The 60,948-nt window shown below is 45.3% G+C and overlaps 1 protein-coding gene across 1 annotated transcript; it reads right to left on the bottom strand.

The window, feature by feature from the left end:
- Window positions 1–926: 926 nt before the first annotated feature.
- On the bottom strand, window positions 927–49,351 carry TXNDC12 (thioredoxin domain containing 12). The gene is made up of 7 exons (XM_033917018.1): window positions 49,159–49,351; window positions 41,412–41,472; window positions 36,576–36,628; window positions 10,374–10,447; window positions 7,976–8,045; window positions 7,567–7,650; window positions 927–2,029 (listed from the first exon to the last, which is right to left on the bottom strand). The coding sequence occupies exons 1-7, from the start codon at window positions 49,226–49,228 to the stop codon at window positions 1,953–1,955; spliced, it is 489 nt and encodes a 162-aa protein (XP_033772909.1). The 5' UTR covers window positions 49,229–49,351; the 3' UTR covers window positions 927–1,952.
- Window positions 49,352–60,948: the final 11,597 nt, after the last annotated feature.

The following is a 60,948-nucleotide window of genomic DNA, read 5'->3' as shown; positions in this document are numbered from 1 at the left end:
ATGACCCAAAACATCAAGGTGGCTCCTTCTGTCGGCTGTGCCACATTGCAAAGTCCTGCTCTCTGTATTCACTAAGCAGTACACTACAGCCCCATGGCATAGACAAAATAATTATTTTGCCACCTTGATGATGGAAAGATACGCACGGCAGAAATGGCCTCCTAATGGAAGAGTTGGAGGCGGCCATCACTGGAAGATTTTGGGCATGCTTGGGACTATTACAGAAAACAATGGTGAGCAAAGGGTGGAGAGGACAGGTAAAACACATTGTTTTTCAGTTGTATAAACTATCCTAAGTGGATGCATCTTAACTGAGTAGATTGAATGGGTTTTGGGTTGGTTTGTTTTTTTGCTTTATCTGCTGTCATTCACTATGCTACTGGTGAGACCTCATTTAGAATATTGTGTACAATTCTGGATGCAGCACCTTCAAAAAGATATAAAAAAGATGGAGTCGGTCCAGAGGAAGGCTACTAAAATGGTGCGTGATCTTCATCATAAAGCATATGGAGACAGACTTGAAGATCTCAATCTGTATACTTTGGAGGAAAGGCGGGAGAGGGGAGATACGATAGAGACGTTTAAATACTTACGTAATGTAAATGTGCATGAGTCAAGTCTCTTTCATTTGAAAGGAAACTCTGCAATGAGATGGCATAGGATGAAGTTAAGAGGCGATAGGCTCTGGCGTAATCTGAGGAAATACTTTTTTACAGAAATGGTGGTAGATGCGTGGAACAGGCTCCCGGAAGAGCTGGTGGAAACAGAGACCGTGTCTGAATTCAAGAGGGCCTGGGATAGGCACGTGGGATCTCTGGTAACCGTGGATATGGCCATTTGGCCTTTATCTGCCGTCATGTTTCTACTATAAGGTTTCACAAAACTCCCTCAACAATACATCCTTGAAATTATGTAGGAAGCTTAAGACCTTTAAAGAATAAACCTTTTGTAAAAGTTTAATTTGTATTTGTTTCATCCAAACAGTACAAAAATACAACACAGTGTGATGACAAGGCATCCATCACCCTCCGAAAATATTCATTGATGAAAGGTTAGATTTGCAAAAACCTCAAGTCCGCAAAATTCAGGAGTTGCGAAGGAAAGCCAGGCACAGAGGTAAATCTCGCAAAAACAAAAAGGGGTGTTTTCTTTTAAATTTTTGAATTGTACGAGAGATTGCTACCGGCCGAGTATCTCCAGATAATAGTCAGCCACTGATACAACTTTGCAATCTTGCCAAATCGAGGCCAAAACACTAATACAATTTACCATGTGCATAATAAATCAGTAGAAAAAAGTAAAATGGAACTGGATCGCATGCAAAAACAAAAAAGCCAAACACAGAGGGAAATGGGCCTAGCAGAGAACATTCCATGGCTCATAAAGCAATGTATAAAACCATTCATGGCAAAATGACAAGGGTGCTCTTGACAGCTCTTGGTTTTTCTTTCAGGCAATATAAGAATAGCATTCATTATTTTAAAATGTAGTGAAAAATACATGGTACTCTTAGATATCTTTTAAGGAGGGGTACGGAGCAGAGAGGAAGATACGACTGGATACAGATGTGCCAAAGGGGGTTTCTTCCATTTGACGACTGTAGTCTCAGAAAATATTTCCTACAACCGCCTTCATAAAACCAGCTTATTTAGAAACTTGACAGAGGCCCTGAGCATACAGATACTCAAAGCCCTTTACGGAACCTTTAAGATTTGTCCGTTTCTGTCAGGACTTAGTTCAACTGCATATTTAACATGAGCCAAGAGAGGATCCCAAGATGGCAATTCATGAGTGCGTATTAGCCGAGCAACCACCATGGGTTTCAAGTCATGCACGCCTTCTGCCCAGGCTCCTTGACCCTCTTGCTCCGAGAATGGTTTATGTTCTTCAAAGAGTCTCTTGTTACCCCACCCCGTACCCCAAAAGGCGCAACAACATTCGTCGTCTTGTTTTTAGAGTTCATCTTGGAGCTGTTTTTTGAAAGCGTCGCCCGTCAGTTTCTCCTGAGCTTCCTTCATCCCCTCGATCACTGCGAAAATAAAATACGAAGCTCGTGAGCACAGAAGGGGGTACAGGGATGCAGCTATTATCCCCCACCCCAGAGAAGACACAGTAGCAGGGAAAAATATTTATGGGTGACATGCAGAAGAAGGGGGAAGGAAGGTAGTGGTGGGGGTGGGAGAACAAAAGAAGGGAGAGGGACACAGAGGGAATGGGGAGGAAGGGGAGACAGTGAAGGAACAACGAGGCATCAGGCATATATTATACCAGGGCTAGGATATATGGTATATAGTAACATTTGAATAGCAGGAAGTGTTCATTGTTGGTTCAGTATGGATCATCGCTTTTGTACACGATTGTTCTGAAATACTTCAAAAATCAATCATCAATATGACTCAAAGGATTTATCGACAGATTAATCACTCCTTGTACTCCTCCTATTAGATCATTACATTCGAGCAATCATAACTTATTAGCTGTCCCACCATCCCGTCACATAGTATATGATACGACAAGGAAGTCAACCTTCTCCGTGACTGCCCACCACTACGGAACACAATTCCCACGTACCTTCGTGAAGAACCCTCTTTAAATGAATTCAAATCCAATCTAAAAACTCTCTTCTTCAAAGATGCATTTGATCTTTAACTACATCTACGTACTCTCACCATTTTATTAAATGATTTCCTCTCAAATTGTATTACTCTCCCATTTGTGTTACTTGTCTATCGATTAATGGATTTAATCCCCCCCTCCTCCCTCTTTAAGTATGTCTTGGTTATTACTTACCCCTATTTATATTAACCTTTTGACCAGACTACTCCCTTTGACGATGTCGCCTGATCCCGCTTCTGATGTGGGAGCGCAGAGGAATACAGGACATCTCTTCCCTGCTTGGACTTTTTTGGAATACGATGACGCCGGCTGCCCGGAGCTGATTATTGAATTGTTAGAATTGTTTATTTGTACCTCAGGTTTTGTCCTTTGTATTTCTGCTTTCCATAGCTATTTGTAGATTTTTCGGGCCCTTTCCTAGGAAAGAACTGGTGGGAGGACTCGGGGGGGGGGGGGGGGTGAAGGTAGGTTCTCCTTGTGTTAAACGTTGAGCAGATCTTGCTGTCTTTTGGGTATCTGTTTTTGCTGTTTTTCTTGATGCTCAATAAAATATATTTGACAGTATTAACCTTTTGACTGTGTACACTGCTTAGATATTTGATAAGCTGTATATCAAATTTTAAATAAAAAGATATAGCGCACATTCAAGTTTCAAATTTATGCATAGGAAACAAGTTAAAGGGTAATTAGCGTTTACAAGAAAGTATGAAGCCCACTAAATAAACTTCTATACACTTCTTCCTCGTTCTTCGCGGGGGGATACGGGCAGCGCCGGACTGCGAATGGCGAAAATCTGCGATTATCCGGATCTGACCCACCCCCACCTCCCTTCCCGGCCCTACCTGGTGGGCTAGAGGGCTTTTGGGGCAGGAGCAATCTTCCTACGCTCCTGCCCCCGTGCAGATGGCCATGAGGAAATGGCTGCTGGGAGTTCCCGTAGTCTCTCGAGACTACGACGGGAACTCCCTACAGCCATTTCCTCAAGGCGATCTGCACGGGGGCAGGAGCGTAGGAAGATCGCTCTTGCCCCGAAAGCCCACTAGACCACCAGGTAAGGCCGGGAAGGCGGCAGGGAGGTAAAAAAAAATATGTTTTTTTTAAATTTTCCTCCTCCCCAGAAAAAAATCACGATTATGTGAAATCGCGAGTGCAGAAACCGCAAATGGGGAGGGGGAAGTGTAATATATAAATATTATATAATTATTTTGTTTGTGTGGGAGATCTCAGTGTGGATTGGTAAGTCAGGCAAACGTTAACAACCCTCAAAACAACCCACCATCACAGTATCAACCCACTTTTGTGTGAGCAGCTCAGCGGCTTATGCTCCGAGTTTCTTGTTTTCCTTTGCCGTCCCAACTAGAAATGAATGATGGGAGGTTTCCGAGGAAGGGTTTGTGATCCGAAACTGAAATTCAGTAGAACCACCAATGCTGAAAAAAAAAAAACCCCCAAAAAAACGCGCAAGAGAGATTTAAAAAAAATCTGCCAAAGCGACTGGATCATTTGGAGCCGAGTCAGCCTTTAATGGCGCTCTTTTTGAGATAAGTCCTTTATATTTTTTAGGGCTATGTAGCAAATTGTGCTTAAGAGAACGTATGCACCTTTTCACATTTAATTTGTTGTGGTTTACACTCATTTATTATCACACAAAAGTGGGTTGATACTATGATGGTGGGTTGTATTGAGCGTTGTTACCCTTGCCTGACTTACCAATCCACATTGAGATCTCCCACGCAAACCTTCTCGTAAACATTAATTACCCTTAAACTTTTTTCCTACAATATCTTGGGTGTTTTTTGAGTGGGGTTTTTAGTTTGATATCTTTTTCAGGACACAGAGGATAGAAGTTTTTCAGAAAAAGGCTAATAGAATGATACACGGCCTTCAAAGAAAGGCTTCCAAATAGACATCTGTGTGTCTTTATAAAAGATACCAAGCGTAAACCATCATATTTCACCGCTAGATTGAGATCAGAGAGATACTTGCATCTGCTTAGGAGCAGGGGTATTTTATAAACAAGGCAAATCCATTCAAACTCTGCTCATGAACACACACCTACACGTGGGTTACTTAAAAGTATTTGTCTTCTGAAGAAGGCTTTTTTGTTATCTCATAAATGTATCTTCTTGTTATGGAGGCAGGCCGAGGTGCCTACCCTCACAATGTGGAAAAATGAACTGTTTACTTTGTTGAAGTATGAATATTTGGATACTAAGAAAAGTGGCCCTGGTCAATGGAGGAAATTCCGAGTGATTTGGGCTCCGGTCTGGGACAATTTGTCTCCGGGTGCCCAAAGTGCTCTTCTGAATTTCTGACACTGGAGTGCTTGGGGGGGGGGGGTGAGGGGTGGGGTTGGGGGGGTTTGGGGGGTGGGTTATTCTTGGCTTTTGATGAGTATCTTTTGTCTCCGCGCAGAAACCATGCGGTAGACCCTTTTGTCTTGTGTTTTGATTTGTTCCTGGTTCTTTGTATTCTTCTTTTCTTAGGGCGTGCACACCGCTGGCACTTCTTAAAACCGGGTTGCGGGGGCATGGGAATACGGCCTCCGCAAAATCAAACCCCGAGGCCTGTATAATGGCAACAGGCCCCGCCGGGGCAAAGACGAAAAATAAAATGGAAAAAATACGCGAGCGGGAAGGCAAAAAGGAGTTAGTTCAACGGCCGTTGAAAAAACACGCGTCTTCTTCGCTCCGCGGAAACGAAGAAACTGGGGACCACGCACTCCTCCGTCGGGCGGGAAGGCACTCGCGCACGCGCGGTGCGGCCAACTAGAACTTTCTAGTTAAAAAGGTCCGTACCGAGGGCTCCGTCGGTGACGTCACCCATGCGTAAAGAATATGCTGCCTGCTTGTCCTGGGATAATCTTCTTTTCTTAATAAAATAAAATTTAAACAACAACAACAAAAAAAAAGTATTTGTCTTCTTGGTCCTGTGCATACCTCGACATATGTAACCCCTATGGCAGGGGATCTCACACCAGTCCTTGGGATTAGATAATGACACAGGGACAAATTTCTCCCTGTCGCCACAGGAACTCATTTTCCCATCCCAATGAGTTCTTTTCCTGTCCCTGCCCCATTCCTGCAAGCTCTGTCCTCGTCTTCACAAGCCTCAAACACTTTAAAATCATAAAGTGTTCAAGGCTTGTGTGGTTAAGGCAGAGCTTACAGGAATGGAATGGGGATAGTGACAAAACTCGCAGGCACGGGACAGGGACAAATTTGTCCCGTATCATTCTCTACTTGGGATATACCCAATCAGTCGAGTTTATGCATGAATATGCACGAGATAGATGTGCATAAAATGGAGGGAGTGTATACAAATATATTTCATGCATAGTCACTGTGGAGAGTATGGCTACAACTACAGCCTCGGCACTCTAAGGTTGTGGATGCAAACCCTGCACAGCTCCTTGTGACCCTGGGTATTGGCCCTCAATATCAAAAAAAACAAATATCATGCTTTTTCCTTGGAAGGAAAGTTTTTCTTTAGTTACTCCTATTTTGATTCAAAATATTCCTCTTCAATCTGTTAAAAATACTAAAATTCTAGGAGTAATTTTTGATAATAAACTTAATTATCATGATCACATTAGTAGTATTGTTAAAACTACCTTCTATAGGTTGCGGAAAATTCGATCTATTTCTAAATTTCTCTGTCCCAAAGCACTTAATATTCTTATCCACTCTCTGGTGATGTCTAAAATCGATTATTGCAATTCATTATTTACAGGAATTGCTTTACAAGAAATTAAACGATTACAAATTATTCAAAATGCTTCTATTAAATTAATAACTAAATCTAAAAAATTTGATCATGTGACACCACTCCTTAAAAAGGCTCATTGGCTCCCAGTCATTCATAGAATTACGCATAAATTATGTACAATTATTTTTAAAACATTAGAAAATAAGACTCCAGCATTTTTATTTAGGTTGCTTATCCCATATTCAGTTAAAAGAACCTTACGATCTAGTGAACGGAACCTTTTATCAATTCCTTCACTAAAAATTATTAGTACAAGAAGACAATTTATCTTTTCATGTACAGCTCCCCAGATTTGGAATGCGCTTCCCATGTTTTTACGGGAGGAGAAGGTATTTGGGAAATTTAAAAGCGAATTAAAAACCTTTTTATTTAAAGATGCATTTGCTACTTAATTAAATTTTACTATAAAGTGTTATTTTATTTTTTATTTCTTTTTTTCTCTTCCCAGTTTCCTTTTGTATTTACCATGTATGTCCTTTCTTTACTATAAAAATGGATTTCATCCCCTCTTTCCTTTTGTTTATATTATAATTAATTAAGTGTATGTAATGTTTTTGTCTCTTTATGTATGCATATTTTATTGTACATCGCTTAGAAATCAGATTAAGCGATTGAACAAATCAATTAATAAACAAACAAACAAACAAACAACTTAAATCCTCCATTGCCCCAGATACATTAGGTAAAACAGTGAGCTTGCTGGGACAGATAGGGAAAAATACTCGAGTACCCGATTTGTAAACCGTTCTGAGCTCTTTTGAGAGAACAGGCCAAAAAAAAAATAAATCTTAAAATCCCGACTGGCTGGGTGTGCCCTGAGGACCGGATTGACATCCTCTGCCCTAATTTTATAAATGCCCTGTTGGACCTATATGTGCAAAACACCCTTTATGAAAGTCTCCTCTTAATTTTGTCAGGCAGCACTATAGTACATTATATCAGAAACATTCAAGTTTTTATTAAAATTTGATATTCCGTTTATCAAACTTCTACATTTTAAAAATATAAAATCGGGTTACATAAACTATGACATACGGACGTACTGTTACGAAAGGGATGACAGGGGACAACTACATGTCAAAATAGGACAGAGAGCCATTGAAGGGTAGTACAAAAGGGGGGGGGGGCAAATCCCAGAGATTAACAGACAATTCCAAGTAAACCAAAATTAAAATACTCTACCTTGGTCTGCGCTGCTATAGAAATACTTATAGCTGGGATTCCCCTTTTTGTTCACTATCTCCGGATGAACTTTGCCACTGGGATCTGTGGTATTTAAAAAAGACAGGGTCAGAAGAAAAGCTGTTTGGAGATGGGGAGGGAGGTTCCAGCCTTATCCATCTGTATTTCCAGTTAAAGTATGTAGTTGCTGGATGCAGCCCCTTACCCAGGAAAAATATTCAGGAGTAACATAACCTCCTTACCCAGGAAGAAGATTGGTGAGGGGGGGTGGGAGAACATAGCCCCTTAGAGGATTTGAGGGGTGGGAGAACAAAGTCCCTTACTAAGGAAGAGGATTTGGGGGGGGGGGGGAGTAACACAACTCCTTACCCAGGAAAAGAATTGAGGGTGGAGGATATAAGGCCCTTACCCAGAAAGAGGATTCGTGGAATATAACCACCATCAGGGCTGAACACTTCATCCTTTGGTTCTTCCTCATCCTGCAGAACCAAAAAAAAAAAAAATAAAACCAAAACCCACAATAAGAATTTTTACTAGATCTAGCATCCAGATTTGATTTTTACCACAAGAAAAACAGGATTTTTTTTTTGTAGAAACAACATTGAGACTAGAGGCCGACCAATTTTTTTGGCCAAAACTGAATGTGTGTTTCTGGTGTAGGCCGGACATTTGTACTTTGTCCTTTTTATCTCCCTCCTTCCCCCTCCCCTCCAAACAGAAGTTGCCTTTCCCCCTTGCCCACCTGTAGGGGGTCCTCCTCGGGCCTGTCTTACAATCTCTGGTGTTCTAGGGGTATAGTTAGAGCAGGAGTGATTCACAGTTGTTCCTGCCCATGCTGGCTCTACTCTCAAAATAATTACCATAAGCTCTAGTGGTAATCTTGTAGACTGCCACAAGAGGTCATGGCAGCCATTTTGAAAGTAGAGCCGACATGGACAAAAGCAACTGGGGATCACTGCTGCCCCGACTACTAGACCACAAGGGATTATAAGGTAGTCTGGGGGGGGTCAGAGCTACTCTTTGCAGTGTCAGTCTGTCTGATGCAATTGCAAGTGATGCAGTTATAATCTTGCAAAGTAGTTTATATGGTAGGAGCCACTGAAAAGTTCACAACCCAACCAACAGAGATGGGACAGTCTCCATCGAAGGCTACACACTTAGTCTAGCGATTTTCCACTTTTTTTGGACTAAGTGTATAGCCCTTGATGGAGACTGCGGTATTTTCCTGTAAGTACAGAGTCAGAGCTGGTGCAAGTGTCGCATGTGCTCCAGGCAAACTTTCAGTTTTAGACCCCCCCCCCCCCAATTAACTGTCAAGCCTTTAGCCTGCGGCCCCTCTCCTCACACTTTGATAATTAAACTCAACAACCAAAATTACACAGAAATCTTATAAAAATGCCAGCTAAAATCTGTGCTGCTGGTTCTTCAATTTGTGTGACTGTCAGGATCTGTGGTTTGCTCCGACGGCAGCTGCTGCCCTAGGCAACTGCCTAGTCTTGCCTAACGGTTGCACCAACCCAGAACAGCATGTTCATTAGCAAGCAGCTTGCTAAAATGTGTGTCTTATTACCTTACTAAGGGCTAGATTCACAAAGTAAACTGATCGTGTACCGATCAGTTTGCGAGCCTTTTGCGACCCGATTTCCCTCCAACCTGATTCACTAACCTGGGTAGCGAACCCATCCTGATCCATGCATGCAAATGAGGGGTGAAATCGGCATACAAAGCAGGAAGGATGCGATTCACTATCCTTTTTTCCTGACACACCGACTGGCTGGCCGAGGACTAGTCGCTTGTGTAAAAAACCTGCTCTGCCCTGACTCTTCTCTCTCTGCCTCCCCCAACTCTCCTGCTCTCTGCCGCCCTTCCCCACAGTGCGAGCCCATGGATTTAAAGCGGGGCTGCACTGCGGGGAAGGGCGGCAGGGAACAGGAGAGTCCAAAATTGCCCACCCCCAGCCCGACAACCCCCATATGTAAAAGTTGGGAGCAGGACGGGTGCTCAGTCCCTCCTGCGACCGGCACGGCCCACCTCCTGCCCAACACCATCCCGTACCTAAAAGTTGGGAGCAGGAGGGGTGCTCAGTCCTTTCTGCTCCGTAGGCCTCCCACCTCCCCTCCCCTCCGACCGGCCTGGCCCCCGGACCTACAAGTTGGGAGCAGGAGGGGTGCTCAGTCCCTTCTGCTCCGTAGGCCTCCCACCTCCCCTCCCCTCCGACTGGCCTGGCCCCCGGACCTACAAGTTGGGAGCAGGAGGGGTGCTCAATTCCTCCTGCTTCTCCAGACTCCAGCGACGTGTCTGCCTGGGCCTTAGGCCCCACCCTGGTGCATCATGTGATGCACAGGGAGGAGCCCCACTTCTAATCTTATGGCCCTACTGCTTCAGCCCTGCTTCTAATCTTATGGCCCTACTGAGCCCAGCAAGATTACAAAACTGTATGGTAGGCTCAGATGTACACTGAAGAATCATTTGGGGGTGAGGGGGAAAGAGACATAAGAGTTCCCTTGGCATGCATAAACCCCAAACTACAAAAAAAAAACCATTTGCTATTTGAATGGCTAAATTCTTCACTAGCACAATACATCGATTTGAAAGGTGTGGGATATTTCAACCACTTAAGATATCTAAAAGCTATGGTGATGGTTTTATGGATAAAGCGGCACAAAATGATTTTCAAATGAATGAAGAAAAAGCATAATTTCTAGTTCCTAATGCATGAGAAACTATGATGTCACAAAACTATGATGTCACAAAAGCTCAGAAACGATCGACTGGCATTAAGGATGGTCAGAAGCTGAGGGTCATACCTCCACGTTGACCATGATAAAGTTGTGTGCGAGTTCAGAGATGTCTTCGGATTCAGCGAATTTTGGTTTCAGTGCTACAGGAAAAAAAAAAATCTAAGTATCATAATATTATGAGCAATATGATTTGTAAAGTGCATTCCACATACTGTATTTGAAGAGCTTTACAGTCACACGTAGAGGGCAATTTTATAACTTAGCACTCATGTGAACAGTCCACAATAGGTGGCCATTTATTTTCTAAAAGTGAGACATTTAAACACAAGCCGAGATTTATTTATTTATTTCTAGACCACTTATACCAGGGGTAGGCAATTCCGGTCCTCGAGAGCCGGAGCCAGGTCAGGTTTTTCAGGATAGATCTGCATCTCAAGGAGGCAGTGCATGCAAATCCATCTCATACATATTCATTGCGGATATCCTGAAAACCTGACCTGGCTCCGGCTCTCGAGGACCGGAATTTCCTGGCTTATACCACCAACCAAATAGATCCCAATCTACCTAATTTCAATAACGGAGGGAAAAAAGCCTCAGACGTCCAGAGGAGTAAATGCCACAAAAGCATTAAAGGTAACACTTGTCTCGACGGACCCAAGCCAGCTTATCCTTTTACCAAGTCAGCCTGGGCAGTTTCAGCACTCCCTGGGATGATGATGCTTTGGCGGAGCAGATTACGGGAGATGAAGCATCTCAAGCACTCGACACGTTCCATTGCTTTACAGGAACAGCCGTGTAAGTTCCTCCTTCGCCTATATATATACACCACCTTATCGTGCTTATCTTTCTGGTTTTGCTTCTCATGCTCAGTGTCCTAAGTGTCATTATGCTCCTGTTGGTCTGCTCCATAGGTTTTGGTCCTGTGAGAGGATACAAACTGTATTGCGTAAACAGATCCCTCCAAGGACAGATATCCTGCTGTTTTCTCAAGTATGTCCTTGGGCTTGTCTAGAGGAGAAATCTCTTGTTGTATAAGGCTTCTTTACTAGCTAGAAAATGTATTCTATTACAGTGGAGACACTCTGACACATTATGGAAAAATGAGATGTTTATACTTTTAAAAATTGAATATTTGGATGCTAAACAAGGTTCACCTAGACCAGGGGTGTCCAATGTCGGTCCTCGAGGGCCGCAATCCAGTCGGGTTTTTAGGATTTCCCCAATGAATATGCATGAGATCTATATACATGCACTGCTTTCAATGCATATTCATTGGGGAAATCCTAAAAACCCGACTGGATTGCGGCCCTCGAGGACCGACATTGGACACCCCTGACCTAGACTATGGAGACAGTACAGGGAACTTTGGTCACCTCTATGGGCCAGGTTGTCTTCTCGAGCCCGTAGTGTTCTCTTGAATTTTTGTGCTGGAGCTCTCAGGGGGTGGATGGGATGTTTAGTTTTTTCGCTCTTTTCTTTAAAGCCTTTGTTTAGAACAGGGGTAGGGAACTCCGGTCCTCGAGAGCCATATTCCAGTCAGGTTTTCAGGATTTCTTCAATGAATATGCATGAGATCTATTTGCATGCACTGCTTTCAATGCATATTCATTGGGAAAATCCTGAAAACCTGACTGGAATACGTATCTCAAGGACCGGAGTTCCCTACCCCTGGTTTAGAACCTATGCTTTATATTGCCCGTTTTATTGTTGTAATGGTTTTCATTGTATTACTGAACATAAAAACGTAATTAAAAAAAAAAATAAAATTAAATTAAAAAAAAAAAAATATATATATATATATATATATATAAAAAATGTAATACCCCCTCAACTTGGACTTAAGAAGGGATTCCAGACTGCAGCTTTTTTAGACTTTATTTTTTACTAGGGAGAAAGAAAGACAGACAGACAGAAAGAAAGAAGGGGGCAGGGAGAGGGTAAGAAATGAGGTCTGGAGGAGAGGAAGCATACAGGAGGGTGAAAGAAAGGAAGAAATATTGGATGCACAGTCAGAAGAAGAACGTGAAATCACCAGACAACAAAGGTAGGAAAAATGATTTTATTTTCAATTTAGTGATCAAAATGTGTCCGTTTTGAGAATTTATATCTGCTGTCTATATTTTGCACGATGGCCCCCTTTTACTAAACCGCAACAGCAGCTCCCTGCGTTAAAAACCGCTATCGTGGTTTAGTAAAAACTATTTTTGTATAGTGGTTACTGAGGTGACATTGTATAAAGTCATCTGCCTTGACCTCTTTGAAAAAAAACCCAGAATATAAATGATAATTAACATTTTCTCTGCGTAGTGTGCTTTGTTTTTTAAAAAAATTTTATTGTTGGTAGATCATTTTGACTTGGTCATTTTAAAAGTAGCTCGCAAGCCCAAAAAGTGTGGGCAACCCCTGCTCTAGATGTAGCAGCTCTCTTTTTCATATCCTGTAGTCAGGCCTTAGGATGCTGGATTGTCTTTGAAGCTCTAGACGTAGCTTTGATGACATTACATTTCCTTGGAGCCATTGTTACAGCAATGACAGCACAGCACAGTGTGACATCATTCCCAAGCTTCACACAATTGGTCAAAGCAATATCTGTCTTTTTCGATGATTCTTTACATATCACCCCCTTCCCACCCCCACAGTGTTTGTTCCCAGATAGTAAGTGATATGTATACCAAGTTTGGTTGAAATCTGTCCATGCGTTTTGGAGTTATGCTGGAACATACGGTGACAGGTCATAAGCGCGCAACGACAAAGGCGCACCGACAACCCAGTGCAGACAACTGAGCGCAAGGCGGAAGCGCGCCGAAGAAAAACAGTATTTTAAAGGGCTCCGACGGGGGGTGTTGGTGGGGAACCCCCCCACTTTACTTAACAGAGATTGCGCCGGCGTTGGGGGGGGGTTTGGGGGATTGTAACCCTCCACATTATACTGAAAACTTCACTTTTTCCCTAAAAAAGAGGGAAATAGTTAAGTTTCCAGTAAATGAGGGGGGTTACAACCCCCCAAACCGCCGGCGCAATCTCTGTTAAGTAAAGTGTGTGGGGGGGGGGGGGTTCCCCACCAACACCCCCCGTCGGAGCCCCTTAAAATACTGGTTTTCTTCAGCGCGCTAACGCCTTGCACTCAGTTGTCTGCGCTGGGTTGTCGTTGCACCTTTGTCGTATGAACCGGAACATACATACATACAATTTTATATATAGAGATAGATAAATTCAGGAGGTTATATTTATTTTATCTTTCCTAGAAAACCCACAATTTACTTCACCCTACACAATCTGGTTTCAGAACCAATTTTAGCACAGAGACACTACTAGGTTCCCTCCTAGACACAGCTAGACAACACCTCAGCAAAGGCAAAAAATGCTGATTATACAACTAGACCTCTCTGCAGCATTTGACTTGGTAGACCATTACATCCTACTACAAATACTAGATACAATAGGAATCACAGGAAAAGTGCACGCATGGTTTCAAGGATTCCTACAATCCAGGACTTACAGAGTAAAAACAAAGAAAAATCAGAACCATGGTCCATCCCATGCGGTGTACCCAAGGATCCCCTTTATCCCCTACACCAGGGGTGCCCACACTTTTTGGGCTTGCGAGCTACTTTTTAAATGACCAAGTCAAAATGATCTACCAACAATAAAATTTTAAAAAAACACAACGCACACTGTATGCATAGAAAATGTTAATTATCATTCCTATTCCAGGGTTTTCAAAGAGGTCAAAGCAGATGACTCTAAGCACTATCACCTCAGTAACAACCATACAAAAATAGACAAATATACCCCCTCTCTTTTTACTAAACCACGTTAGCAGTTTTTAGTGCAGGGAGCTGCGCTGAATGCCCAGCGCTGCTCTCGACACTCCTAGGCTCCCTGCGCTAAAAAACTCTATTGCGGTTTAGTAAAAGGGGACCTTAGTGTAAAATATAGACAGCAGATATAAATTCAGACACATTTTGATCACTAAATTTAAAATAAAATAATTTTCCCTACCTTGTCTGGTGATTTCATGAGTCTCTGGTTGCACTTTCTTCTTCTGACTGTGCATACAATCTTTCTTCCCTTCTTTTAGCCTGTATGCTTCCTCTCCTCCAGACCTCATTCCTTCCCCCAACTTTTCCTTCCTCTTCCCTTTCTTTCTCTCTGTCTCCCCTTTCATTTTTTTCTGTTTCTCTTCTTTCCTTCTGTCTCCCTGCCTGCCCTTTTTCTTTCTTTCTCCCTGCCCTCCCCCAAGCCACTGCCACTGCCATTGCCATCGGGGACCAGGACTCAAACGCCACCAATAACAGGCCCTAAGCTCTCCCTGCTTCGGCCAACCAGCATTCCTCTCCCCGACGTCAATTCTGCCGTCGGGAAGAGGAAGGCTGATCAGCCCAAGATCGTGATCAACCTATTGGGGGAAATGCTGCTGGGTCCTGCCTTCGCGGAAACAGAAAGTAGGCAGGACCCGGCAGGAAGAAGAACAAATGCTTCACTAACCTGTCTCCCGCATTAGCCCGTAGCGAACGCTTGCTTCAGGGCTCTCAACATGTGCGCGCCGGCTTCCCTTCTCCCCTACCCCCCGGACATAACTTCCGGTTTCGGAGGGAAGAGAAGAGAAGCCGGCACGCACACGTTAGAGCCCGGAGCATAAGTTCGCTACGGGCTGAAATCTCCAAGCCGGTTTTTTGTTCAGCAGCGGCAGATGACAGCTGGGCGGATCGCCCAGCTAAAAGGCCCTAGGGAGAAAGAACACTGGAGAGGAAGGCTGATCGGCCCGTAGATCAGGACGGCAACACGAGTCTATCACAGAGCCTGGGATAGGCTCCGCGATCGACTCGCGTTGCCTTCCTGAGCTACTGGTCGATCGCGATCGACGCGTTGGGCACCCCTGCCCTACACTCTTCAATCTCTACATTGCATCCCTAGGCACCTGCCTAGACAAATTAGGCTTAACCTCCCATAGCTATGCAGACAACATCACCATTCTCCTTCCTTTTGATCAACCAACACCCACAATGACAGACACACTACACAGAACACTAGAAACAGCAGCAACATGGATGAAAGATCACAAACTGAAGCTGAACGCAGACAAAACAAAATTCATACTCCTCGAAAATCATAAAACCCCAACCATAACAAACCTAGTTACAAACTCAATCATGTACCCCATTCAACCCACTCTAAAACTTCTGGGAATGATGATAGACAAACGCTGTACCATGCAACCACAAATCAACAAAACAGTATAGAAATCATTCATAGTCATGAGAAACCTAATGCAAGTTTGGAAATTCTTCAACAGAAAACAACTCCAGCTCATTGTCCAGTCCCTAGTCCTAGGTCTTCTAGACTACTGTAACATCCTCTATCTCCCTCGCCCTGCAACCACGATAAAGCAACTACAAACAGTACAAAACACAGCACTGAGACTTATGTATTCACTGAGGAAACACGACCACATCATGACGGCATACCTCGACTCTCACTGGCTCCCAATACAAGCAAGAATACTATTCAAATTCTAGTGTCTACTATTTAAAACCTTGAATGGAGACAGCCCAGCCTACTTGAACAACCGCCTAATCCAAACTACCACAACCAGACACAGGAGAACCCACACACCATTCACGCACCCTCCAATCAGAACTAATAAACAAACATTGGGGGGAAAAAAACCCCTCCATATATTCATATAAATTAAACGTGTGATAAGATTAGAACAATAAAGTAGTACGGTACTTATGGCATTTACTCCTCTGGACATCTGGGGCTTTTTCCTCCATCATTGAGATCTATTTGGTTGGTGTATTAATTTTCTAAAGAGGCCTCCGAGGCCCATATTCTTTAGACAGCATTCATCACACCTACTAACGCCCAACTTAATTGCTTTAATCAGTGAGGTAATTGATTGTGTCATTTAAAACCGATTAAAAACTTGTTATATATAAAAAAGGTAGCACAGGCGCTGGAATCGCATTTACAGAATGGTGTCTGGTGGTGTCTAAGGTCAAAACGTAGGCATGGTTAGGGGTGGAGATGACCGTTAATGGAGGCCTTCAAAACCCTGGCCTACTTTACCAGCACCTAAGTTTGTTCTTAGACTCCGGCAGCTCCAAGTTTAGTGTGCCACGGTGAAAAAAAAGAGTTTGCGTCACACTGGGCTAAACCATATAAGATTTTAAATATGACAATATATTAGAATATTTTAAGGTTTTAATTTTGAAGATGGACTTGGAGCTAACATAGTAGCATAGTAGATGACGGCAGATAAGACCCAAATGGTCCAACCAGTCTTAGCTATTTCTGGGCAAGAATCCAAAGCTCTACCCGGTACTGTGCTTGGGTTCCTACTGCTGAAATCTGTTAAAACCTACTCTACACCCTCCCAGCCACTGAATCCCTCCCCAGCCCATCCTCCCCCAAACGGCCATATACAGACACAGACCGTGCAAGTCTGCCCAGTACTGGCCTTAGTTTAATTTTTACTATTATTTTCTGATTCTAGATCCTCTGTGTTCATCCCACGCTTTTTTGATCTCCGTCACCATTTTCCTCTCCACCACCTCTCTCGGGAGCGCATTCCAGGCATCCACCACCCTTTCCGTAAAGAAGAATTTCCTTACATTGCTCTTGATTCTCCCACCCCTCAACCACAAATTATGTCCTCTGGTTTTACCCATTTTCCTTTCTCTGGAAAATATTTTGTTCTACGTTAATACCCTTCAAGTATTTGAACGTCTGAATCATATCAGGGGACACTATTACGGAGAACTCTGAAAAACGCAGAGGAGTAGTAACTCGTGTGGTGGCTGAGAGGAGTGCTCTGAGCTACAGTAAAAGAAAGTAAAAAAAAAATGCCTGCTGCCTCGAGCACTTGATTAAGACCGGGGGAACGTGATCACGTGGGGTTGCCGACGTTGTTGCTCCGATTGCTCAAGCTTCCTCTGCGTTTTTCAGAGTTCTCTGTAAGAGTGTCCCCTCAGGAAGGTGTCTTGATTATGCCGAAACTAGGATCCTTGTTGGGACAACATTTCTGAGCAAAGACTCTGTTATTGGCTGAATAAAGACTATCATTGGATGAAAAAGACGTCTCCCTTGCCTTTTGTTGGACTGTCAATGACTAAACAAGACTGCAGAGCAGAGAAATTTGCAGTAGAGAAAGAGGCAGGGAAGACCAGGTACCAGTTTAGAAGAAAAAAAAGCCTCAATATAAAAATCTTGCTGCGGGATCACCAAGGAACTCAGAAGGTTGTTAAATAACAGGGGGTACAGAAGAGAGTCCTGAGGGACTCCAAAGGGGGGAGGAGTTGAAGAAGAAGATAACAAGGGTCCTGAAACAAAAAAAGGAGCATTTGTGCAATGAGGAGGCAAACCAGCAGAGCACCACTCCTGTCATCTCAATCTCAGCAAGATGAACCAGTAAGAAAAAATAGTCAACCAGATCAAAAGCCACCGACAGCTCTGAGCAGGTCGACAACAAGGGCGATGTCGTCAGTATCCAGCATAGAGAGGAGTTCACTCGGCAGTGCAGCAATAATTGGTTCTATACTATGATCTAGCCAGAATCCTCCCTGGTGAGGGTGAAGAACCACTAAGCACTCAACATGGAAATGCAATTGGAACTACTACTACTACTGCTAACTTTATTCTTTTATACCGCCATAACCAAAAGTTCTAGGCGGTTTACACTAAAAAGAGCTGGGCAATCGGCGAAATACAATAATACAAAAATACAAATGTTTGTAACATAGAATTTCAATAATAAAAACTAAGTAATAAACTTATCGAACAAAGTGGTCTTAATTAATTTCCGAAAACAGCAATAGGATAACATAGCTTGCTGAATACATTTACCTAACCAAGATTGTTGCCTACCAGCTTGAAATGCTAAGGTCCTATCTAAGAAGATCCTATCTACACCCATTAATTTTTGGATAAGCAAATAAGTAGACGTTTCTAGTTTCTCTTGATGGTCTATGCAACACAAAATGAGAAAAAAGGTAAGCTGGAGACAATCCCGATATCAGCTTAAAGCAGATACAGGAAAATTTGAATAATACTCTTGCCTCCAAAGGCAGCCAATGAAGTAGACGATAATATGGACTACTATGGTCATTCTTTTTTAATGGTCGTTCTTTTTTAAACCAAAAATCAATCGAAAAGCTGTATTCTGAATTATCCTTAATTTCCTTAGAATTTTTTGGGTGCTCCTAAATAGATGATGTTACAATAAAGGATCAAAATATTTTTTTATGGTTCTTAATTTCCACAATTTAAAAAAGCAATTTTGTACCTACTGTTTGGTGCTACCAGGCATAAGCACAGAGTCACGAAGGAGATGGTCCCTGCTCGAGTGAGCTTACAAATCTAAACAATCAAGACAGACAAACAAGATGCCAGGGTAAGGGGTTATAGTTAACGGGGATGGTTAAACTGCTGGCTAGGGGGGTGAGTAGTGGGGAGTACCTTCTCAATAAGTTTGAAAAGAAAACAAAGATTGGAAATTGGATAATAGTTAACTGGAAGACTCAAGTCCAGGGACTTCTTCTGGATGGGACAGACTACAGCTTGCTTCCAAGACATGGGTACAATACCTGCAGAAAAGACTGTGGTTAATCAAAAGCATGGCGAGAGGGAGAAGGCTGTGTGTAGGTATATCTTAAGCCAAGTGGATGCCAATGGGTCAAGGGAACACATGGTACGTTTCATAGGAGTAAGGACAGAAGGGTAAGGAAGTCAGAGTAGGCAGGGTGACAGAGGGGAGAGTGTGGCGAAGTGGTTAAAGCAACAGCCTCAGCACCCTGAGGTTGTGGGTTCAAACCCACGCTACTCCCTCTGACCCTGGGCAAGTCGCTTAATCTCCCCATTGACCCAGGTACATTAAATAGATTGTGAGCCCACCGGGACAGACAGGGAAAAATGCTTGAGTACCTGAATAAATTCATGTAAACCGTTCTGAGCTCCCCTGGGAGAACGGTATAGAAAATTGAATAAATAAATAGCATAGTAGATGATGACAGATAAAAACCCGCACAGTCCATCCAGTCTGCCCAATAAGATAAATTTACAGCATATGATGCAGTATATAACATATATATGCACCAGCCTTTCCTTTCGTGTAAATAGATACAGAGTCAACACTGCTGATGTCCCACTACAGCTGAAGGGAAAAGTTAAAAAAAAAAAAGTCTGAAAAAATGGGTTGATAGACTACTCTCATGAATACCGTATTTTCACGCATATACTGCGCACCCGTGTAAAACGCGCACACGGGTATAGCGCGTGGGAAACCGAAATTTATGTAAACAAATTAATATATAGCGCGCGCACGCATATACCGCGCATGCTGCTCCTTGAATTAAAACCTCCTTCTGCCGTCCCGACTCTCCTCTCGCAGCTCTGCCCCGACTCTCCTCTCGCAGCTCTGCCCCGAATCACCGCCCTGCTCCTGCCTTGACGTCCCGACTCTCCTCTCGCCGCCCTGCCCTCTGCCCCGATTCTCCTCTCGCAGCTCTGCCCCGAATCGCCGCCCTGCTCCTGCCTTGATGTCCCGACTCTCCTCTCACCGCCCTGCCCTCTGCCCCGACTCTGCCTGTCCCCCCTTAAAGGTCTGCCTGTCCCCCTTGAAGTCCTGTCCCCCCTTAAAGGTCTGCCTGTCCCCCTTGAAGTCCTGTCCCTGACTTCACATTGCACATTTCAGGGTGTTGACCCTGAAAGCCTGATGCCCCACCCTGAAGGATCGCTGGCCTCCCCCACCCTGAAGGATTGCTCGCACCCTCCCCCCCCGATGTCCGATTCATCCCCCAGCCCCCCCCCCCCCGCACGGAGAAGCAGTCTACCGTTGGTTCCCGATGCCAGTGAGCCCTGCTGCTTCCTTTGCCGGCGGTCCCACCCCTTCTCTGAGCCCTGCGCTGCTTCCTCTGCCGTGGTCCCGCCCTTTCTCTGATGTCAGAGAAAGGGCGGGACCGCGGCAGAGGAAGCAGCAGGGCTCACTGGCATCGGAAACCAACGGTAGGCTGCTTCTCCGTGCGGGGGAGGGGGGGCTGGGGGATGAATCGGACATCGGGGGGGTGCGAGCGGTCCTTCAGGGTAGGGCATCAGGCTTTCAGGGCTGGGGGATGAATCTGATGTCGGGGGGGGGGAACTATGTAAAAAAAAAAAATTGTACAACGCGCTCATGCATATAATGCGCATGGTTATGCTCGGTTTGTAAAATCGTGTATAACGTGCGCATTATATGCGTGAAAACACGGTAGTCATTGTAGGTATCCTGAAAACCTGACTGACTCAGGTTCCCCCGGGACAGGTTTGGGAATCACTGGGTTAAGCTGTAAGAATCAGGGAATCTAGATAAGAAAAGCAGGAAATGCAGTGAGTGGGAACAAGGTTGTGTCTCATGCACCTTCCCACAGACACACCCAAAGCATGGTACATAGGTTACAAAAATATAGGAGTGCGTCTTATCCTTAAAATTAATATAGCAATGTAAAAAATTATCTAACGCTGCAAATAATTATTCTAAATTAACATATTGTATTCTAACTCTTCAATCATTAATATAAAGTTACTGAAAGTACAGCATAAAGCATATAATTATTACAGCATAATAATAGTCTTTAACTATAATCATCACATTAGACACCATTACAGTAACAGTTGAGCAATCCCTAGATAAAACAAAGTGGTGAAAATATAAGGCATAATGGTTCATCTAATTCTCTCCAACCTGTGTATATGTGACTGAAGGTCCATCAAGTCCAGGATCCTGTTTCCAACAGTGGCCAACCCAGGTCCCAAGTACCTGGCAGAAACCCAAAGAGTAGCAACATTCCAGAGCTGAGATTGTGATGTCATAATGCCTCATTCCACCAATGCCTAAGAGCCAGCCTCATCAGTGATGTCACAATGGCATGATTGTCCTATACTTGGCTCACATAAGAACATAAGATCTGCCAAACTGGAATAAACCAAAGGACCCTAGTTATCCTGTTTCCAACAGTGGCCAACCCAGGTCCCAAGCACCTAGCAAGATCCCAGACTGTCAGAAGTGAAAGTAGTAGGATAGGATAGGGGTAGGCAATTCCGGTCCTCAAGAGCCGGAGCCGGGTCAGGTTTTCAGGATATCCACAATGAATATGTATGAGATGGATTTGCATGCACTGCCTCCTTGAAATGCAAATCTATCTCATGCACACTTATTGTGGATATCCTGAAAACCTGACCTGGCTCCGGCTCTTGAGGATTGGAATTCCCTACCCCTGGGACAGGAGGACTAAGAGTAATGTATTGTACTTCCTGGCATCAGCAAGCATGCTTGCAAGATACTAACAGCAGGAGAGACCAGTTGTATTCAGGTAACAAAGAATTTTTCATCTTCTTATGACTGTGAGGTAAACTGAGGCAGTAATAGAGCTTATCACGTCTTCCTGTGGAATGAGGAGCCCTTAAGCAGAACCCTAAGCTGGCAATAAACGTCTGGTGCAAGAAGAAAACCATTCTGTCTAGAACTGTACATGTTCAATATGTTTTGAGTGCCCGGTGTAATAAGGCATGAAATTCAGTTCAGGCCTCAGCCTCCTTTTAAATCAGACTGTACCATGTCACCAAACAGGTCCAGCTGGTCTGGCTTTGGCCACACCACAAACTGGTTTATGCAAAACCAAGAGTAGTTTAACCTATCCCTGGTGACCTGGAGCATGATACCACCCTATTCAGCTGGTTTGAAAATCCTGCTCTAATTTCAGAAAGGAGAATAAAATTGCCCGACTACACCCGAGTTTCCCAACTAGAAACCTGTCACACAGAGATAACATCAATGTTTACTTAAGTGAAGTTAAATTAAGGCAGAAATCCAACTTCTTATGTTATTAGCTGTGCAATGTGATAAAGCCGAATCCCTGAACTAAGGAGTCCTTTTTAATAAGCTGCAGTGAGCGTTAACATTTGCCTAGCACAGCTTAAAAGGGTACACTGAGACATCCCACATTAAATTTTAAATGTGTGCATGCTACCCATATGCCAAAAAAGTCTTTAAAACATTTTTTCCCTTGTTTTGTTTTTTTCTCTTCTTCTTTTCTCTCTCTCATTTGTTTTGTTGCTTTTATTTTTTTATTTCTCTCCTTGACTGATGGGGTTTCGTTCTTGGGTGTTGGAGGAGTTGGGGGGGGGTCTTATACTTCCTCTCTTGGGGGCGCCTCAAAGTCCAGGGCCCTAATTGTCATATTTTCACTTTGGTCCTGTTCAGACCTCCTCCTCTTAGGGGGGATGAAACTCTTTTTTTGCATATATTGTGGGGAGGGGGAAGCTTGGGCTTGGGGGATACTTGTTCTCTGCCCGGGAACATATTTTGTACTTCCTACTGTGTTTTTTTGTTTTTCTCTTTTGGCTTGTTCCATATACTGCGTTTCACTGGGGAGAGGGCTAGGGAGGACAGTTTTGTTTTCTTCCTTCCTACATGCTATTTTTCCGTCCTCACAACACAATTGTTTCCCTCTTACTCACCTTTATAGGACCCCCAGGGACCCCTGAAGAAGACTTTTTGTCGAAACGCGGACTGTGTTGGGTCCTGTATCCCTAGCGGACTAGGTCCTTTACGGCTCTTATGTGGATGATTTATTTTTATGTGGATGATTTCAGTGTACCTTTGGAACTTTGACACTTTCAAATAAAGTCCATTTAGGAACATCGTCACTCCACAGAGTTTTTTTGGGGTTTTGGGTTTTTTTTGGTTGTATATGGTACAAAACATTTTTGAATATTTACTGTATCGTCTGTTACATTTTTTTTCCTGTTGTATTCTGGTTGTTCAATTAAAAAAATTGTTTTCACTTAAAAATTTTTTCCCCAAAGGGGTGGGTGTGGGGTGGCAGAGAGTGGGTGTTTCTATGCTAATCAGTGAGTCACCACATGCCAACTGATTAGCCTCTGAGCCCTTACCTCCTACCAAACCGCAGTGGCATAATAAGGGGCTGGCAGGGGGTGCACCACCCCGGGTGCTGTCTTGGTGGGGGCGCCAACCCTACTCCTCTCTGTCCACCAAATCTTCACCAGCAGCCAGCAGCATCTCCTACCTGCTGCTTGCGTCATCCTCGGCTTGCTCTCCTTCCAACGTCACTTCCTGATCTCAGGACCAGGAAGTGATGTCGGCGGGAGAGCTGAGGCCAGCACAAGCAGCAGGCAGGAGATGCTGCTCGCTGCCAGCGAAGATTTGAACAGTTACCGGGGCGGGTGGGGGGGGGGGGGCTTGGCGATGCCAGGTGCCTCCTTTCCTCACTATGTCACATGTTAATTTTTGTTAATGGCCGTGTGCTAATAGCAACAGATTTTGCCCATATTTTTTGCACCATAATAATTTGTTACATTATTATGGTGCAATTTGTTTTATTTTGCTGGATGTCTGTTTTAAATAATGCATGTATTTTATAAACCGCCCAGATTTGTAGATGGGTGAAATTTTAAATAAATAAAACAAAACATTAGCGTAGCGAGCAGGACAAACGGCCTTAGCATGCAGGAAAGTCCCATATAAAGGTGCGCTAGGGCCGCTTTCTACCACAGCTTTGTAAAAGACCCCTAAATCTCCAAGTATAGAGGGAAATGGCTTCAGAAATGGGCTGCTGCCCGAGTCTGGGAAGAACTTACCCCTGGGAGCGCCGTGCACCACATCTGCTGCAGGAGGCAGCAGAACCCATGGCACTTGGTACCGTAACAGAAGTACCCTGGACAAAAACGCACCGACAATCCCACACAGGACGTATGCGCTCCGGATTAAAACAATAACTGTTGGGGGTCACATGATGCGTTTGACTTGAGCAGATGTGTGCTCTCGAGCTCTCCGACCCCCGGTCTCCATAAACCTGCTTAACTCTCTTTAAACTACTGCCCAATCGGCACGAATATCGCTGGAGTCCTTCTTACGGTGCCAGGCAGGAGTGCGATCTCAGGAGCGGCGGTCTGAGCCCGGAATGACGATACGTTCCGTGAAAGCGCCTAAGCATAAGCCTGCCTTCCCTGTGCCTAAAATGGCGGCGGCGCCGACTTCCATCTTCTGCCCCGGCGCAATGGGGAGAGTGGGCACAAGAAATCTCTCGTATGGTGACCACGGCCCTAGAGGATCGACTCCATAAACTCCAGTCAGCTGTAGACTGTATAAATGAAAGATTTAAATCGCAGGCGAGCCGCATTGCGGCGGTGGAGCAGCACGTCTCTGAAGGTGAGGATGCGGTGCTGCGGGATCGCACTAGCCTGGTCGCCTTACAGGCCCAGGTGACAGCACTGACTGACCAATTTGATGAACAGAAGAATCGCCAGCGACGGAACAATCTTCGCGTGGTGGGTCTTCCGGAGCTCCGGGGTGAACAAGACCTTTACCACTTCTTTCAAATCTTGCTCCCGACTCGGCTGGGCCTGGAACCACCGGCGGCTGGCTTTATCTGCGAGCAAGCGCATTGCATGGGTCAACGCTAGGGAGATAACAACCGATCCAGGGCAGCAATTGCTCGATACCTCAACTGGAAAGAAAAAGAGCTTATCCTACAAACCTACCGGAAAGTGGGTCAGTTGGAATATGAAGGGCAGAAACTTGTTGTTCAATGATTACTCCATCCATGTGGCCTCCCTTCGTAAAGAAATGGCGCCCCTTTGTACCATGCTTCATCGACGAGGAATGCGTTTTGCGCTGGTGTACCCGGCGTCTTTGCGCATTTGGAGAAATGGGAAACCTCATACCTTTGCTGATAGAGCGGCAGCGTAGCATTTTTTGGACGCCTTGCCGGCTATAGCTGATGGGGGGGCCCCGGCGGCTGATCCGGCCATTTGACACGGCAGTTTGCCTTCTGTATTTTCCCATTGGGGCCTAAGTTTCCTTGCGAATCCTACTGGATACCCGGGCCACGGAGGGTAGTTCTGCTTGGACTCTGCTGGCTTGCGTGGAAGTGAACTGTATTATCTGGGTTATTTGGAGCCTGGTGACCTTTTTTGCTCTGTTTCTGGATCCATGACATGGAATACCTAGCGCCGCATGCAGTGAGCTTTGTTTATACTCTCTACTGTTTCGCCACTGCTGAGGCCTGTTTGGACTGGGCTGACTGCGAGAGGATGCGCTGCTCCAGAGATGGCTGGTTTTCCATACAGCATTGGCAGTTGACATCTTTGTGGGAGACTGTGGGTCCACGAGAGCTCAGCCATGGACTTTAGGTTGCTCTGATCCTTGGGAGCTAAATTTTTTGTTCTTAGGTTTTTCTTTTGTATTGGGGGTTGGTATTTTGGGGATGGCTCTGGGGAAGCTTTTTTCTGGGAGGAAGTGTGGGGTTGGTGGGGAGCGGGTGTGAGAGGGGTGCTTGGGTGGGGATGTGGGGGGGTGAATGGTGTGATTGAGTGCCGGTATGTGTGGTGGTTGTGAGTGTGGATAGGGGAGAGGGTTGCATGTGTTGTGGTGCAGCGTGCCCGGGGGCGATTGATCCGGCTTCTGAGTCAATTGGGATTCTTTGGTGTGCCACTGCTCCAGTTTCCATGGATGGGAGGCCTAGCTGGGGGGCCGTTCGTCCACTGTACTATTTTGTTTCCAATTATTGTACCTGGGACAATTTTTACTCATGACTAAGTTGATTATAACTACCTTAAATGTGGACGGGATCCACTCTCTGGTAAAGAGGAAGAAAGTTTTGACCTGATTCCGGAGGAGGGGGACTGATATCGCTTTTGTGTAAGAAACCCATCTTTCCCTTACTGAACACCTCAAGCTTCGGAGAGACTGGGTGGGCGAGGTCTGCTTGTCCTCCTTTGGTACCCAGAAACGAAGGGTTGCCATACTTATTCATAAACAACTGCCCTTCCATACTCATAAGGTTCTCCAAGACCGGGAGGGCTGATATGTTATAGTGTTGGGGGAATTATAGGGGCACAAATGGTTATTATGCAATCTGTTTGCTCCTAATGTGTATAATCATAAATTTTTTTCAGCTCCGCTTGCCAGGATAGCCATGTATCCAGATTACCAGCTGCTGGTGGGAGGGGACTTTAACATTATTGTAGATCCTGCCCTGGACTGTAATCCGGCAAAGGCGGGGGCAAGGGACCATGGAGCCAAGGGGGTAAATTTTTTGCTTAGCCAGTTGCAGTTATTGGACACCTGGAGGATTTTGCACCCAATGGAACACACGTACACTTTTTACTCACACCCCCACAATGTATATGCCCGGTTGGACTACCTGTTGGTCTCACCCTCTCTGCTCCCCAGGGTGTCTGGGATAGACATTGAGGAGGTTCCCTTGTCAGATCACTCACCAGTTGTCATGGAACTTCAGTTTACGCCGGAGTCAAGGGAACGGCATTGGAAATTTCCGTGTTATCTCTATAGAGATCTAGAATTTCATAACTATCTTCGGGAACAGTGGTTGGAGTATAGTTATCATAATAACACTGAAGACGTCCACCCAGTGACATTTTGGGAGGCCTCCAAGGCGGTTCTGCGGGGGTTCATTATTGCTTATCTTTCTTGCAAGCAGAAGAAAATGGATGCTGATTTATTGGCTCTCTCGGGGGAGCTTCGACAATTGAGGGCACAACATTGCACTTCCCTCTCCGCGGATGATAAACGTCACCCGATGACCATACGGCAACAGATTGATACCATTTTAACGCAGAGAGCCTCTGGAGATATTTATTTTCAACTGTATAAGTTGTATTCCTGGGGGGAGGGGGGGGTAAGACGGGGCGACTGTTGGCCAATCTGGTCCAACCTCCGCGCACGCACCAGGTTATTTTGTCTATTCAGGACAAGAAAGGTAATCGTTTCACCCAGGAGCAGCAGATTCAACAACAATTTGTTCACTTTTATGAATCTCTGTATGCTAACCAACCGTTCTCGGACTCCGATAGAGATGCTTTCTTTCAGGGGCTCACGCTTCCTAAGCTGACGGTTGCTCAGTTGGAGAAACTGAATGTACCTATTAGTCCTGGAGAGGTGCAGCTAGGTATTAAGAAGCTCAAGTTAACTAAAGCACCTGGCCCTGATGGTTTTGGCTCCGAATACTACAAGATCTTGTCGGATCAGGTCTTCCCTGTCTTGGCAGAGGTGTTTAATGCGCTATCCGAGGAGCAGGGTTTAGGGACCCCTAATCTGGCCCACGTTGTGCTGTTGCCTAAACCAGGCAAGGACCCGGCCTAGGTGGGGACCTATCGCCCCATTTCTCTTCTTAATCAGAACGCCAAGCTCTTTGCCGTGATCTTGGCGAACAGGTTGAATGCATTTTTGCCGCTTTTGATCCATGAGAACCAGGCCGGGTTCGTGCCGGGCCGCTATGAGTCCATGAATCTGGCTCACGCTTTGATGGCTCTTCATTCCAGGCGTGGGCTGGAGGGAACATCGGCTATTGTTGGTCTGGACATGGAGAAGGCATTTGATAGCATATCCTGGCAATATCTTTTCTGGGTTTTATGCCAGTTTGGCATTGAGGGTCACATTTATCAATGGATCTGTAGCTTATATATTTGCCCGCAAGCCAGACTTTTAGTAAATGGTCAGTTTACTGATCCGTTTGTATTGGGAAGGGGGACATGACAGGGCTGTCCGTTGTCTCCGCTCCTTTTTGTGTTAGCTATCGAACCCTTGGCCGCTAAAATTCGCAGGGACCCATCTCTTCTGGGTATTCGCCTTGGTGAGAAGGAGAGCCGAATTAATCTGTTCGCTGATGATGTTCTCCTTTATCTTGAGCATCCCTGCCAGGATCTAGGGCAGGTCCTGGCACTTGTTCGCTCCTTTGGGGACATTTCTGGCCTGCAAATTAATTGCGATAAATCTGAACTTCTCCCATTGCGGTCCACTGCAGTGGAAGCCTGGCATGCGGGTCTAGCGATCCCACCGGTACGGGGGCCGATGCGTTAAATTGGTGTGTATTTAAGCCCCGATCTCAAGCTTCTGTACCACTATAATGTGCGACGCCATCTGGATGAGATCCAGCGTTTGTGTGATAAATGGAGAAAGCACAGTTACTTACCGTAACAGGTGTTATCCAGGGACAGCAGGCATATATTCTCACATGTGGGTGACGTCATCTACGGAGCCCCGATGCGGAAGCATTTTCAAGCAAACTTGATTGAAGATTTAAGTTTGCTCTGCTGCTCCACGCATGCGTGCCTTCCTGCTCCACTAGGGGGCGCATCCCCTCGTGGCCTCCAGTTCACTTAACTAGCAAAGAAGCCAACCTCGGGGAGGTGGGCGGGTTGTGAGAATGTATGCCTGCTGTCCCTGGATAACACCTGTTACGGTAAGTAACTGTGCTTTATCCCAGGACAAGCAGGCATGATATTCTCACATGTGGGTGACCTCCAAGCTAACTGAAAAGGGATGGAGGGAAGTTGGCAATTTAAGCAAATAGATTTCGCAAAACCGATTGGCCGAATCGGCCATCGCTCCTGGACAGTGAGTCCAGACAGTAGTAGGAGGTGAAAGTATGAACCGAAGACCACGTGGCAGCCTTGCAGATTTCCTCAATAGGCGTGGACCTGAGGAACGCTACGGAGGCTGCCATCGCTCGGACCTTGTGTCCCGTTACTCGACCATGCAGCGCGAGACCAGCCTGAGCGTAGCAGAAAGAGATGCAATCGGCCAACCAGTTGGACAAGGTGCGCTTGGAAACTGGGTGACCTAACCGGTTTGGGTCGAATGACAAAAACAATTGTGGGACTTTCCGGTGTGGCTGAGTGCGTTGGAGGTAGAAGGCCAACGCTCTCTTACAGTCAAGAGTGTGGAGCGCCACCTCTCTGGGATGAGAGTGGGGCTTGGGAAAAAACACAGGCAAGACAATGGACTGATTGAGGTGAAAATCAGACACTACTTTAGGCAAGAACTTTGGATGAGTGCGGAGTACCACCTTGTCGTGATGGAATACCGTGAAGGGTGGGTCCGCTACCAGAGCCTGTAACTCACTAACCCGCCGAGCGGAAGTGAGCGCAAGCAGGAAAATTACCTTCCAAGTGAGGAATTTTGGATGGCATTTGTCTAGGGGCTCAAATGGAGGTTTCATTAGTTGAGCCAGAACCATGTTGAGGTCCCAAACCACCGGATGAGGTTTGAGAGGAGGGTGGACATTCAGGAGACCCTTCATGAAGCGAGAGACTAAGGGATGGAGCGAGAGGGCTTTCCCTTCCAGTGGCTGGTGAAAGGCCGCAATCGCACTGAGGTGTACTCGAATGGAGTTGGTCTTTAGGCCGGAGTGAGATAATTGCAGTAAATAGTCAAGGACCAGAGGGACGGGGACCGACACCGGGTCCTGGCTGTGGGAGGAGCACCAGGTTGAGAATCTGGTCCACTTTTGGGAGTAGCAGGTTCTCGTTGAGGTCTTTCTAGAGGCCTCCAATATCTCCTTGACTGATTGAGACACGGGGAAGTCAGGGGGAAAGAAACCAAGCATTCAGATGAAGAGATTGAAGATTGGGATGTAACAGCGAACCCTGACCCTGTGATAGTAGAGAGGGAAACCGAGGCAGAGGCAGTGGATCTCTGACACTGAGTTGAAGTAGAAGGGAAAACCAAGGCTGGCGTGGCCAGCGAGGAGCAATCAGGATCAGGGTGGCTTGTACTGTTTTCAGGTGGACAAGTGTCCGCAGGATCAGAGGAAACGGTGGAAATGCGTACAGGAACCTTCCCTCCCAGTCGAGGAGGAAGGCGTCGGCCTCAAGCCGGTCCGGAGAGTACATCCGGGAGCAGAAGAGAGGCAGTTTGTGATTGTGGGGGGATGCGAACAGATCTATTTGAGGTGTCCCCTACTGTTCGAACACCCGTCGTAAGGTCTGAGAGTGCAGTGACCACTCGTGTGGCTGGAGGAGGCGGCTGAGTCTGTCCGCCAGACAGTTTTGTTCTCCTTGTATGTACACCGCTCGAAGGAAGGTGTTGTTGGAGATTGCCCATTTCCAGAGGCGCAGGGCTTCCCGGCAGAGGGGCCAAGACCCTGTTCCCCCTTGTTTGTTTACGTAGTACATTGCTACCTGGTTGTCGGTTCGTATGAGAACCACCCGGTCGTGGAGCAGATGTTGAAAAGCTACAGCTGCGAGATAGATGGCCCGAAGCTCTAGCACGTTGATGTGGCAGCGACGGTCCTCTGCTGACCACATCCCTTGAGTGCGTAGGCCATCCAGATGGGCTCCCCAAGCGTACTCCGATGAGTCCGTGGTGAGCACCTTGTTGTGTGAGGGGGCAAGGAAGAGCAAACCTTTGGAAAGATTTGAAGAGTCGGCCCACCAGCGGAGCGATCGTTGCAAGGAAGGAGTCACTGTCACGGGGCGATCGATCGAGTCCCGATCTTGACGCCATTGAGAGGCTAGGTTCAATTGAGGGATTCTCAGGTGGAGACGGGCGAATGGTGTGACGTGGACGGTGGAGGCCATGTGGCCTAGTAGAGTCATCATCTGTCGAGCTGATACCGAGGGTAACAGTGAGATCCTTCGACTCAGATTTACTAACGCCTCTAGACGTGGAGGGGGGAGGAAGGAACGGAGGCGAACCGTGTCCAGCGTGGCCCCGATGAACTGCAGGGACTGCGAGGGGCTCAGTTGGGATTTTGGGAAGTTTACCTCGAACCCCAGACTCTGTAGGTAGATAATAGTCTGTTGGGTCGCTGAGATAACCCCTTCCCTGGACGGGGCTTTGATCAGCCAGTCGTCCAGGTAGGGGAATACCTGAAGACCCTGGGAGCGTAAGGCAGCTGCGACCACCACGAGGCACTTGGTGAAGACCCGGGGTGACGATGCTAGGCCGAAGGGGAGGACTCGGTATTGTAGGTGCAGGTCCCCTACTTGGAAACGCAAGAACTTGCGGTGAGCGGGGTGCACTGGAACATGTGTGTACGCCTCCTTCAGATCGTGGGAGCAGAGCCAATCACCTTTTTCGATCAGGGGGTAGAGAATCGGTAGGGAAAGCATCCAAAATTTTTCCCGTACCAGAAATTTTTTGAGTCGTCTCAAGTCTAGTATTGGGCGTAGGTCTCCCGTTTTCTTCGGTACCAGGAAGTAACGGGAGTAGAAGCCCTTCTCCCGTTGGTCGGGGGGAACCTCCTCCACTGCTCGCAGGCGAAGCAGATCTCGAGCTTCTGAGAGGAGTAGGGGTAGTAGCGTTCGGTTGGGAGGGCACTTCCCTGGGGGGCTGTCTGGGGGAATGGCTCGAAAGTTGAGAGAGTATCCTGATGAGATCACGCCAAGGACCCATGCGTCCGACGTGAGTTGTTCCCAGTGAGGGTAAAAAGCTTTGAGGCGGCCCCCGATAGGCAGGGAGCTTGGAACACTGGCGGAGGGGGTCAGCCCCCTTCCGCGTATCCTGTCAAAAGGACGGGAATGGTTTGGTAGTTGCAGGCGGTTGGGATTTGGGTGGGGCCCGGTGGTGGGCTTGCGGACGCCTGGGCGGAGGCCGGGAGAAGGCAGGAGTGGATTTTTGCGGGTAGCAGCGTGGAGGGGCCCTGAATGGCCTGGACGCGGGCGGTTTTGGCTTTTGCCGGACAAGGGAGGCAAATGAGCGTTCGTGTTCAGAGAGGCGTTTTGTAGCCGCCTCGATAGTGTCGTCAAACAGCTCTTTTCCCACGCAGGGGAGGTTAGCCAACCGGTCCTGTAAGTTGGGGTCCATGTCGACCAGGCGCAGCCAAGCTAGTCGGCGCATGGCGATAGCAAAGGCTGCCTCTCTGGAGGAGAGTTCAAAGCCATTGTAGGCCGCGTGGAATAGATGGAGGCGTAGGTTGGAGAGGGACTCTACAAGCAGGCTAAACGCTCCTTGGCGAGAGGCTGGTAAGTCAGTCTCAAAGGTTCTCAGTAGTCCGATGAGGTGTTTGAGGTAGGATGTGAAGGTGAAAGTGTAGCTTCGCACCCTAGAGGCCATCATCGCATTTTGATATAGTCTCCTGCCGAACTTGTCCAGGGTTCGGCCTTCCCGACCTGGGGGGACCGTGGCTGAGACCCGGGAGGGGTGAGCCTTTTTCAGGGACGATTCTACCAGCAGCGACTGGTGGGAGAGCTGCGGTTGTTCAAACCCCGGGTAGGGTACCGTACGGTACTTGGCCTCCATTTTGGAGGGGACGGCTGTGACCATGTAGGGGGTCTCCAGGTTCCTGAAGAAAGCCTGTTGGAGTACTGGATTAGGTGGTAAGCGAAGGGACTCTCTGGGCAGTGATGGCATGTCCAGCTCCGCTAGGTACTCCTTTGAGTATCTGGAGTCGGACTGGAGGTCTAAGTCCAAAGCGTGGCCCATGTCCTGGACAAAGCGAGTGAAGGATGGGCGGGATGTTCCCGAGGCCCCGTGTGGGGTCGGTGAACGAGACATCCGTCGAGAAGGACGGGGAGGCTTCCCTCGAGTATCGAGGTTCCCGCTCCGATCCACGTTCCGAGACCGGGGAAGCACTGTGAAAGTGTTCCGGGGTCGGGGATCTCCGACGTCTCGAAGAGCCCCTCGGAGACGATGCCGGGGTTCGGGGTACCGATCGATGTTGAATTGGTGACCTCGACCCAGACTCCCTTGGTGAAAGCCTAACACCTCGGATCGGAGCCCTGGTCCGAGGGGGAGTTCGGAGGATGCGCGGGTTGGAGAGTGATAACTCCGCCACCCTGAGCGGTACCGTACGAGGTGTAGGGGAACGGCCTCGTAGAGTGGGGGAACTCCGGGCCTTCTTGGAGGTACGGCGGTTCGAGGTTTCTGTCGGTTTAGCACGACGTTTTGCCCTGTGGCGGTCTGTGGAGGGAGAGCGCCTCGGGTGCCTCGGCGAGGAGTCAGAGGAGGATGAGATGCGGCGAAGCTTGCGCACTTTTCCCCGAGGTGGCTCGACGCGAGGCTCAGGCTGGTCTGGCACATGCGGGGTCGAGGTCGGTTGTAGATGGGCCATTGCAGCGGACAGCTCCGACGAGATCATTGCTCGGAGTAGGTCCTGGAAGACAGGCACGGACAACATCGAAGGCATGTCCACTGCCTCGGTGCACTCCACCGGGGGCGACCTCGTATCAGAGTATTCCCGTGTGGTGGAGGCACGGCCCGAAGGCTTGGAGGGCTTCGCCGGGGCTGTAAGCATGGGGCTTCCGCCATGCGTCGCCGGTGTCCCCGAGGTTGGTTTCTTTGCTGGTAAAGAACCTGAAGAGGGAAGAATGGACTTACTCGGAGCCGAGGCTTTCTGTTGTCCCGAGGACTTCGGAGTCGAGTCTCGAGGCGATGCCGAGGTATTCGGGGCCGAGGTCAAGGCCGGGGCCGACCTCGAGGCCGAGGTAGCGGGTTGGTCTGGGGCGAAAAGATCCGTCATGCGGGCTTTCCTTCGACGGAAGGCCCGGTTCTGGAAGGTAGCGCACTGGGGGCAGGAGTCGGTTGGATGAGCGGCCCCCAGGCAGAGGATGCACCGGCGATGCGGGTCTGTGATGGAAAGAAGCCGCTCGCACCGGGTGCACTTCTTAAAGCCGGTCAAAGGCCGGGACATAGAATCGAAAGTGGCCGCGGCTCGAGTAGCCACGCAGCCATGGGGACCCGGAAGCCTCCGGGTCGGTCAAAAACGAAGCAGGAATCAAGTTGAAAAGGAAAAAATTCGCACACAGCGATTTAATCGAGAAAAACAAGAAAAAATCGCGGTGCTAGAAGGCAGTTGGGGCAGAGCCTGAAAAAACACGACTTCTAGGCTCAGCGGAAAATTTTGAACTGGAGACCACGAGGGGATGCGCCCCCTAGTGGAGCAGGAAGGTACGCATGCATGGAGCAGCAGAGCAAACTTAAATCTTCAATCAAGTTTGCTTGAAAATGCTTCCGCATCGGGGCTCCGTAGATGACGTCACCCACATGTGAGAATATCATGCCTGCTTGTCCTGTGATAAATCTTCCACTGGGAGTCTGGGGACGGGTGGCTTTGTCTAAGATGGTACTTCTCCCCAAAATTCTGTACCCCCTGCAAACTATACCCATCTGGGTTACTGATATGTGCGCCTGTTTCGTTCTATACTTTCCTCTTTCATCTGGCGTCATAAGCGAGCCTGGATTAGTTATGGCATTTTGGCTCTGGATAAATCTCAGGATGGTTTGAATCTTCCTGATCTTCGATTTTACAACGTGGCAGCTCTGTTTCGGTTCATCCACGAGGGTTGGTCGGGCTGTTATAAAATTTGCTCCCACAGGCTGGGTGGAAGCTTGGTGTGCCCCCCATTCGATTTTGTCCCTTCTCCATGCTCCGCTGTCAGTTATCCCAGGAGGGGGGGCCTAAGTTTGTGGTTTTTCTCCCCTTGCGCCGTGCGTGGCGGTGGTGGCGGCGCCGACAGGGGAAAACCCCGGCGGCGTCCCTCTTGTTGCAGCTGTCTGGGAATGTTGACTTTCCCTAGTTCAGCAGTGGGGGCGGAGGGGGTGTAGATCTCTTCATGATTTCCTTGCCGTGGGGGGGGGGGTAGTCAGTTTCCTACATTTGCCCAACTGCAATCCCACTGGCATCTGCCCCAGACTCACTTTTGGGCTTACCTTCAAGCTTGGCATTACTAAATGTCCCTTGGTCGCAAATGGGGGGATGCTTGGCTCTGTGGTCCCTTGGATCTTCAGTTTTTTTAGGTGCCTCCTGTTTTCAACAAATTGGCCACCTGGTATCGCCTTTTGAAGAATGCTTCGGCTCTGGGAGCTATTGATAGGTTGGCTTCACAATGGCAATCTGACCGCAGTGCATTTCTTGATCTTTTTGCTAACGTGCAAGCCTTGGGGGGCTCCACGGATTTTCAGAAAATGCAATTTAAAATCCTGCACCGAGCTTACATTTCTAGGGAGCAGGGGGTTCGCATGGGGCTTTGGGAATGAGAGGTCTGCACTAAATGTAATCGTTCTTTGGGTACCCTTAACTCACCATTTCTTGGAATGTCCCGCTACCGGCTTATGGCTGCTGGTCCTCCCTTTTTCGGAGAACCTTGTCCAACGCACGGTGCCCTGGAATTATGGTTTCCTGCTCTTGGGAGATCAACGCGATTTGATAGAGGGAGGGCTTACGTTACCCCAGCGCAGGGTTCTTTACATGGCTGTTCTGGTGGCAAAAAAGCTTCTGTTGCAACACTGGGTGGCTGACTCAGTGGCTTCTTTTCCGCAGTGGATTAGCAGAGGTGGGGCATTATGAAATCCAACGCACCCCCAAGTCTGTGAATCTTGCCCACAGGAGTTACTTAGCTCTCTGGAGGCGGGCCTTGACTTTATGTCACAGTTCAGAGCCGGAGACTGAGGACCCCATGCTCTCTTATTGGAGTGGCTGTCGCTCTCTCTTTTTCGCTCTCCTGGGTGGCTTCACTAGTGTGTTTGGTTGTATGGGGGGTATGTCTGTGGGGTGTTTGAGGCATGATTGTTGTGACTTGAGGCCGAGTGCTTGGAGTTTGTGTGTGTTTGCTTGGGGGGTAATCTGCTCCTTAAAAATGTCAATTGTGTAGGGCGTCCAGCCGAAGGATTTCTGTAATATGCCTCATCTGGTGTCATGTTTTTTTCACTTGTTGCTCTCTCTGGTTGTTATTCTTATCTCTGCTTTCTCCACTTCTGGTTGTATTTCCCTTTGCAATTGCTAATAAAGATATTTCAAAAAAAACCCAAAAAACAAACAAACCAGTAACTGTTAACGCTGTGAAGGGGGTTGGGAGGGGAATCCCCCCACTAAACTTACAAGTGTTCACGCTCCCATTGGGGGGGGAACCCCCCCCCCACACTATACTGAAAACTGTTGAATACCCACAAAACTTAGCAAAATGGCAGTTTTCAGTGTAGTGGGGGTGCCCCCACACCCCCCCCATGGGAGCGTGAACACTTGTAAGTTTAATGGGGGGTTCCCCCCACACACCCCCTCAGAGCACTAACCCTTACTGTTTTAATATGGCGTGCTTATATCCTGTGCGCGATTGTCAGCGCGTTTTTGTCCGGCTAGGGAATGACGGGTCGCCGTGACACTTTGGTATCAACATCGGCTAAAAGATCACTAACTCGATGCTACACTCCAGGAGACCAGGCTCACATGTAAGAACGCTGTCAGTAGAAAGGAAAGGTCCTCGCCTGGTAGGCACGGGGATATGACACTGCAAAGCAAAGAAGCCTGGCAGCAATCGTCTTGGCCTTCAATTACACATGATTTCCTTCCCAATTCGGACTGCGTCCATATTCATGAAGGCAGCTGAACTCTTTACTGTCTGCCCTCCCACTCTTTCAGACGGATATATGCACATTCATTTTTTTCACATACACGTTGCCTTCTCAAGAGGCAGAAACAAAAAAAACAAGGTATTCGTTACATGTCAACACAGAACAAAGCTCACACGTACCTTTGCAAGCGGTACACCAGGTCTTGTGGATAAGAAGCATGAGAGGCAATCCGCTAAAACAGTTTTAAAAGGAGATCATCAGCATTACTTAATACATCACAGCACAGAACTTTATATTATATCAACGGCATTATTACCCATTCACTCTGAAGTGTATGAAACAAGCTCTACAGTCACGCTATAGTACACTTCTCCCTCCGTATTCGCGGTTTCAGCATTCACGGTTTCGATTATTCACGGTTTTAAGCTTGCTGGCTCCTCCCCCAAAATTACATCGGCTTACCTAAAGAAATCGCCGATTCCAAGCGTTTACAGAGAAAATCGCCGATTCCCAGCACTTTCTTCACCGTGTTTTGCCTCTCCTTCAGGAACAGGTCAGGTCTCCCACCATGTTATTCGCGGTTTCACCATATTCATAATGGTTTTTAATAGAAAACAGCGAATAACATATGAAAAAGTTATTTGCGGTTTTTCTGTATTTGCGGGGCTGGGCGCAGAGCCTGACGGGGCAAGACACTTGAATATTAAGCCGCCCGACTTATATTCAAGTCAACCATTTTTCCTCCTTTTGGGAGAAAAAGGGGGGTCTCGACTTATATTTGGATTGACTTATATTCGAGTATATACAGTATGTTTTCCCACAATGCAGTTTTCCTTAGGCATTCACATTTACATAAACATGGCACACTAGATGTGGTACATAGACGAAACCACGTGGACAATCGCACGCAGGACGTCTACATGCTGGATTTAAACAGTATTTTAAAGCGCTCTGAGGGGGATCAGGGGGGGAACCCCCCACACTTTACTTAGAACTGTTTGCGCTCCCGTTGTGGGGGTGTTGGGGGGAACACCCCATTATAGAGAAAACAGCCATTTTCCCTGTTTTTTAGGGAAAAAGTACAGTTTCCTCTGTAATGGGGGGGTTCCCCCTCAACAGGAGCGCCAACAGTTCTAAGGAAAGTGGGGGAATCCCCCCACACCCCTCGGAGCATTTTAAAACACTGTTTAAATCCAGCATGCAGACGTCCTGCGCGCGATTGTCAGCGCTCCATTGTCTGCACGATTTTGACCCGTCACCGAAGATGTAGTGTGTGATAGAGGGGCATCCCGTCACCAGAAACCACAAATTTAAAGAAGAAGGCCTCAGTGAAAATTGTCACATGCTACACCCCAGCGTAGACCAGTAGGTGGCGCTAGCAGTGACTGATTCCGATCTAGGCATGCCTCCCCTAGGAAAAGGGAATCCTTCAGGTAGTCTTCAATTATGTACCAAAATAAACAAAAAGATTTCAGTTGCAAACTTTAGTTCTGTAGTTTTTACTATAGCCCCCCCCCCCCCCCAGTATGGGCACAGATCAAAAGTAAATCAAACCCACACTCGGCAGAGAAAAGAAGAAAGAAAAAGTGTAGTTACTTACCTGTAACGTAGGCTACCAGGATGGTCTTGGGGCTCAGGGATCTCACGTATGAAGAAAGGCTAAAAAAACTGCGGATGTACTCACTGGAGGAGCGAAGAGAGAGGGGGGACATGATTGAGACCTTTAAGTATATCACGGGGCATATAGAGGTGAAAGATGATATCTTCAGTCTTACAGGGCCCTCGGTAACCAGAGGACACTCGCTGAAAATCAGGGGAGGGAAATTTCAAGGTGATGCTAGGAAGTACTTCTTCACTGAAAGGGTGGTCGATCATTGGAACGAGCTGCCTCAGCAGGTGATTGAGGCCAACAGCGTGTCAGATTTTAAGAGAAAATGGGATATTCAAGTGGGATCTATAGGGGAGTAAAAGTCAGGGAGTGGGTCATTGGTATGGGCAGACTCGATGGGCTATGGCCCTTTTCTGCCATCAATTTCTATGTTTCTATGTTTCCGTGGACAGCAGGATTTGACTCATCCTGCTTGTCCTAGGAGAAACAAAACACTCTTCCCCTGTTCATTCACAGCAAGCTTAAATTCACCCCTGAGCTAAAGTCCAAGTTTTCTTTACCAAGGTAAATTGTAATTTTTTTTAAAATTATTTATTTATTAATTTTTGAAACAAACACCAAGTATACACTTGTACAGAAAGTAAGTTAACAATTACACATTTCAATGAAGTTTTAAAGCTTAATGCTCATAACAAATAAGAAAATAAAGTAACTTTAGCTAATAATGCTCAAGTCCTCATTAGGATCCAAGATAATGAAGTTTAGCGAGATTCAAGAAAATAGTTAAACATATATTTAAGGCACGATATAGGCTATAGAACTGAGTTCAGAGTCTCATATTATAAACCAATGGGGCTCAAGATTTATCAGTTCCCAGGCGGGATAACGACAAAAATGCTGTGGACTAGGCTCGAAGAAAACATTTAACACTACAGTAACACACTGTGCACTTGCAGGTACCCAAAGATGTAACCCCAGGCTTCATCACAAGAAACTCACGACGGCGCCTCTGCGTCTCTCGTGAGAGATTAGGGAACATTTGTACTTTAAAGCCAATAAACTCTTTCTGCTGATTTTTCAAGAAAAGCTTCATCAACCAACTTTGTCGATCGAAAGAGCTAAAGATATGTCACGGGTGGAAGAAGATATATTTTTTCTCAGGGGGCTCACAGTAACGAGAGGGCATCCGCTGAAACTCAGGGGTGAGAAATTTCATGGGGACACCAGAAAATATTTATTCACCGAAAGAGTGACTGATCGCTGGAATGATCTTCCACTGCAGGTGGTTGAGGCCAGCAGCGTGCTAGATTTTACTGAGCGCAGGCACCATAATCTTATCAATCATCAATCTAATATAATAAAGCCCTAAGCGCGCATGCGCACTCCCACCTGCATGCTCCTATTTTCCGTGCACTGTAGGGCACCACAGGTAGGAATGCGCATGCGCGAGAATCCCCCCGAGGGTATATCGGCAGCAGCGGCTATCAACTGCTGCGGAGTATTAATTGGAAAATTGGGGAGGGGGAAGCAATGGTAAAGGACAGATGGAGACGGAGGAGGCAGGTAATAGGACAGACAACTATTGAGGAGGGAAAAAAAAGGAAGTGGAGCACAGGGAGCAGGGAGAGAGACAGAAAGACAGACAGCGGGAGGGAGACAGACAGAAAAAAAAGGAAGAAAGACACAGGGGCATGAAGAGAGACAGAAAGACAGACAGACAAAGAGGGACAGGGAGAGAAACAGACAGACAGACAGCGGGAGGGAAAGAGAAAGAAAGGAAGAAAGAGACAGGGGCAGGGAGAGAGACAGAAAGACAGACAGACATATATTCTAGCACCCGTTAATGTAACAGGCTTAAAAACTAGTAAATAGATAAACCAGTATACCAAAACAGAAACGCTCGATATCCTACTGTCTGGAAATACCAGCATAGCAGTTTACAAATACACATTATATAATAGATCCAGCAACGGGGTTATTGCTGCATTCTGCAATGTCTGTCTTTCTCTGGTTATTTATCTATTTATGTATTTTAGTTGGGATGATCTTAAATTAATTCTGCACTAAATGAATGCCATATTAGGATCCTGCAAGAGAGATCCGTTAGGGACGTGGAGTCCTGGGTCACAGCCAGACAGCAGTTGTGTACAGTTGGAAACTAGACAGGCCAGCTGCAGAGAGTGGATGAGTGCCAGTGGGAGCAGTTCACGCAGGTGAAATTGTTTATTGCATAAATCTTTTACTGTTGGAGGCTTCGTTTGTTTGTGTTATTCTGATAATACCAGGGTCAACTAGGAAGGAAGTATATCCGTTTTGTTTTTAAGAACAGGTTCAAAAAGGGGTCGCAACTCCTTTCATATGCAGAAAGGCTAAAAAGGATAGGGCTGTTCAGCTTGGAAGAGACCCACACAAAAGACAGTGGGAACGGACAACGAACACTCCACTGAAGATCACCGATGTAAGAAAATCTTGTTTATTTCAATAAAGGACACATTCATAAGCTGTGGACCATAAGAATTGCCGCTGCTGGGTCAGACCGGTGGTCCATCATGCCCAGCAGTCCGCTCACGCGGTGGCCCTCTGGTCAAAGACCAGCGCCCTAACTGAGACTAGCCCTACCTCTGTTCGTTCTGGTTCATCAGGAACTTGTCTAACTTTGTCTTGAATCCCTGGAGGGTGTTTTCCCCTATGACAAGACTCCGGAAGAGTGTTCCAGTTTTCTACCACTCTCTGGGTGAAGAACTTCCTTATGTTTGTACGGACTCTATCCCCTTTCAATTTTAGAGAGTGCGCTCTCGTTCTCCCTACCTTGGAGAGGGTGAACAACCTGTCTTTATCTACTAAGTCTATTCCCTTCAGTATCTTGAATGTTTCTATCATGTCCCCTCTGAGTCTCCTCTTTTCAAGGGAGAAGAGGCCCAGTTTCTCTAATCTCTCGTTGTACGGCAATTCCTCCAGCCCCTAAAGCATTTTACTCGCTCTTCTCTGGACCCTTTTGAGTAGAACCATGTCCTTCTTCATGTATGGCAACCAGTCCTGGACGCAATACTCCAGGTGAGGGCGCACCATGCCCTGGTACAGCGGAATGATAACCTTCTTTAATTGTACATATTCGGACCATCTATTCTCCAAGTTATCATTAATGAATCCTTCTTCAGAGTTTTCAAAAGGTGAACACTTGTAGGAGATCCTGTAGATGGTCATCCAGAAAGGCATTCCAACCGCAGGATAATGTTCTCACCTTTTCGGATGACCATCTACAGGATCTCCTACAGAAGTGTCCACCTTTTGAAAACCGGCAGCTTATGCTTCCTCTTATACGTGCAAGGACGACACAGTGAGAATAAACGGACAGATCTGGAGAAAGAAACGAGCGGGTTTTCTTCCCTATGGGTGGGTGAAGTACCTGGCAGCTGCTTCCTGCTTCCCATCTTCCAATGTCCTCCAGTGAATATGATCTCCAAACCCTGGGGCAGAAATAAAAATGGCATGTTTGCTGTAATCACGGAGATGCAGCTCAAACACACTAAGGGCCTCTTCTATTAAACTGCGCTAGCGGTTTTCTAGCGTGGGGGTTCCTATGAGCGTCGGGAGCAGCACGGCTCTCTGTGCTAAAAACTGCTGGCGCACTTTAATAGAAGAGGGGTAAGGCCAAAGGAGAGAACATTTAGAACAGGGGTGTCAAAGTCCCTCCTCGAGGGCCGCAATCCAGTCGGGTTTTCAGGATTCCCTCAATGAATATACATGAGATCTATTAGCATACAATGAAAGCAGTGCAAGCAAATAGATCTTATGTATATTCATTGGAGAAATCCTGAAAACCCAGCTGGATTGTGGCCCTCGTGGAGGGACTTTGACACCCCTGATTTAGAAAAATATTATGTTGCTGGTAAACAAACAGAGTGTGTCAAAGTGCCTTCAGGCTGTCAGCGAGGGGGGGGGGGGTTAAGTATTTTTTTCTCTAGGTCCAATTGCCAACTGAACACTGCACTCCAGGATATCAACTGCCAAACAGCCAGCTACAGATATTTGCTTTCTTCTAAAATCTCTCACTATTGCGGGAAAGAACTCACCTTCCTGAAGGAGGAAGAGTATCTTAATTACAAATTAAATAGGTGGGGGCAGTACAAAATTGGTGTATTAGTTGTTTCCATGTACTTGGCGTTTTGGTTGCCTGTTTTAACTGTATTTTCTGTGAATGTTCTGTAATCCAGCTGAGAGTAGGGGTTTGATCCTAGAGTTGCTGTAATTTACCTTTTAAAAAAAAAAAAAAGTCTTTCTTGTCTAGAAGAATTAACCCCCTCCTTTTCAAAGCCGTGCTAGCATTTTTAGTGCCGCCGACCGCCGACGCTCTTAGGAATTCTATGAGCGTTTGGAGTTCTTACCACCGCAGCCAGCGCTAAAAATGCTAGCGCGGCTTTGTATTTATTTATTTTAAAAATTTCTATACCGTTTAAAACTAAATGGTTTACATCATTTACATCTATATCTACATAGCACAACCTCAAGAATATAGGATAACAAGTCCAAGTGTTACTCTTAAGGGAGAAAAGACCTCAGTGTCTAATAGGGAAAATCAAAGCAACCCATATAGACAGGCTAGTTGCAAATATCACTTGCAGCCAGCAGACACATCCTCGGTCAAAAACTCCCAAAAAGTTGAGGACACAATTGTACAGTGAATTTCAACAGTCTTAATTCCAAGTCTCAAAAAGTTTTCAAAAAAACACTTATCTGAAAATTGTTGTCTTCTAAATCAAACTGCAAACACAAGAACTTGATCCTGGAGCTTGGAAGCAGGAGAAAATCACTCCATAGGAGACAAACTCAGAGCATAGCAGCTACTAAATATCACCACTAGCATAATCCAACAGGGTTCCCTGTTTCGCTGGTGCGCTTCTTCAGGGATTTGCTGGAAAAAAAACACAAAAACAGAGCTTAAAAAAAAACTCTAAAAGGACAGGAAAACATATATTCCACTGCAGCTCAACTCACAGCATCGATTCACCCGCTTCAATTTCTGTCAAGAAAATGGCCCCCCCGGCATTCTAACTGATATAGGACTCCTCCTGGCACCACACCCACATGATGACATCAGCATCATGCATATTCACTCCAAAACAAAAGTCAGAGTGAAAAAATTCAAAACAAAAGCATTAGAAAAAGGATTTCCATTCCACACTCCAATTCAAACCAATGGGAGTACAGGATTGAAGAACAAATATCCAGCGTTGTTCTCTCTTAAGTAACAGTTGTTTAAAATCCCCACCTCGAATGGAAGGAAACACACACTCCAAAACCCAGCAGCGTAATTCTTCAAATGAATGATTGTAATCCATGCAATGTTGCACCATCGGAGCTTCAGTGCGTTCTCTCAAAAGACATGACCGGTGCTCTATGAGCCGAGTCTTAAAGGCTCTCGAGGTCTGTCCCACATATAATTTATTACATGGACATCTAATGATATATACAATGCCACTGCTAGTACAGTTAGTGGAATAGTATAGTTGATAACATTTCAAATCTGCTGGATTGGTGAAAGATGAACTCTCTTCCATAACACTGCATACGGAGCAATGACCACACTTAGTATGTCCTCTTACCGTATTCATATTCCTCTGTGCACTTACAGCTTCTATAGCTACCCTGCTTGTGGGACACAATTCATCTTGAATAGATTTATTGCGTGCAAAAGAAAACATCATAGTGCACTCCCGAAAACAAGGATGCACTGATAGACATTTCCAATATTTCTTCAAACTATGGCCATAGATGCTAGCCTGCTGAGAATAAGGCAACACACATGTGATTCTTTGATCTTCATCTCTAGATTTAGAATATTCCAAAAGACGTTCTCTGGGATTATAGAGTGCTCTTCTATAAGCATTGTTGACACATTGTTCAGGATACCCTCTACTGTGCAATTTCTGTTTCAATCTAACTGACTGTAACTTATATTCCTCCTTAGTGGAACAGATCCAACGATATCTTAAAAATTGAGAACAAGGCAAGCTCTCCTTCAAATGCTGAGGATGAGAGCTTGAAAAATGCAAAAAGGTGTTACGATCAGTCGGTTTACAGTAGACAGTAGTAAAAAAAGTCAGATCTCTGATCTCAATCTGAACATCCAAAAAGCACAGTTACTTACCGTAACAGGAGTTATCCAGGGACAGCAGGCATATATTCTCACATGTGGGTGACGTCATCTACGGAGCCCCAGCGCGGACAGCTTTTCAAGCAAACTTGATTGAAGTTTCAAGTTTGCACACTGCACCACGCATGTGCTAGCCTTCTTGCCCACTAGAGGGCGCATCCCCACCTCGTGGTCCTCAGTTCCATATCAAGCAAAGAAGCCATCCCTGGGGAGGTGGGCGGGTTGTGAAAATATATGCCTGCTGTCCCTGGATAACACCTGTTACGGTAAGTAACTGTGCTTTATCCCAGGACAAGCAGGCATGATATTCTCACATGTGGGTGACCTCCAAGCCAACCAAAAAAAGGGTAGGTGGGAGGATGGCAATTTAGGAAAACAGGTTACGTAACACCGACTGGCCAAACCGGCCGTCGCTTCTGGACAAAGTGTCCAGACAGTAGTGAGAGGTGAACGTATGAACCGAAGACCAAGTGGCAGCTTTACATATGTCCTCCATAGGCGTGGATCGGAGGAAAGCAACCGAAGCTGCCATCGCTCGGACCTTATGCCCCGTGACTCGACCCGAGAGCGGGAGACCAGCCTGAGCGTAGCAAAAGGAAATACAAGCAGCTAACCAGTTGGACAAGGTGCGCTTGGAAACAGGATGTCCTACCCGATTAGGATCAAAGGACAAAAACAATTGAGGAACCTTCCGATGAGACTTAGTACGTTGGAGATAAAAGGCCAACGCCCTCTTACAGTCAAGCGTGTGAAGCGCCGCCTCACCAAGATGAGAGTGGGGCTTCGGGAAAAATACCGGAAGAACAATGGACTGATTGAGGTGGAAATCAGACACAACCTTAGGCAAAAATTTAGGATGGGTGCGAAGAACCACCTTGTCATGATGAAACACAGTGAAAGGAGGATCCGCAACCAAAGACTGCAGCTCGCTAATCCGACGAGCGGACGTGAGCGCAATCAAAAAGACTACTTTCCAAGTTAGAAACTTAAGATGAGATTTGTCGATAGGCTCAAAAGGCGGCTTCATCAGTTGAGCTAAGACCACATTAAGATCCCAACTCACAGGAGGAGGTTTCAGAGGAGGATGCAATTTTCTTGAGATCACATGTGCAAGTAAATTTAATAGATTGAGTATAACTATTCAAATCATCTACAGCAAGCAAAAGATCCTCCATGGATCCTTCCCAGAGGGCAAAGATATCATCTATATATCTGCACCATAGTTTCATCCTTGAAAACCAACTTGCTGGATAAACATATGTATCTTCAAAGTGTGCCATGAACAAGTTGGCTAGTGCCGGAGCACATGATGCCCCCATTGCAGTCCCACTACACTGCTGATAGAACCGATTTTGAAACATAAAAAAATTTTTCTTTAGGGAAATAGATAGAAGTTGAATAATAAACTCAGAAGGCACCAAGTGTGGACGTTGGCGAGATTCCAGTCTAGTACTCAGAACTGACAATGCTTCTTCTTGTGGTATGTTAGTGTATAATGACTGTACATCAAGAGTAACTAAAACTGTAGAACTAGTAGGATGATGTTGCTGCAAGATCTTCAAAAAAATGAGTAGTATCCTGTACAAATGATGTGATTGAGGGAACTAATGGGTTCAAAAATAGGTCCACATACTGATTTACTCTTTCCAGAAGAGATCCTTTGGCTGACACAATTGGTCTCCCAGGGGGACAGGAAAGGTTCTTGTGAATCTTAGGAAGGGTATATAAAAAAGGTATTCTAGAATACTTAGGTTAAAAACTTAAACTCATTTTGAGTAAGAAAACCTCAATCGGGTGAATCGATGCTGTGAGTTGAGCTGCAGTGGAATATATGTTTTCCTGTCCTTTTAGAGTTTTTTTTAAGCTCTGTTTTTGTGTTTTTTTTCCAGCAAATCCCTGAAGAAGCGCACCAGCGAAACAGGGAACCCTGTTGGATTATGCTAGTGGTGATATTTAGTAGCTGCTATGCTCTGAGTTTGTCTCCTACGGAGTGATTTTCTCCTGCTTCCAAGCTCCAGGATCACGTTCTTGTGTTTGCAATTTGATTGAGAAGACAACAATTTTCAGATAAGTGTTTTTTTGAAAACTTTTTGAGACTTAGAATTAAGACTGTTGAAATTCACTGTGAAATTGTGTCCTCAACTTTTTGGGAGTTTTTGACCGAGGATGTGTCTGCTGGCTGCAAGTGATATTTGCAACTAGCCTGTCTTTATGGGTTGCTTTGATTTTCCCTATTAGACACTGAGGTCTTTTCTCCCTTAAGAGTAACACTTGGACTTGTTATCCTATACTCTTGAGGTTGTGCTATGTGGATATAGATTTATTTAACAACCTCTCTTGGTTCTATTTATATTTTACATCATTTACATACATAATAAAGTAAACAGACAAACAATCCTCAGAAATCTAATACTGTAGCTTTGCATAATATAGATCATGAATAGTTCTTCAACTCTGCCAGAGAGAAAAATTATTGGCTAGAGAAATGCATCTACAAATAACTGCATCTTTTTAAATAATTTTCTAAACATGACCCTTTCCCGACAATTTCGTATCTGACCCACCAGGAGGTTCTATATCTTAACTCCTATAAAGGAGGGGGTTAATTCTTCTAAACAAGAAAGACTTACCTTACTTGCTGCACCTTTTTAACCAAAAATATATTTCCAAGTTTGTAGGGTGACTTTTATAACCTAGGCACTTTCGTTGAAGGGGGGAGGGGGGAGCACTATAGAAATTTCCATTAGGATCAAACAAAGATGTTACAAAATTAGGGCTCCTTTTACAAATGGTACTAGAGGTTTTTAGTGCAGGATGGCGAGGTAAAGGCTCCAAAGCTCATGGAATTCCTTCAGAACATTTACCTCGCCAGCCTGTGCTAAAAACTTCTAACGCCTTTAGTAAAAACCAGCATTAGTCAGATAATGGAGCAGAGGATTAGTTTCAGGGAATCAGAGAACTATAGGAAATGAGAAAATAAGACTCATTTTATAGATTTACATTTCATGATATCAACTCATGCAGTATTAGGACAGGACCATATGTTTAGGAATACACTTGATTCCCTTGGTACTGACTCACCAACCCCACAAAAAGTTCTTTTTTCAACATTTTTCCACATCACAGTAGAAAATGCAATCTCTGAAATACAAGGGTGGTTTGAAAAGTTTAGTTATAACAAAAAAAAAAAAAGCCCGTTAATCAACATAGTCTCTCCATCAACTATACACCGAGGGCTAGATTCTCAAAACTTACCGTGCTTTTAACAATGGCCGCTAAACCGGCTCCAGCATGGCAGTATTTTACAGGCCGATTTTCAAAACGGCTCACTGTGGTCTTTTCCGAGCTTCCTGGCAGACTCAGACTTTGCCATGCAAATGTATTACAATGAGGTCATAAATTTTATAGTGGTAGCAAAATTTGCTCAATATTTAAACGAGCACTCCGGATGATTCTCTATTATCGCCGGATGATTCTCCAAGAATGGCACCAACTTTTGACGGCCAAAAATTACCGGCTGGTCTGGGGTTGCTGGTACTGTGCAAAGCACGCCTCAGACGTGCGTTTACGATTGTGGCTCACCATAAAAAATTTTTAAAGTACACCATTCACATAAATTATAGCAGTTTTGGGGGGGGAAAAAAGACCTAAAAAACACACTTCTCAAGCGCATGTATTGAAGGCATGTCTTATCCGTGCATTGCAAGCCAGCGCTCACACCTTTCCTCCCCTTCCATCCAATAGCGCTGGTACGCCTATGATTGACACAACAATGTAGCTTTACTGGTAGTTCCCCACATGTGCGAACATTTATGCCTTTCTGTGGTCTATTCTCCGCACATGCTGATCGCTATCACCAGCGACTCATCTCATGTAAATTCAGTGACCCTCCTTGAGAATAATTTGCATGCATGCTTTTTCCAAGAATCACTCGTCTTTTTTAAATTGCTACATTTACACCCGCGGCAGCAGCCCATTGGATTTTACCAGCGATATTAGAGAATCTTTCTCGTAGTCCAGCGAGTTTCCAGTTGTTGCTTTTTTTCGTATCGTAGAAAAAAATAGCTTACGAAAAAAAACCTGGAAACTCGCTGGACTATATAGCCCAGCCCTCGATGGAGAGCCTACACCCTCGAGGGCCAGAATCCTACTGGGTTTTCAGGATTTAAGCAACGAATATGCATGAGATCTATTTGCATGCACTGCTTTCAATGCATATTCATTGGGGAAATCCTAAAACCCAGTTGGATTCTGGCCCTCGAGGACCGGAGTTGCCCATGTCTGGCCTACACCATTGAACTTGCTTTTTTTTCCACCAAACTTTTCCAAGCCAGCCTCATACATCACCCACCCATCCTTGGAAAACCGCAGGGCATTAACAGGGTCAGAGTTAATTCCAGGGCTACAATGGAAACAGAACAGCCAAGAATCGAAAGGTAACAGGGGTCTGAGAGTCCGTCCTGGAGGGCCAGAATCCAGTGGGGCTTTCAGGATTTCCCCCAATGACTATGCATGAGATCTATTTGCATGCACTGCTTTCATTGTATGCTACTAGATCTCATGCATAGTCATTGGGGAAATCCTGAAAACCCGACTGGATTCCGGCCCTCCAGGAGGGACTTTGAGATCCCTGACAGAATACAGGGGGGGGGGGAAGGGAGGACCATGAAAATCCCAGGTCCCCCGAGATTTCTGGTCTTCAGCTGCGATGCTGGTGCTCCAGCGCGTGCACCAAGGTATATTCTGCGCACGGTTTGGCTGGAATACCCCCCCCCCCACCCCCATCCAGCGAAGACAAGCGGGGCAATGGCATTTCTCAGCGCCAAATTACTTCCCCTTCCCCCCCCCCCCCCCCCCCGATTTCAACCTTTTCAAACCGCTCGTTCGCATCCTCCTCTGCAGCCCGGGATATTCGACGAATGCAAGCCCAGATCCCGCCAAGTTTAGATTCCAAAAAGGAATTCATTAAAAAAAATTAAAAAAGCAAAGCATCCTCTACCCCTTCCAAGTCCTTCGCCGGCCGAAGCTGCAGAAATGAAGAGGAAAAAGACGAGGGGCTGCGGGTTCATTGTTGAGCTTCAACCGCAAGAACTCAGAGCAGAACCGGCACTAACTCTCTTTTTTTTCTCTCTCTGGGGCTTTTCTTGTTGTGTTTTTTTTAAACGAGGAAGGAAGTGAGGTTTGAACGGATGTGGGAGGCGCCTCGGGAGGCCTTTGGACAGGGCACGAGGGAGGGTGCAATCAGGATTTGTGGTGTTGTCCTCTCCACGTGAATAGGATCTACAGCGCTCTTAACCCTTTCAGGACCAAGGGACATATTTGTCCCTTAACTTTAAAATCCTATAAATTTTGATTGGGATAGTCTACAGTTCTAAATTTGATATGTACGGATTCCATATGATACTGCCTTTATGTAAACAAACTGGTTCCGACATTCATTCATTAGCGTCGTTGCCAGATTGACGAGAAGATTCACTTGCCACACTGTCCATAAGCCAGAAGTGTGATTTTTAAAAAAAAAAATAATGATATTTCACAAAAAAAATCAATTTTTTGGCATCTGCAAGCCCTTTTTACCATAAAAATGTCGTCAAAACCACAAAAATTGGCCTACGATCCTTATGGTCCTGAAAGGGTTAAACCCTCCCCCCGTTTTTACCAAAGCGTAGGGCGTTAGGGTTTTGCAAAAAGGAGGAGGGGGGGGAGGGTTTCTGAGGTTGGGATGAACTATTTTTTTTGCTAGATTTCTGCCACCTCCTAACCCTAGGGCATCCCAACTCTTTCTCTTATTTATTTCCCAAAATTTGTATACCGCATAAAAACTATGGGCTCCTTTTAAAAGCTGCACTAGCGGGTTTAACGCGCACAACTCCACGCTAACTCCTGCGCTGGCCGAAAAACTACCGCCTGCTCAAGAGGAGGCGGTAGCGGCTAGCGCAACCAGCGGTTTAGCGCGTGCTTTGTAAAAGGAGCCCTATGTGGTTTACAAAATTACATGCATACATATTTAAGAAATGCTAAACATGTTTCAACAAGGCAAACACAAAAAAAAAGACATTAACTAAGGGTATCATTATTAAAATCTTCTTTTAAATTCTGCCACCTCCTAACCCCTAGGGTATCCCAACCCTTTCTCTTATTTATTTCCAAAATGTATATACCACATAAAAACTATGCAGTTTACAAAATTACATGCATATGTATTTAAGAAACATGTTTCAACAAGACAAACACACAAAAAACATTATCATTATTAAAATCTTCTTTTAAATTCATCCTTCAAGATGGAAACAAAATCCCATAAAATCATTTACAGGACAGGAAGGCATTAACCCCCTCTTTTACGAAACTGCTTCAAATCAATCTTCGGTATTACATTACATTAGTGACTTCTATTCCGCCTGTACCTTGCAGTTCTAAGCGGATTACAGAATAAGACAGCGGTATGTCCCCGGGTTACCTTGTTTCCCATTTCTCTTTAAATCACCCCAATAAGCCACACATAGAGTCCAGTTATTCACATATCCTACTGTCAAATCGTGTCGTTTGAAGAGATTTCTCAAGAGAACTCTCTTTCCAGGCAGCCATAATGAACGCCTGATTTGGCAAAATCATGCCAGGAGTCTCATCCTATAATTTTTTTAGAAAACTATTAAAGACACAACTATTTGACAAATTTGTAACCCAAGCTTCCTAATGCTTTTTAAATAAAACTATTGTGTACATTCTAGAAATTGATGTATCTTTTTGAACTGTATATTCGCTGGATGTTCAGCCTTATAGAAACATAGAATATGACGGCAGAAAAGGGCCTATGGCCCAACAAGTCTGCCCACTCAAATAACCCTCCCCTCTAAGTTCCTCTTTGAAGTGAGCCCACGTGTTGATCCCATTTGATCTTAAAATCAGTCACATTACTGGCCTCAACTACCTGAAGTGGAAGATTATTCCAGCGGTCGACCACTCTTTCGGTGAAGAAGTACTTCCTAGTGTCACCATGGAATCTCCCGTCCCTGATTTTCCGCGGTTGCCCCCTTGTCGCCGTAGGGCCTGTAAGGAAGAAGATATCTTCTTCTACCACAATGCGGCCAGTAACGTATTTGAACGTCTCTATCATGTCACCCCTCTCTCTGCGTTCCTCAAGAGAGTAAAGGTGCAACTTACCTAGTCGTTCTTCATAAGGAACATCCTTGAGCCCTGAGACCATCTTGGTGGCCAATCGTTGAACCGATTCCATTCTTAGCACATCCTTCCGATAGTGTGGCCTCCAAAACTGTACACAGTACTCCAGTTTTGGAGGCCACACTATCGGAAGGATGTGCTAAGAATGGAATCGGTTCAACGATTGGCCACCAAGATGGTCTCAGGGCTCAAGGATGTCCCTTATGAAGAACGACTAGGTAAGTTGCACCTTTACTCTCTGGAGGAACTGCCTAGAACCATTCGTGGTCTGGTGGTATATAAGAATAAATTATTATTATTATTTCTAGCGTGGGGAACAGCCCTGAATGGCCCGCGCTGCTCCTGATCCTCGAGTTCCTAAGAGCGACGGAAGCAGCACAGGCCATTCAGCGCAGCTTCCCATGCTAGAAACTGCTATCGCAGTTTCGTAAAAGAGGGGGTAACAGAGAATCGCAGATGCTCTATTCTGTAACACCTCTGGACATGTCCAGAAATCCTCTTCTGTAATCCGCCTTGAACTGCAAGGTAATGGCGAAATAAAAATCACTAATGTAATGTAATGTAATTAGCACAGGAAGGCATTGACAAATAATTGCATTTTTAACATTTTCTTATGTTATAACATTTTATTGAAGGAATCAAACAAATATACAACAATATGATACAAAAAGACATTCTTTACAATCAAATTCACAATAAAACCTTTGCATAAACATTTTATCATTCCTCCAAAATATATTTTAATATATCTAAACCACTTTTCCCCTATATCCCCCCTCACCACTCCATACATATATATTAAAATCATTCCAATTTCCCTCCCTACCCCAGAATGAAAGGCGACACAAAACACCAAATAAACAAAAATATTTAAATAAGAATAAATTAAAAAAACAAACAAACATTTATTTAAATCTAATATAAAGTATTAAGAATCATACTTCTAGCTTTCGAGGATAATTTATGTATATAAGGATCCCAGATTTTTAAAAATAATCGTGTTCTTTTAGGAAATTTACGAACCTCAAAAACCTCAAATAAAATTAAACATTTTCTTAAAGTTCAGTCTCACATCACAGAATCGCAGAATACCAGAGCAAAACAGTGGCTTTGTATATACAGTTGTTCAATCAGGTGCGATTGAAATCTGATTTTTTTAAATTATTTTTTAATAAAAATGCTTTCTTTTTTTTTTTTAGGAAAAAATCTGAAGATAATCCCCCCCCTTTTTACAAAACTAGTGCAGTTTTTAGCACTAGCCACAGTAGTAACAGTTCCTATGCTCCTGGAATTCCTAGGAGCCTCAGAGCTGTTTCCGCCATGGCCGGCACTAAAATCCGTGCTATGATTTTCTAAAAAGGGGGACATGGGAGTATCTTAAATAGAAAACTATAGTTCAAAAATTATTCATCATGAACCCCACCCCCTTTTACGAAACCACTAAAGTGGTTTTTAGCACTGGCTAGCGTGCTGAATGCTTTGCGCTGCCCCCGACATTCATAGAGTTCCTGAGCATCGGGAACAGCACAGAGCATTGAGCGCACCAGCCTGCGCTAAAAAAACACTTCCGCAGTTTTGTAAAAGGGGGGAAAGTAGCATTAAATGTTGCTATTATTTAGACTCCGGCTATTATTTAGACCCCCTTTTATGAAGCTGCGTTAGACTTTTGTCAAAAAAAAACTTTTTTATTCTGGGTGGGATCCCTACGGAAGTCTCGTAGTGGGCAATATGCCAACAAGTGACCCCAACACCCCTCCAGCAGTGGCTGAGTTGCCCACTCCTTCCTGCTGCCACTGTAAATCAAACACCCACCACCAGACCCCGCCCCCCAGCAGCAGGAGAGATGCCCACTCCCTCCTACTGCCACCCAACCCCCCCCCATGCCTCCGAAGACCCCCCTCCCCCTTACCTTTCTTATGATGGCTGGCCGGAGGGATGCCTACTCCCTCCGGCCAGAAGGCCTGCCTCTTCAAAATGGCAGGCCTTCCTCTCACCGGTGCACCCTAGGGAGGGACCTAAGGCTCTGATTGGCCCAGGTTATTTAAGGCCCCTCCTAAAACAAACATCCATAAGCCATTATTAAAAAGATGGTTTGGAGAAATCCATTGCTTTTTCCTAGGATAAACTGCATAAAATCTGTTTGACTTCTTGTGATCTTGCCAGGTATTTGTGATCTGGGTTGGCTACTGTTGGAAACACAACACTGGGCTTGATAGACCTTTTGTCTGTCCCAGTATGACAATGTTCTAATGAGTTTGTGCTGTTCTCATAACCTATTGTGCTCTAGCCTTGCCCTTGGTGACTTTCTTGTCCTGGTTAATGATTTGACTGGCTCTTCTGGTCCATTATTGCTAGAAAGTGGAAGGACAGACAACTCTATGCATGCCATTTATTGTTCTTGTCCTTTGAACAGTGTCTGCATAATGCTGATGGAGACAGACTGGACGCTTGGCCGACTTAAATAGTCAGTTCTTATGCTCCAATAAAGAAATTAGACTCGGGGCTCCTTTTACTAAGCTGCTTTAGCGTTTTTTAGCACACACAACATTTTAGCGTGCGCTAATCCCGCACTGCGCAGCTAGAACTAACACCAGCTCAACGCTGGCGTTAGCGTCCAGTGAGCACGGCAATTTAGTGCGCACTATTCCATGCGTTAATGCCCTCTAACACAGCTTAGTAAAAGGAGCCCCAGGTATGCCTGATATAATATCTTTACTGGGAACCTGCAGAATGCCGATCTCTAGCGGGGGATAATCAGCCCACATTGGAACTTTCAACTTGCCTATCTTTTCCTCTGAATTTTTCCCGTCTGTTCTTATGTTTTTCTATAGCACCGCTTTTATCAGTCATTCCCATTTGCCCACAAAGCACCCTGAAAGATGAAGCGTTGAATGTTTTTTTTCTTCCACACACAGCTGTTGAGACTGAACGTTTGTGATCCACCTGTTGCAGGAAATAGAATTCCTCTGGGGCTCGTGGTCTGTGCCGGGGCAATGGGGCATGGACTCTAACTGCAAAGACAGCAAATCAGCTAAAAAAAATCACTTCTTTGTACTTGCAGTGAAAAACAAAGCAAGAAGACCCAATGTTCCACAGGAAAAGGAGCAATTCAAAGAAAAACAAAAGGTGGAAAACACCACATTCTTGACTTTCCTTTTAAGAACATAAGAACATAAGCATTGCCTCTGCCAGGTCAGACCAGGGGTCCATCATGCCCAGCAGTCCGCTCCCGTGGCAGCCCCCAGGTCCATGACCTGTAAGTTCTCCACCAACTAAATTGTTTATAACCTAATCCTGAAGTACCCTGTATAGTAACCCTCTATCTATACCCTGTAATCCCTTTCTCCTTCAGGAAGTCATCCAATCCCATTTTGAAACCCAATATTGTACTCTGTCCTATCACCTCTCCTGGAAACGCATTCCAGGTGTCCACCACCCTCTTGAGTGAAGAAGAACTTCCTAGCATTCGTCTTGAATCTGTCTCCCTTCAGTTTTTCTGAATGCCCTCTTGTTTTTGATGTCCCCGCTAGTCTGAAGAATCTGTCCCTCTCCACCTTCTCTATGCCTTTTATAATTTTATAATAATAATAATAACTTTATTTTTGTATACCGCAATACCAGAATAGTTCAGAGCGGTTTACATGACAAGAGACTGTACATCTACAGCGAAATTTACAAATAAGTCAATCAATCAATATAACTTAGCAAGTCGGGAGCAGGCAAGAAGGAGATAGAGAGGTTATAAACAAGTCAATCGGCGTGGCTTAGGAAGTCGGGTGCAGGTAGGTGTAGGAGGTGCAGGTAGGGAGGAGGCAGGTAGGTGGGAGGTGCAGGAAGGTGGGAGGTACAAGGCAAAGTTAAAAGTAGAGTTACAAGGAGGGCGGGAGTCAGAGATATTTGTCAAAGAGATAAGTTTTGATTGACTTCCTGAAAGTTTGGTAGGAGGGAGAATTAGAGATGAGAGTGGATAGGCATTTGTTCCATTTGCATGCCTGGAATGCTAGGGATCTGTCAAGGAATCTCTTGTAGATGCAGCACTTTAGGGATGGGAAGGCAAACAAGTGGGCGTTACGTGTGCGGGTGAGGCCAGGACGGACAAAGTGATCTTATAGGTAGATTGGAGATGAGCCTGTTAGGGTTTTGAAAATATTGCAGGGGTAATAAATTCAACTACTACGTTGATACTGTAGAGTGACTAAAGAAATATCAGTGATTCTTAAAAAAGTCACTGCAGAACAATCAGACAAATGTGAATTCAAAAGATAATCATTTGTTTACAAATCTTTTCTTCGAACTCTGCTCAGAGACAGGAAGGCTGATTTTTCCGCCTCACCACCCAATCATTGCAGTGTTCAAAATGAACTCACTCTGAAGTGTAAACTTATTCAATAATTTGAGTGCTAGCTTAAACAGCTATGCTGACACTATCATTTCAAAGGTTTAGTATTTTTAAAGAATAAACTTAGCTTTGAAAGTAGTGACTGGTTCCATAGAAACATAGAAGATGACGGCAGAAAAGGGCTACAGCCCATCAAGTCTGCCCACTCTGCTTACCCATCCCCTGTCTATGCCCTAATGACCCAATTTCCTTATCTTGACCCTCATAGGGATCCCATATGGGTATCCCATTTATTCTTAAAGTCTGGCACGCTGTATGCCTCGATCACCTGCACTGGAAGCTTGTTCCAATGATCAACCACTCTCTCTGTGAAGAAATACTTTCTGGTGTCGCCATGAAATTTTCCGCCCCTGAGTTTGAGCGGGTGCCCTCTTGTGGCCGAGGGTCCCTTGAGAAATAAAATATCATCTTCCACTTCGACACGTCCCGTGAGGTACTTAAATGTTTCGATCATGTCTCCCCTCTCCCTACGTTCCTCAAGAGTGTAGAGCTGCAATTTGTTCAGTCTCTCTTCGTACGAGAGACCCTTGAGCCCCGAGATCATCCTGGTGGCCGTCCGTTGAACCGATTCAATTCTGCGCACATCTTTACTGTAATGTGGCCTCCAGAATTGCACACAGTACTCCAGATGAGGTCTCATCATGGCCTTGTACAATGGCATTATGACTTCAGGCTTTCGGCTGACGAAACTTCTATTGATACAACCCAATATCTGCCTTGCCTTAGATGAAGCCTTCTCCACTTGATTGGCAGTTTTCATGTCTGCACTGATGATTACTCCTAAATCTCGTTCTGCTGAAGTCCTAGTTAAAGTTTCTCCATTCAAGAAGTACGTCCTGCATGGATTTCCGCTTCCGAGGTGCATGACCTTACATTTCTTAGCATTGAAGCCTAGCTGCCAGGTTGAGGACCAACTTTCCAATGTAAGCAGGTCCTGCGCCATATAATTCTGTAAACTGCATTCCCTTACTATATTACATAGTTTGGCATCATCGGCGAATAGTGTTATTTTACCTTGAAGCCCTTGAGTCAGATCCCCTATGAATATGTTGAAAAGGAGTGGACCCAGGACCGAGCCCTGCGGCACTCCACTGGTCACCTCCGATGTTTTAGAGAGGGTACCATTAACCACCACCCTCTGAAGTCTGCCACTCAGCCAATCATTGACCCATGCAGTTAGTGTCTCTCCTAACCCCATCGATTCCATTTTGCTTAGCAGCCTGCGGTGTGGGACACTGTCAAAAGCTTTACTGAAGTCCAGGTACACGACGTCCAAAGATTCTCCCAAGTCCAACTTTCTTGTTACCCAATCAAAGAAGCTGATGAGATTGGATTGGCAGGACCTACCCTTGGTGAATCCATGCTGACTGGGATCCCGAAGATTCCCTTCATTCAAGATCGTGTCCAATTTGCTTTTAATTAGTGTTTCCAACGTGCCACGTTTCGTTGCTGCATCAGGGAACCGACAAAATAGCTAGATTTGAAGCTGGAGGTGAAGTCACATTAAATTTAAACGCTGGATCACTTAACTACTCAGGAAATACTTCTTCTTAAGGAACTTCTTCTTAAGGGTTTTGAAGCAGAGGCAAGCAAATTTGAAGATAATCCTCGCCTCCATAGGCAGCCAGTGCAGTTTTTTGTAGAAGGGGCTTATATGGTCAGATTTTTTGAGATTATAGATGAGTCGAACGAGTCTTAAGCGTTTGATGGGTTTTTTAAATGAACCTAGGTAGATGATATTACAGTAGTCTAGGATGCTCAGGATTAGAGATTGGACCAGTAATCGGAAGGAGAAGAAGTCAAAGTAGTGTTTGATGGTGCGGAGTTTCCAGAGGGTTCCAAAGCATTTTTTAATCTGAGCATTGGTGTGGACTTCGAAAGTAAGGCAGCTGTCCAGGATGACTCCAAGGATTTTGATTGTGGGGGTTAATTGGGTAGTCTAACCCGTTAAGTTTCAGGGAGGTGTTTGTTAGCTTGTTGTTGGGACTGGCCAGGAAAATTTTGTTTTTTTCTGTGTTCAGCTTTAATTTGAATTGAGTGGCCCATTGTTCTATCTTGGTGAGGATGGATGAGGTGAATTGTTCAATCTCTTGGGAAAGCGAGGTAATGGGAATGATAATAGTGATGTCGTCTGCGTAGATATATGATTTTAGTTTTAGGTTGGATAGCATATGACCTAGCGAGGCCATGTAGACATTGAATAGAGAGGGTGAAAGAGGGGAGCCCTGAGGAACTCCGCAGGGATTGTGCCAGGGTTGGGAGAAGGTCCCATTGAAGTGTACTTGGTAAGAGCAGTTTTTTAGAAATCCTCTATCATGTCCCCTCTAAGTCTCCGCTTTTCCAGGGTAAAGAGCCCCAGCTTCTCTAGCCTTTCAGTATATGAAAGGTTTTTCATGCCCTTTATCATCTTTCTTGCTCTTCTCTGGACCCTCTCGAGTATCGCCATATCCTTTTTAAGGTGTGGTGACAGTATTGGATGCAGTACTCCAGATGCGGGCGCACCATCACTCGATACAGCGGCAGGATAACTTCCTTCGTTCTGATAGTGATACCTTTTTTGATAATGCCCAACATTCTGTTCGCCTTCTTTGAGGCCGCTGCACATTGTGCCGTTGGCTTCATCGTTGTATCCACCAATACCCACAAGTCTTTTCTAGGTTGCCTTCCCCCAGTACCCTCCCTCCTATCGTATAGCTGTACATCGGGTTTCCTTTCCCTATGTGCAAGACTTTACATTTCTCTACATTGAAGCTCATCTGCCATCTTTTTGCCCACTCACCCATCTTGTTCAGGTCACTTTGTAGTTCTTTGCATTCCTCAACAGTTCTGATCCTACTGGAGAGTTTTGTGTCGTCCGCAAATTTTATAACTTCAATTATATAATTTTAATTCTTCAAATATGTTTTCTTTTTTTCTTATTTAAATATAACAATTATAATACATACAGTATTCTAAAGTAATATGAGTCAACATCAAGGGAGAGAAAGAGGTAATTCTTAAACATACATAACGACTAAGAGAAAGAAAAAAACCCCTGTATATTTCTATTTTAAGTTTTAGTTTGAACACCCGTTTCCCTCTCTATCAGAAATCTTTCCAACTGATCGGTTTTGAAAAAGGCATATGACATATTTAAATAAGTAACCATGCATTTAGCCAGAAATTTTAAGAAAAAGGTTACTCCCAATGATAATACTCGAGATTTGTATTGAAGAAATTGTTTCCGCCTAAATTGGGTAGCTCTACAAACGTCTGGAAACATTTGTAGTTTCTGCCCACAAAAGAGGAAATCTTTTTTCAATAAATAATTTTTAAAGACCATACTTTTACAATTCTCTGAGGCAAAGGTAACCAAGAGGGTGGCACGATCTGAAATATCGTCGTAAATTGTTTCAATAAATAATGTTAAATTTTCCAATGGGTTTCTCCTCTGGTTAGATTCAACGGATGTACCATCCTCTTGGTTAACCAATCCCCTCACTGGAAGATAGAAACATCTATTCAATTATGTTTTCAAACAAAAATAAACCTTGTCCACATTGATCGTATATAGAGGTAAAACGGACCCGACACGAGCCATGTTTCGGCTAACAAGCCTTCCTCAAAGGTCCGATGAAATATGATTTATGTATAAGGTAGTGAGGGTAACTTTCCAAGTCTTGAGAAAACATAACGTTGAATAAAGTCGATAGCTGGGAGCTGGGGCACAGAACAACTGCTTGTTAGCCGAAACACCTCTATATACGATCAATGTGGACAAGGTTTATTTTTGTTTGAAAACACATTTGAAGAAATAAAAGGAAAGTCAAAAACATTGTGTTTTCCACAGTGTGTTTTTCTTTGGATTGCTTCTTTGTACTTGCTCCAGAGAAAATGGGATTCATTCCAGGTTCTGAAATTATCTAATTGTACCAGCAGAAGAATTATGACTGTACACTTCTCCCTCCGTATCTGCGGATTCACTTATCTAATCTAATCTAATCCTTAGGTTTATATACCGCATCATCTCCATGTTCGTAGAGCTCGACGCGGTTTACAGTAGGAGAAATAGGAAGGAACTACAACAGCTGACTCCGCCCCCCAAATTACATCATGATTAAAGTTCCTACCCAGAAACAACGCATCATCTCCTCCACCAATCCAGCGCATCATCTCCTCCACCAGCCACTCTCGCCTCTTACAGCACAGAACTGAAGAAGACAACGCAGGACACGCAAGTGCCGAGTGCTTTGAAAGCGGATGCGTCCTTCCCACGGGCCCCCGCCCCCTCTCGTTGCGACACGGAGCAAAAGCAGAGCCTGCACGAAGCCCAGCCAGCCCAACCAGCGAGATCGAGAGAGAGAGAGCTGCTCACATACTTGGTATCCGGCACGCTCCCAGGTACTTTCAGCTCTAGTTATTTGCGGTTTCAGTTGAAAAAACGCTGGCTGTTACAAAAAAACAGCGAATAACATATAAAACGTTATTTGTGTTTTTTTCATATTTGCGGCCATGGTCCTCCCACATCCCCTGTGAATACAGAGGGAGAAGTGTATACGAGTTTCAAGACCATGCAAGTGTTCACATTGGCTCTGAAGGTCTCCAAAGCTCATCTCTGGATAATTGTTATACTGGACCAATGAAAAGAATCATCAGCTACTCACTACACAGCATCCTCTGCTCTCTACAACACACTTGAAGGCAAAGTCATTCACAGTATCAGTATCAGTCACCTTAACTCTGCAAAGCAGTAGGCTTTTTTGCTTATGCTGCAAAAAAAATGTAGATGCATTGTACATATGTATGTATAACTAGGAGCCAGCCCCAAAATTTAGGAACCCAGGGCTGAAACCTTTTATTTCCTCTTTACCCTACACCCAACCTTGTTCACAGTGAAATTCAAGTGTGTATGTTGGGGAGAGGGGATGGAATCCCCTCTGTGATCAGCAGCAGATCCTTAGAAAACTGATGAGCCGTGCTCATAGGTTCGCGGTAGAATCAAATTCTACCACAATTTGCGAGTCACAAAATTACCACAGTATACTCTGAATAATGAGCATACAAATTTATACCTTATTAAAATCGCAGTATTACATTAGTGATTTTCCACCATTACCTTGCGGTTCAAGGCAGAATACACAATAGGTTATCTGGACATTTCCAGGAGCGTTACAAAGTAGAGCAGGTCACTTCGGGGGAGATCTGGACACTGTATCAAGGTCATTACAA

The sequence above is a fragment of the Geotrypetes seraphini genome, chromosome 12 (genome assembly GCF_902459505.1).
Source record: "Geotrypetes seraphini chromosome 12, aGeoSer1.1, whole genome shotgun sequence".
Lineage (NCBI taxonomy): Eukaryota > Metazoa > Chordata > Amphibia > Gymnophiona > Dermophiidae > Geotrypetes > Geotrypetes seraphini.
This window is presented reverse-complemented; position numbering and strand designations above follow the sequence as displayed.

Coding starts and splice junctions, on each gene's coding strand:
- TXNDC12 (XM_033917018.1), bottom strand. CDS start 49,228: ATGAACCCGCAGCCCCTCGTCTTTTTCCTCTTCATTTCTGCAGCTTCG. Junction 36,629..41,411: donor AAGCAGGAAGCAGCTGCCAG/GTACTTCACCCA, acceptor AAACTGTTTTAG/CGGATTGCCTCTCATGCTTC. Junction 2,030..7,566: donor CTATAGCAGCGCAGACCAAG/GTAGAGTATTTT, acceptor TTATTTTCGCAG/TGATCGAGGGGATGAAGGAA.